The sequence below is a fragment of the Garra rufa genome, chromosome 18, assembly GCF_049309525.1.
Source record: "Garra rufa chromosome 18, GarRuf1.0, whole genome shotgun sequence".
Lineage (NCBI taxonomy): Eukaryota > Metazoa > Chordata > Actinopteri > Cypriniformes > Cyprinidae > Garra > Garra rufa.
In genome coordinates this window covers 15,364,670-15,429,825 of record NC_133378.1, presented here as the reverse complement: position 1 = coordinate 15,429,825, position 65,156 = coordinate 15,364,670, and the positions used below count along the sequence as shown (strand labels likewise).

Genomic DNA, 65,156 nt, shown 5'->3' with positions numbered 1-65,156 from the left:
CCAGCGTTGTGTGTGAAGCACTCAGCATATTGGGAAGAAACAGCTAAGAAGTTAAGTTATTTATAGCTTATTTGGAATTTGTCTTGACTGAGAAGTGCTATACTGGTAAGTAGAGACTGATATCCTGCTACCTGAACAGTATTGTCAGAATTGATGGTAGAGTGGACAGCTCCAAAACTCTACAGCTCCACAGTCAGAGGCTCAAATGTAACTTGTCCAGGGTGCTCTCTATAGGCAGATCACACTGTCTACATAGGGCACCAAACCCTCTAGAGGGGCACCAAAGATGTTATTTAAGGGCCCAATGACAGTTGTGGAACCATCAGATGATCGCCTCACTCCCAACCCCTACACTCTCAAAAATAAAGGTGCTTAATGATGTCATAGAAGAACCTTTTTTGTTTAAATGGTTCCGTAATGAACCTTTAACATCTGAAAACCCTTTCTGTTTCACAAGGTTCTTTGTGGCGAAAGGAGGTTTTTCAGATTATAAAAAGGTAAGAAAGAGATGGTTCTTTAAAGAACCTTTGACTGAATGGTTTGTTGTGGAACCAAAAATGGTTCTTCTATGGCATCGCTGTGAAGAACCTTTTAAAGCACCTTTATTTTTAAGAGTGTACCCACCTGATCAGAAGATCATCCTTCTCTCCTTCAAGCAGCATTGCCAAGTCTGTGGTTTACTGTGGTTGTCATGTCCTGGAATGCAATTTTTACCAGGGGAACACCCACCAAAAACATGACCCCCTTTAAAACCCAATTTGGCTATTTTGAGCTAGTTTTGAGTAGCAATTGGGCAGGTTTTGTTGTGAAAACCTGGCAACCCTGCCCTACACTGCAAAAAAAAAAAAGTTTTTCTTACTTAGATTTTTTGTCTTGTTTTCAGCCAAAATATCTAAAAATTCGTAAATCAAGAAAGATTTTCTAGACGAGTAAAAATTATTTTCTTGTTTTCAGAAAAAAACAAGTCAAAATTAAAGGAGTTCTTGCTTAGAACAAGCAAAATAATCGGCAAATGGGGTAAGAAAAAAAATCTTATTTCAAAACGAAAACAAGATTATTTTTCTTACCCCATTGGCAGATTATTGTTTGTTTCAAGCAAAATTCACTTAATTTTGACAGGGTTTTTTTCTGAAAACAAGACTGATTTTTACTCATCTAGAAAATCCTTTTTGATGTAAGAATTTTAAGATATTTAGGCTGAAAAGCATTTTTTGCAGTGTAGGGCAGGGTTGCCAGGTTTTCACAACAAAACCTGCCCAATTGCTACTCAAAACTAGCCCAAAATAGCTAAATGGGGTTTTAAAGGGGGTCTCCCAGTAAAAATCAGACTCTGGAGTAAAATACACGTTTTTGGTGAGGGTTTCCCTGGTAAAAATTGCATTCCAGGGGCTAAATATCACATTATTGGGATCACTTCAACCCGTGGACATAACAAACAACCCACAGCAACAATGGTAAAGTAGCCAAATCCCACGGTAAAACCACAGAAAAAGGGTTATCTTAGTGTTTTTGTCTTGTTTCAAGTTAAAATATCTAAAAATTCTTAAATTAAGATGCATTTACTAGTAGAAAAATGATAAAATATATTTAGTCTTTTTTCCACGGGGAAAAAACTAAAGTGCAGTTTGCTTAAAATAAGTAAAATTATCGGCCAGTGGGGTAAGTAAAGTATAGTCTTGTTTTAAAGGGGTCATATGATGCTGCATAAAAAAGCATTATTTTGTGTATTTGTTGTAGTGCAGTTTGAGGTTCAAAAAATATATTATTTTCCACATACTGTACATTATTGTTGCTCCTCTCTGCCATGCCTTTCTAAAACGCCTCGATTTATACAAAACTCAATGTTGATGGAAACCGAGGTGTTCTTTGATTAGCCAGCTATCCGGTGCATTGTGATTGGCCGAATACCTCAAAGCGTGTGACGGAAATGTTACGGTCCTTACCATGCCATTTGTCGGTGCGACGAGACAGAAACAATAAAACTCATTATAAACGAGGCATTTGTTGCATTCAGTGGAGACATTACTGATTATAATGACTCATACTGTCTTTTTACACATTGCGTTTCGCCGCATAAACATAACACCATGTTTGCATTTGCAGTCGTTGAACGAGAAACAACAAGCACTACTCTACACTGCTCAAAACTCACATTTGAATAGTCAGTACTGAATTCTTTAAATATGAAAGCGTACTTACAGGCTGCGAGTCAGAAGCGCAGACTTTCCTTATGACATTGGAACTGCCCCACTTTATAGCCTTAACCCTTTGTGTACAGCTGGCATTGTAAGCTGCTCTCCCAGGTTCAGGAAACAGTCCTCTGTGAAATGCGCAGCACCCACTCGAATATTTGCGTTGTACTGTTCCGGAACAGTGTTGTAAATATAACTTAACCACTGATTTCTAGTTGAGTGCTCATTTGGAAGGCCAAACAAAGTACTTTCGCTTTCGCAATGAAACACACTGCATCTCCACAACATGGGGGCAGCAGCAACACTACTACAGCTGGTAAAAGTTATGCCTTCTTTCTTTCCATATGCATATGGGCGGTGTTATGCTAATCTACTCACGCTGTAACATGGACCAGTGGGGCATGTTTGAACGAGCCGTTTTAGAGAGGTGTGGCTGAGTCTTAACTTTTAAAATAAATATCTATTTGGTTTTTAGACTTTAAGCTTTGCAACTTTACAGATCTTATCTATGCACAAAAAGCTTGTAACACTCCAAAGACAAAGGAAAATAAGAAACCGCATCATATGACCCCTTTAAGAATATTTTACTTGTTTCCAAACTAAATTAAGTGAATTTAGCTTAAAACAAGATTAATTATCTTATGTAATTTTGCTTATCTGGTAAATGCATGTTAATTTAAGAATTGTAAAATATTTTAGAGATTTTTTGCGAAAAATACCAAGTTAGATAAAACTTTTTTTGCAGTGTAGGGCACCAGTTTGTCCAACAGTGGTCAAATATATTTAGTGATTTTAATTTATGTTTCATGTTCAACATTGATCCACACCAATTACAGATTTATAAAAATTAATCTAAGCTACTAAGTACATCTTAAATATGAGGTGAATATGAGGTAGTGGACATTACAGGTCATTGAGTGGATTTCCGCTAATTGCATAGTAAGGACATTAAAGGACTCCAAACAAGTTTGCATAACCTGTCAAACAAGAACAAGAGCATTCTAACATCTGGAGACTGCAGCGAGTTACAGACTGATGAAGCAGTTATAACTGAGCAATACAATGGAGATGCAGACTGGAACTAGGCCAATTATGAATTTGTTTTTCAACAGATCTGACTCCTAGTCTTTGGTCTTACCCACAATTTCAACATGTTTCTGCCCTCACATCACCCTTTTCCTATGTTTTAACTAGTGAGGCTACTCCTGAGGGTAACTACTTGTGCTGCCTTTTCAAAATAACTTGGAAAGCTTGGCAAGATTGACAACTTGACAATCAGTCTTGGTGCCAGTGATTGGCATCCAGTTCTGATAGGTTTTTCAATATTTGTTGTTCTTCCTCTCCCAGTACCTGAAGAAGGTGTCCCAGTCCTACTTTGGAGCCACAAATTAGCAAGCCCAGTAGTCATCCTTGGCCTACATACTTCAAGGACAAGTTGCTCTCTCTTCATGCATCATGAAGACCTTTGAGAGGCTTGTCCAGAAACATGCCCGAACACTGATTTAACATAAGCACATTAGGTGGGCATAAATCATTAAGAGCAGAGGAAACCACACACACACATTACCAAAGACCTGGAAAAGTCCCCTGGCCACGTAAACCCATTGCAAAATGTCTACCATACACAGATTATTGGTTTGGATAATTATAAACTATATGCTTCACAGAGATAAGGCAAGCAGCACAATATACCATAGATGGAAATCTTTCTTGACAAAATTTCTTATTGTGTCTAGCACAATATTATTCTGGTTGTAGGCTAAGCCATGGTGCACTCTTAAAAATAAAGGTGCTTTAAAAGGTTCTTCAATTGGTGCCATAGAAGAACATTTTTTTGGTTCCACAAAGAACCAAGCCAATTCAGTCAAAGGTTCTTTAAAGAGCCATCTCTTTCTTACCATTTTATAATCTGAAGAACCTTCTTTAGCCACAAAGAACCTTTTGTGAAACTGAAAGACAAAAAAGGTTCTTCTATGGCATCGTAAAGCACCTTTATTTTTAAGAGTGTGGGTTGTAATGACTAGTGACTGACCAGTAATGCAACGACTTGGTAACTAGTACTAATAGTTAGTGCTGGCCACATGGCTATCAACATAATACCAGACAGGATTGCAATATGTAAAAAACTTCATAAACCGTCTTTTTAGGGAGCTCTTTTGAGAGATGAAAAGGCTTAGATTTGATGCATATTAAGATTGCCAAGTAGGCCTTCATAGATCTTGTTGAGTACCTTTGGAAACCAAGAAATATGCAATCTAATGTCCTATTTATCTTATGTTGTCTAAGAGAAAATGTCATTTGTATGATTCATTAAGATCAAAATAATGATCTTTCAGAAAAAGCCTCGCCTTACTGACAAAAAGTATAGTTTTACAATCGGGGGAACACTTATTAATCATGTCACATGTTATAATTATTTGGGTCTCACAATCTCAGCTTCGGGTAAATTGGATCTGGCAATAAAACATCTGACCGATAAGGCACGTAGGGCTTATTACACAATTAGAAAATCACTATTCAAATTCAACCCACCCATTAAATTGTGTCTGAAAATCTTTGACATCATCATCAAACTCATTCTTCTATATGGCTGTGAAATCTGGGCCCCCAAATTTAAACTAAACTATGATTCTTGGGATAAAAACCCCACTGAAATTTTCCACCTCGAGTTCTGCAAGAACATCCTGGGACTCCACAGAAACGCCCCTAATCTCGGCTGCAGGGCAGAATTGGGCAGATTCCCCCTTCTAGCAGAAATCCAGAAGAGAACAGCGAAGTTCTGGTTCCATCTGTCTGACACACTGACAGATGGCTACCATCACTGTGCTCTTACTTACAGGGCAGGACACCCAGAGAGTGACCCCATGCAATATTTAGTGGAAAAACACCAACTAAATTCAACAATTCAGTTTAGACATGCAAAAGTTAAAGAAATTGGAAGATTAACCCAGGAAGAATACATCCATGATTGGCAAATCAAAGTAGCACAAATTAACAAATTAAAGTACTTCTCCAGATTAAAGACTGGTTATCAATTGGCACCTTACTTGACCAAAATTAAAGATTATCATCAGAGAAAGCTCCTGACAAAGTATCGTCTAAGTGAGCATAGTCTATATGTAGAGACGGGCCGACACAAGCAGAGCTGGAGAGCCAGAGAGCTAAGGCTGTGTTCTCACTGCACAGATGGACTCATAGAGGATGAACTGCATTTCCTTACGGAGTGCAACAAATATAAAAACATCAGAGACGCCTATTTTACCAAAATAGCTCAAATTGTGCCTGATTTCCAACAAGTAAGCCACATAGACAAACTCGTTTATATCTTGGGAGAGAAAGAAAAGTGTATCCCCTTTAGCAGCGCAGTATGTTTCCTCCTGCCATATTATGAGGGACAAAGGCTGAACCCCCCTTTTCCTTATCACTGCTCTCTGTAGATATTTACATTATATTTGCTATTGTTTTTGTTTTCTTTTTTTATGCATTTATTTATTTATGTATGTATTTATTGTGTACGTGTTATACTATATGCCTGTACAACTTGTTCACTGTTTATTGCTTTGGCAACATTGTACTATTATACAGTCATGCCAATAAAGCTCAATAGAATTTAATTGAATTGAATTGAAAGATCAGGTGTAATTTGTTGAGGGAGCCATACCAAGAAAAAGTGGACTTCACAGCCAGCATAAAAGCCAGAGAGATCCCAAACTCATCCTGATTCTAATATAAGAACCTTTACTGATGCTTGGAAACAATGTTCAATAGAGCAAGCTCATTAAAAAGCAGCAAGATCTGCTGAAAAGATGAGTTTTAAAAGGGAAACTGCTGCTTCAGTTACAGATGCCGAAAGTGCTCCACAGAGAGCAAACGAAACAAATTGACAAACAGACTCAACAGAGTGTGTCTCTCAGCAAAATAGCTAAAACATTGACTGCTCAGAGTCTTTCGACTGTGATATTTGTAATGAATAGGATGGGGTGCAATTCACAACCCACAGGTGGAGCCGGCAGTCATTTTAAGTCACAAATGCACACCACAAACCGTGTATGCATTGACAAGACAGTGAACCATAATGATGAGTTTTCATGCTACACAAACTCTTGGACTAGTGGTTAGGATGATAGCAATGAACTTACATTCTGCGCAAATGGTAAAACAGTGTTTTTCCTAAACTTTTCAGTGCATTTGGTAAATTATGCATACATTATTGTGGAAAAAATGGATGTCATTGTTTTTGTTCATAGCTGGTTTTCTTTCGCAGTTTTCAATTAATGAAACAAAGGAAATATTTCTCTTTGTTGAGCTGCTTGTCTTACAAAATATACCACACTTTGGCCCAAATAATTAGGTTTTAACTAATCTTCAGTAAAAAACTGTATTTAAGCACTTTGTTTAAAGCGACTTCCAGTGCAATGACATTTTATCAGTAGGCAGCTTTATTATTGTAGCAGAATGTGACGAGGAAATTAAATGAACCTATCTTGCTCAACCAATTGTTTTGGGTTAAAATAAAAGATTAGGAGATTTCTCTAAATTACAGAGAGACCTGTATTGACAGTATTTGCCATAGTGAAGTGAATGGATATTCATGTGATTTCATTCTCTGTTGAAGATCACTCCACTATTATCAACTATCATAAGCAACCACTGCTCAGTTCTCTTTTTCTTTGTATGTCAAGAGCACCCACATGATTTCAGGTTCACTTGGTCTCCACTGTTCATTTGGAAAGCACTACCTATTCACTGAACCATAAGATTTTCTGTGCCTGATTCAGTCTGGGTTCTACTTGCAAACCACTTACTGATCCATTGCTCCAGATGATGATATAGAAATATAAGCAAGTGGAAAATGAAAGCAGTGTATATACGCATCATTTGTAGACATTATTCCTCTCTCTATGAAAACCGGGGTTGTAAAGCTAAAGACAGTCAATGACGTTTCTGGGCTGAGTAGTCTTTTCTGCTATATCTATGAACTCTTCCTTTTAGCATAGGTACTAAAAATGTGATTATCCATTATTCCTGAAAACACGAGTTTAATTTGAGCTTAGACCAGGAACATAACCTTTCAATATTGAGCCCTTTAGCAAGACACATAGTCTCTAGCTTCTTTCAGGGTGATTGTGCCTATATTAAATCAACTGTATATCTCATTGGATAAAATAAGGTCTGTTTAATGACAGGTAACCAAATAGCAGCCATACTCTAGATCAAACACTGACTTAGGGAGCTCTTTTTTGTGTCTCAAATCTCACTCCCAGCCTGTCATCAGTGTCTGCCAAAATCAATGTCAATTGAGTTAAGATAAGCATAGGTTTCTAACACCTTTCCATGACAGGATTGAGTCCTCTTATTGGTTGCAAGTACAAGTACATTTATTGGTCAAAAACTGTACTCAGAATAGAAGCCAAAATGTCTCATTGTGCTCAACATTTGATACAATATTGTGTTTTACCATCATGTGATCCCTTAATGCATTGTAATGAGCTCATTTAAATAGATTCATCCATGATGGCAGATGAAATATATTTATTTAAATACATTTTTACTTATTAAAATACTAATAGGTGTTATTGCAAAATAGATTTATAATAGGATATAACAAATCGTCACCTTAGAATTATAAGGTTCTATCTGCATTCTGAGCACTTTCGAGATATTGAGCTTCAAAGTTTTTGCGTTCCATAGACTTCTGTAGATAGAACCATTTTTGTTTTCTAAAAAGGCCCCAAATGTACAAAGTTTACAAAAGAAACATCATATAATGTAAATACGTTGTCACAGAATAAGAATATGTGAATAACTCAATTTTGACAAAAATGTCAGATAGAACCTTATAATTCTAAGGTGACGAAATGGCAAGAGGTATGTAGGCTCTGTATTCTTCTTGTTGGGTCAGATTGTTAGCTTAGATAATAATAGAGTCAAAGAGAGCTAGTCCAATTGTCTTAATGGCGGTTTCTCAGCTTGTACAGGACCGTCCTGAAAATAATTTGAATGTTTTGATCTTTGCTAATCTTTGGGATCTTTGTTTAAAAATCATGATTGCGTTGATTGGAAGATGAAACCACAGTGTACACAGATCCAAAGTATTGTAAGTGGTCCGATATCAAAGGTAGCAGACAGTTTGTCAAAACCCCTTTCTCATTTGTAAAGTACAGTATGTTACAGCATATGTTTTTTGCAAAATTTTCCAAGTGCTTTATTTTGTCGGAATGCTATGTTTTTCGTATGGCTGCTGATCGAGAAAGATGCGTTTTACCCACAGAAAATTGTAGTTACCGCATCTACCAGCAGGTGCTAACTGGACCATGCAAAGTTTCCTTCCTTACTTCTCTTGGTTTATATCAAAATCCTCCGACATTTTTTTTTTACAAGTCCTTGATTTGTATATCTAGTTCAAGACCATTGTTTTGTTTTGCTCTCTGCTCTGCTCTTCCACATTCGTCACCTCTCAGTGGCGTGTGCGCAATGCATATGTCCAGAACGACTTCTGTGTATGACAGTTAGTGCAAGCTAGATTAAAGTGACTACTACATTTTAAATATTGATATTTTTCTTACAAAAACGCATCGATTCGCTACAGGACGCCTTTATTCACCCCTCGGAGTCGTGTGGAACACTTTTTTATTATGGATGGATGCACTTTATTGAACTTGTTTTTGACTGTTGAAGAGAAACACCTGCCCATTGCCATTATAAAGCTTGGAAAAGCCAGGATAATTTTAAAGGGGTTCTATTATGCTCTTTTACAAAGTTTTTATTTTGTTTTGGGGTGCACTAGTATATGCTCTCATGCTTGGTGGTTCGAAAAATGCATTATTTTTCATATCATTTACATTATTACAATGGCTTTCTCTCTAGGCTGGCACAAATGGCTTGACTAGTTCTGGGTTTGATGAAGGTCCGCCTTCCGAAAAACGAAATGTGTTGTGATTGGTTAGCAGTCCCACTGCGCTGTGATTGGAGAACAGCTTAGACGGTGTTTCAGTTTTGCCATGCCCCTTACCAAAGCAGCAAGTTCTGTGTACAACTGCACAAGCTAGATTAAAGTGAATCTTACGTTGGATGTTTTTCTTACAACAACACATCGGTTCACTACAGGAGGCTTTTACTGACCCCCCATTGATGGATGCATTTTCTTGGACTTGTTTTGTACTGATGGAGAAAAACACCAGTCTATGCCGTTCTAAAGCTTGGAAGTGACCCTCTATACCGCACGTCAACAGCTCTGATACGGTGACCGCAGCCACTTCAGTCAATGCTTGCGTTTATACCAGCTGCCCTGTGGCTCACTGAAGCATCCCAGAAGCGGCTGTCCATGTTACATAGCTAAATTTAGTCTAACCCTCCATCTCATCCCTCCCCACCCGCCAACGATTCGAATTTACGTAGGCAGGATCATTTAAATGATATTCTACACAATGATATTGTGTCATCATCGCATCCAGAAAACAAACGCTGTAGTCCAAAGGAGCCGTTCGTTGTAGTTCTTGAAAAGGGATTTTTTTAAAAACTCCCTTTGGAGTGGACTTTGAGATTTGTGACTTTGTAGATGTTTTTTTATGCCCAAACATACACACCCCACACTGGCTAAAATAATAAAAAAAGCATAATAGGACCCCTTTAATGTAACTCCGATTGGATTTGTCTGAAAGAACAAAGTCATACACACCTAGGATGCCTTGAGGGTGAGTGAATCATGGGCTAATTTTCATTTTTGGGCGAACTAACCCTTTAACTTGAGTGACTCTTCCTGTCCACCCTTTCAAACATGCTGTAGATCAGCATAGTGATGGTATATTATAGACCATTTATATACCATGATATTTACACTATTATGTACACACACACACACACACACACACACACACAAAAGGGGGTATTACCATAGTACCGTGTCTATGATGTCCAATATTTGGTACTTATACTAACAACAGCTATAGACAAAGTAGGATCTCATCCAGTAAATTATCCAGACCTGGGGCCGTATGTATAAAACTTCTAAAAAATGCTCTTAAGAGTAGTCTTAAACTTTGACTTAAGTGTCAAAAAATTCTTAGCAAGAAGTAGGACTTTTTTAAGAGTAGGAGACGTTTATAAAGAATCTAAAAGCAACTTTCAGTAAAGTTTGAGACTGATTCTTAAGTTCTGACTTAAGTGTTGTAAATTAAAGACTACAATGATTGAAACACAAAATGGCCGCCCTTTACCTCTGAATCAGCCAATAGTGAGCCTGCTCATGTGAGTCACAGCAGCACAACACCGATTATTTGATGGAACTACAATACAATCATTTAATTAAGACACTATTTAATATTTCAGTGTATATAAAAAAATGCTTTGCATTGTGGAAAATTATCACAAATTATTATTGATGCTTTGAAATCCATGTCTCCTCATTTACAGTTGGAGCAATGATGTGAACAGCTCCAAGAACTCAAAGAAAACCCACAATCTTCATAAAAGTTTCTTGTTTTGCAGCATGGTTTGACGGTCAGTTAGAAAGTCAATAAACTGCCATTTAGTTGTGGCCAAGAGAGAGAAAAAAAGTGTTACTGATTGTGTAAGCATATTGCATATTTGCTTGGAGTCAATTCTTTTACTTTTATTTTATTTTTTTTTATAATAATGCAATAAAACGTGTCATAATTTTTGGCCATGCTGTCCTACAAAGAAATTATGAACACATGCAAAAACAAGAGAGGTCCAACACAATATTAATAACTGATTATGTTGTATTCAATGTCAATGTTGACAGTTTAGTGATTTTGTCACTAAATTTGTTGACGTCCTTGCCCCTTTTGAGACTTTTCTCAAAGGCCTAGCAGCAACAAAATAAATTTCAATTGAAAGCAGTTAGCAACACTGATCAGTGTTTTTCTCATATTTTGATGGTTTAAGTGAAATGTGAGGTCATTAAAACCCTCCACACATCACTTTTGGCCACTGATGTGTTTGGTGAAGTTAGTGTCACAATATTTAAGACCCTCCAGTGCTTTGCTGCATTTTTACAATTGTTCAATTCAATTCAATTCAATTCAAGTTTATTTGTATAGCGCTTTTCACAATACGAATCGTTGCAAAGCGCTGTACAAAAGTTTAGGCTACTACAATATATTTAGTAATTTTAGTATTTAGTGGTGAATACTGTATGTCAAGTCGATGTACATATGATATAAATGTTAAAATCAGTAACTGTGTAATCGAACAGATGATGAACACTAATTGCAAGTGTTCAACAATTGTTCAACTTTTCCAGTGAAAATAAATAAATAAACAAACGTATTTTTGCAGCTAGAGCATTGATTTGTAGAGTGGATTAAGTTATTACGTTTATTACTTGGTCAATTACAAAAAATAAATACATTAAAAAATGCTTGATGATTAAGATTGTATCATTTTATCAACTCCATATCATCATATAACTCCAATATGTCATATGTTGATTGTAAAGTGTGTGTTTCCTCCTTTTTGCTGCCATTTTGCTACTCCTAACTAGGTTAGGAGACCTCTCCAACTCTCTTAAATAATTTAGGAGCTGAGACCTAGTCTTAACACTTAGGAACTTTTATGAATCACTCTTTATCTTAAGTCTAGAAATAAGAGTAAAATTACGTCACTCTTAGAATTTTGAAACACTTAAGACTAAAATTTGACTCTGAGCAGCTTTATACATACAGGCCCTGTTTCACTTCTGTGATTGTATGAGATTGACAGGTCTCAATGACATTTGTCCATTGCATGGGTAGATAATATAATTTTCCTATGTAAAGTGACTATCTCTTTAAATGTTTCTGAAGCATGCCTAAACACAAGTGATGAGTTGGCTCGATTTAATAACATCACCTGCTTCAGGGAATAGTTTCTCCAGTAGCTCCCAGAACATCTGTTCAACAAACAAGCTTGTTGTTTTTATGCGGTGTTATATGGCAGATTATTCCTATAGTAACATGTGCTCACTGCCTTTCTCTTTTAAATGAAAGCTAATGTGTTTATATGCCGTCTTTGTTAGATCTTGATGGCAGATGGGTCAGCAGTGTTTGGGAAATTACAGTCTGGGCCCCATTCATTTGTTAGTTTTCCTGCTCTATTTTGCTTGTGTTTAGTTAAACACAAAAATAAAAATTAGCCTATTTACTCAGCCTCCAGGCATCCTAGGTGTATATGACTTCCTTCTTTCAGATGAATCCAATTAGAGTCATGTTAAAAACTATCCTGCCACTTCCAAGCTCTATAATGGCAATAGGTGGGTGTTTCTCTTCATCACTCCAAAACAAGTCCAATAAAGTGCATCCATTCATAATAAAAAGTGCCTCACACGCCCATGGGGGGTAAATAAAGGCCTCCTGTATTGAAACGATGCATTTTTGTAAGATAAATATCTATATTAAAAGCGTAATAATCACTTTTCTCTAGCTTCTGCCAACTGTTACATGTACATGGAAGCAGTTCTGGGCAGATGCCTGTGAATTTCGTGAAAGCCAAAGTTTGTTTACAGGAGCAAAGGAAGTAGTTTCCTTACTTTAGCAAAGGAAAACCAGTCTCTTCTAGGCTTATATCAAAATCCTCCAGCATTTTTCTTTACAAATCTTTGCTTTGTACTTCTAATGTGTGACCATTGTTTTGTTTTGGTCTCTTCACTGCGTTCACTTTCGTCACTTTTGAGCGACACATGCGCAATGCCGACGTCATCCACCTGGGGCGGCTTCTGTTTAGGACTGTGAGTGCAAGCTAGATTAAAGTGATTGTTACGTTTTAAATATGGATATTTTTCTTACAAAATTTGCTACAGGAGGCCTTTATTCACCCCCCGGAGCATTTTTTATTATAGATGGATGTGCTTTATTGGACTTGTTTTGGACTGATTAAGAGAAACATTCCCTCATTGCCATTATAGAGCTTGGAAGTGCCAGGATCATTTATATTTTACATTTATATAACTCCAATTCGATTTGTCTGCAAGAAGGAAGTCATATACACCTAGGATGGCTGGAGGGTGAGTAAATAATGGGCTAATTTTCATTTTTGGGTGAACTAACTGTCTAATGAGTATGTAAACTCCATGAAATGGTCCTCATCATAGGATGATAATTTGACAAAAGTAATATTTTCTTAGAACGTATTTATTAACAGTATATTACATTTAATAAATAAATAAATAAAAATAGTTGTATTTTTTTACAAAGATTTTACAAAGTTTTACAGTGACTCTGCTCTCAAGTTCACTTCCAGAACAAAATTTACAGATAATTTACTCACCCCCTTATCATCCAAGATGTTAATGTCTTCCTTTCTTCAGTCGTAAAGACAATATGTTTTTTGAGGAAAACATTTCAGGATTTCTCTCCACATAATGAACTTCTATGGTGCCCGTTAGTTTGAACTTCCAAAATGCAGTTTAAATGCAGATTTAAAGGGCTCCAGCCGAGGAAGAAGAGTCTTATCTAGCGAAACGATTGGTTATTTTCTAAAAATTTTTACAATCTATATACTTATTAACGTCAAACGCTCGTCTTGTCTAGCTCTGTGTGTACTCTGTGTATTTTGGGTTCAAGATCATTAGGGTATATCGAAAAACTCCCATCTCATTTTCTCTTCCAACTTCAAAATCATCCTACATCGCTGCAGAAGTACCGACCCAGTGCAAAGGTGCAAAGAAGATCAAAGCCCTTTACAAAAAAAGGTAAAACAGCGATGTAGGACGATTTTGAAGTTGAAGGAGAAAATGAGATATGTTATAAACCGGAATACATAGATTACAAGCAGAGCTAAACAAGATGAGCATTTGAGGTTATAAAGTATATAAATTGTAATTTTATTTAGAAAATCATTTCACTAGACAAAACCCTTCTTCCTCAGCTGGAATCGTTTAGAGCCCTTTGAAGCTGCATTTAAACAAGAAGTTAAATCTCGCGGGCACCATAGAAGTCACGGTATGGAGAGAAATCTCAAAAAACATAATTTCTTTATGACTAAAGAAAGAAGGACATCTTGGATGACAAGGGGGTGAGTAAATTGTCTGTAAATTTTAGTTCTGGAAGTGAACTTTTCCTTTAAAATAAGGGGGAAAGAAACTACAAAACACTTTCAGGGAAATTATAAATATTTGGGACTGTAGCCTTGAAAGTCAACCATCTACCGCTCTCATCCTTCTGTTTCTCTTTCCATTTCTGGAGTCTTGATTTTGGCCACGTCTCCTCTTGCCAACAACTTGATGGGAGCAGCGTTACGAGTGTGTGACGTGGGGGGTTTGGGATAAACCACTGAACATCTTAAGGGGGAGCCCAGCTGCCAGACGTCTCCCATTATCAAGCCAAAAGCAGTCTAGCTTGCCTGTGCTTAGCAATTCACAAAATCATCCCGGAAACTATGTTGCTAACAATCACTGTGTTTCCAGAGGATCACACACACACACACACACACACACACACACACACACACACACACACACACACACACACACACTCTCTCTCTCGCTCTCTCTCTCTCTCTCTCTCTCTCTCTCACTCTCTCTCTCTCTCCCTGATGATTAATCTCTTAATGGACGTTCTTCCACATTACATCAGACCCCCTGAACCTCCAGTCACATGACTTGCTTAATCACGGTTCAGCCTATCAGGCTGCTTCTGATGAAAGCTCTATCCGAGGGAGCGCTGTCTCCTGGCAACTCCCAGCATGCTTTTCTTACATGCCGTAAGCTCCTCAGATATTAGCTGTGGCATCTCTGCTTTGAGCTGCTTAGATAAAGGACGTTAGCCAGAACTCACCTGCGGGATTGGCCTCTCTTTCTCTGACTCTCCTCCCTCTCCATATCACTTCACAGCACTTGCTACACCTAACATACGACTACACTTTCATCTCTCTCTTTGTTCTCAGCCCTTTTGCACTGTAGGAAAAAAAAGAACATTCAAGACATTTCCTTGAATATTACGCCTTCGCAGTAAAAATGTTTTTGATAAACTCTTTTATTTACTCAAGAATATCTTGCATTAGCTGGATCAAAAAAAAAAAATTATTATCTCAAACTAATTTTTGTGAAAACATTTAAATGTGTAAAATCTAAAAGCTAAATTAGACTCTTAAAAATAAAGGTGCTTTAAAAGGTTCTTCATAGCGATGCCATAGAAGAACCATTTTTGGTTCCACAAAGAACAATCTCTTTCTTACCTTTTTGTAATCTGAAGAACCTTCTTTTGCCACACATATTAATGCCTTATGACCATATTTTAGATCTCTTAATCCTACCTTATACCTAAACTTGACAACAACTACTACTACTAATAAACAGTTTAGGAGTTTATTGAAGCAAAAGTCATATAGTGACTTAATAGTAAGAATTGGTCCCAAAACTAAAATGTGACGAGACATCCATATCTTTATATCCTCTTAAATGGAAAAAGACCGAAATCTTGTCAAGATTGTTTTAATATTATATTTTCAAAATGCTATTTTTTAAAACAAAGTTACATTTTATCTCCATTGTGCCATTTAAATTGTGTTTTCAGCACAAAATACCTCCTTTCTAGGCTTATTATAGATTGTGCTTCATTTGTCTGCCTCAATTAGCACTGCACTATTGCCGTCTGTGAAAAGCAAACAGATTTTTATTTAAAAGTGACTTTATCTAGCAATCATGGCAGCAGTAATTTATCAAATGATGGAGTGGAGCATTATATGAGCTTTTAATGATAGAGAGAGAGCGGAGATGAATCCAGTCGCACTTTAAAAAGTTTATTATCATCAAAAGTCAGTTTCAACTGCCTTCTCGTCTGTTTCAAATATCTTGTGCATTACCAAAATTACTGTTGTGAATGCAACGAGTCAGGTAGGCATTACAGATCATAATACAATGCACTGAGTGATTTTGGACAAAGGAATCTAAACATGTTCTTCATTTTCAATGTGCAATTATGTAAGAAATTGTGTATAGAAAATGCATTTTACACATAACAAGCATACAAAAAGTGAGAGAATGCGTTATGGATGCACTTACTGCTTTTGGATTTATGCTGTAAGTCAGTGTATTTATATGTATAAAACTTATCCAAGGGGAAATCATACAGCGCATTGATGCAAATGCATTGTCTGCAAACCCTCCAAACGCAGTTGCTGCAGGTAGATGTGTGTGATATATTTAGCAGCAGTCTCTGAAATCTGCTTACTATAATAGGTTTACATGTATGTGCAGTAGTTTTCATTCACTAGGCATCTGTTGGGTCTTTTTTTTCCCAAAGAAAACCATAGTAATATAAAAATAGTGACAATATGTACTAGTTCGTGTGCCAAAAGTGCTGCAGCATTAAGCATATTCCTCTGCAGAAATGAATTATGGCTCTCACATGGACAGCACAAATCAGAGGTGCAATTATTATGTGTCCTGATCCCATTTCCCCCCTCTGTCCCTAAAACACTTCCTTTGCATTTAACACTAATTTCTTTGGTGTTCCTGTAGCTGGTAAAGCACAATGCTAGTGACGACAGGGCTGCAGGCCTGTTTAACAGGGAACTCACATACAGATAAAAACATATAGCTGGAATGCAATACAAAGTACCTTCTAAAAATAAACATTAGGGCTCTCAATTTAAAAGTTGTTCAATTCAGTCAAAAGTACAAAGGCAGCGCTCTGATATACAGCATTGAATTTACATAAACATTAGGGTTCTCAATTTAACACATTCATTCAGTTCAATTATATATATTTAGTACAATTAAAGATAGAATTATGCTTTTAAAAATGCTTTTAAAAACATGCAAATCATATATAATTTTATGAATTCTATCAATAAATACACATAACTAAAATATTATTCATTATTTAGCCAGTTAGTGCCTATAATCCATCTGTCACATTAATATATGAACAATATCACACTCGTAGACGTTGTAGGTCACAGCGTGCCGATATACAGCCATATCTCATGTCTATGAGTGTGATATTGTGTTTATACAACAGTTCGACTACACGAGATATACTATACATCAGAAACAACAGTGGAGTGTCTTTAAAAACGCTCTTTTGTGCAGAACTACTTCCTTCCACCACAGATTAAAAAATTAGAGTGTTACTAATTCCAAAACGTCACTTTAGAACTAGTAACGAACAAACGTTGAGTTGCTTCATTGAAAACTTATTGTATTACTGTACTAAAAGCTCACTGAGTTATGTAGAGTTTTATAAGAGAGATGGTCTGAGTGATCGTGATTACCTGCATCTGATACAGCATCTATTCTTCATTAGTTTGAAACATTAGTTTGAATGTCCTTGAGGAAAGCAGTATCTTTGTCGTAACGTCAATATCCTTAATATCATCTGTTAATGGTGATTTCTGATGACAGTGCTGCTCTGTGCATTTGTTAGCTGTGTCAAGCTGTTGTTGAAACTAAAAATAAGTTCTGGTTCTAACGTTCCGTGTTTATTTTTTAGCTGACAGTTAAAAACAGTCTCTTTTCACCATCTAATGGCGGAACAATGTAACTAAAATCACCAATAAAATTTCTCAATACTAAACACTTTTAATACTACTTTTATTTATGTTAAATATTATTTATTGGATAATAATATTTAATAAACAACAACAGCCATCCTAAAAGTTGTTTTTCAGTTGGTTTGGCAATTTAGTCAAAGGTACAAAGGCAGCGCTCTGATGTACAGCACTGAATTTACATAAACATGATGAGATTTTGCCAGAACTATTTGCTCTGGAACAAATAATAGTTTAATGAGACCAAGAGTGTCCAAAAAGATTTACCCAAAATGAGTTATATCTCATGTTTAACCACTATAGAGACTTCAGAGCCACCAGTAAAATCCAGAAGATCTGGCCGAAGTAAAGTACTCTCGGGCGGATTCATGAATGTAGAACAGCCGCTGACCATCTGGAGCTCACGTGTCCGAAAACGACAATGCAATTTTTGATCTTGCGTAACAAACTGCATATTTGAACTATAAACAAGTACATTCTTGAAAACCTCTTAAAACTATATTCTGTGACATAAAAACAGTAATATTTATAAAATGATACTGGATTTGGGCGTCCGCCATGACACTCGCTGTAAGAAGTACCGCAAGTGGAGTGATATGATTACAAACGGTGAAACAGCTGTTGGAGTTCTGATATCGCTCTAATATCACACTCCTATCAGCCAATAAGATTCGAGGACCAGAAAGAACTGTTGTATAAAATGACTTAAATCATTAATACTTAAATTGTAATCTAAATTGATAGTAAGTACCTAACTTACTATCAATAAGCAACAAATTGGGAGTTTATTGAGGGAAAATAGTTCCCTGTCCACTAATCTAAAGTGTTTGGGTTCAAATTAGTAATAGATCCCATAGACCATAGTCCTAGTAAGAAAAAGAAAGATTGAGAGATCACAATAAGCAAAGTCAGAAATGAATTTGAAATGAATACCGAAGGGTGGAAAATCAACAGTCCATATATTGTCATTGTTGTCAGTGTGATTATGTAGTGTTAATAATGGCATGGATGTGTCTCCCTGCACCCCATAAGACACTGTCTCTCTCTCCTCCTGTCTGTGTCAGTTCGTGTCAAACAGACCATTGTCCCTTAAGTTCACTTGACTATTCCCTCAATTCATTACTGGATTGATTTATGTTGTCACCTCTGTTAGAGTCCAAACCTGTAGAGGCTTTGCTTCAGGAACCTGGTGTTATTTCTCTGTCTGCTTGCAGGTTTAATTAAGCAGTGAAAAACATTAGACAGTTAAACCATCTTGTTTGTATTGTTACCTTATATTAACTTGCCTGCAGATTTTTCAGGCATTTAGGAAATGCAATGATTTTAACATCATTGCACATTAATTGCATAGTGATGCATTGAAAAGCATGTTTGGATTGAGATCTGTGTGTTGGAATGACATGATGGTTATTAAATACTGACAGTATCCATTTTGGGTGAAATAATAAAAGAATACTAGACCTATACTTTAGCATAATTTAGAAAAATATATATTATTTAAGATTGTAAGAATTATAAAAATAATGATTTAAGACTATTGTTTTTAGACAATTAATTTTGTGTTAACTGCAATTAAATTAAAATGCATTATAGTTCATAGTAAATTTATATTACATGCAATTGTCTAAACATGCTGCTTGTTTATATGCTATTTCATAATTACACACATATAGTATGTAAATATAAACTTTTATTATTTTTTAATATAGTAAATATGGGAGAAATATGTCAGTCATTTATATGTGCCGAACTTCCTGCTGCCATTTTTATCAAACATATGAAGTTTGGTGCAGATTGAACTTGGTATGTTTGAGCTAGTGTAAAACATGACATATCCTGCTGCCAACAGGTGGCGCTATGGTTATATTTGAATATTGGCCTTTAGGTGTCTTCAGGCCAGGACACTTATCGAACCTGTGAACTTGTTGCAGATCGGACATTGCATGTTTAAGTTAGTGTAAAACAAGTCATTTCCTGTTGCCAACAGGTGGCGCTATGATTATGAGAGAACATTGGCCTTCAGATGTGTTCAGGCCAGGACTCTTATGTAAAGTTTGAGGCAGATTGGACATTTTATGCCTGAGTTACAACAACTTCTATTTCCATGGCGAAACATCAAACTTTGTCAGGCTGCCACGGACACGCCCTTTACCGAAAACTCAAGATCTTTGCAATTTAACATCGCAAAGGCCTTTAGATTAGACTGACCAAATATAATGTTGATGTCATTAAATCTCTAGGAGGAGTTTGTTACAGCGTACAGCATGTCACTTCCTGTTGCCAGCAGGTGGTGCTATGACTATAACTGAATATGGGCATGTAGATGTCTTAAGGTCAGGAGTGTTATCACACATGTGACGTTTGGGGCAGATCGGACATTGTATGCCTGAGTTATAACAACTTCCGTTTTCATGGCCAAACACTTTGAAATCTGTCAGGCCACCACAGACACACCCTCCAACGAAAACTCTAGATCTTCGCAATTTAATGTCACATGGGCCTTTAGATTAGACTGACTAAATTTGGTGTTGATCTGAATAAATCTCTAGGAGGAGTTTGTTCAAGTACAACGCCTGAAAATGGCAAAAATGACACAAAATTTGCTGAGAAAATAAAAAATAAAAAATAACTGACTTCCTGTTGGCTTTTGCTCCAAGAGACTTTTTTGTAGGTATTGATGTGTTACATGTGTGTACCGATTTTCGTGCATGTACAGTACGTGAAGCGTAGCTCAAAGCGCACACTGCTGAACATGATATGGTGGTGATGGGTGCCACAGCTTCATCTTTAAAAACACAAAGCAAGTGCACAAATTTCCCCTCACCAGAGCAACCCAGCAGATTTCCATCACAATGTTCCCCAGTGTGCTGGTGTGATCACAGCCTCTCCCAGCCTGACCTCTCTCTCTCTCTCTCTCTCTCTCTCTCTCTCTCTCTCTCTCTCTCTCTCTCTCTCTCTCTCTCTCTCTCTCTCTCTCTCTCTCTCTCTCTCTCTCTGTCGTTCTCTCGCTCCTCCCCGTAACCCCTCGCCTCATGCTGTCTAAGCCATTCAAGTGGAACACTGCAGGATTATCTTCTACATGAGCTCCAGACGAACTCCACAACCAAGACTGCACAAGAATCAAGTACTGAACTAAAACAATAAAGGCCGATAATATCACCAGCCACACCTGTGTAATGATATCTGGATTAATTTACTCTTAAAAGCACCCACCATTGTTTATGAATGGGTTCACCGGTGGTAAGTTCATAGTTTGTTTTATCAAAACAAAGAGCTATTTTGAGAATGGAAGTTTTTTTCTTTGCATTGGAGTAGATTTGTGATTTATCACTAATAAAAAAACACTGCAAATTTGGAAACTACAGTTTCAGTCAAATGTTTGGTCAAACTTTACTGAAATGTATTTATGCTCTTTTTGATCTGAAAGCTTTTGATTAAATGCTTGAAGTTTATTGGCTTTGAAAATATTATTTTTGCCTAAATATGATTTATAACACTTAAGTTTATGGACCAATTCTTAACAACTACCTTACTAACTGTTAATAAGCAGCCAATTAAGAGTTTATTGTGGCAAAAGTCACAGTTAATAGTAAGTTATTGGTGAGAGTTGATTCCTAAACCAAAGTGTGACTGGAAAAACAGTTAAAAGTGGGAAGTATACTCCAGTCTTTCAGTACTGTTGAAAGAACCTTTTGTGTGACTCATGAAGGTGGTTGAGAGTAAGCAGAGCTGTAATCTACACAGAGGGTGGCGACTTTCTCCCTAGTCTATATCTCAATATCAGTATACAACTGTAAAAAAACCTTTGTTGATACACTTACAGAGCGAAATTGATAATCCAAAATTCATATTTACAAAACAGTAACAGATACAGAAGTCGATTCAGCATGCTTTGCTGTAAGCAATTCAGGTTACACCACGGTCTTGTCTTATGATAATATATAATTATGATAATAGTTTATCAAATGCTGGCAACAGTTTATGTCAGTGTTTTCCTGACTCCCTGACAGGTTACACTGAGTTTAATCACTGTAATTAGTCAGTTTGAAAAATGTTCTAATAAAATGTCGGAGTGCAGAGGCAACCATTATTTGTCAGACAACACTTTAGTGAAAATTTACTAAACAGTTGTGCTACTCAATTCAGTTCAGTTTATTGGCATTGCATACGTTGGTGCATATTGCCAAAACACTGTACATAAAGTGAGGGAGTTTCTTTTTGACCCCCTGCTGATTTTGTACATTTGCCTACTAACAAAGAAATTATCAGTCTATAATTTTAATGGTAGGTTTATTTGAACAGTGAGAGACAGAATAACAACAAAAAATGCATAATTTTTAATAAGTTCATAATTGATTTTAATGAGTGAAATAAGTATTTGACCCCTTCACAAAACATGACTTAGTACTTGGTGGCTCTTGTTGGCAGAGGTCAGACATTTCTTGTAGTTGGTCACCAGGTTTGCACACATCTCAGGAGGGATTTTATCCCACTCCTCTTTGCAGATCCTCACCAAGTCATTAAGGTTTTGAAGCTGACGTTTGGCAACTCAAACCTTCAGCTCCCTCCACAGATTTTCTATGGGATTAAGGTCTAGAGACTGGCTAGGCCACTCCAGGACCTTAATGTGTTTCTTCTTGAGTTGTTTTCTTGGTGACTATGGTCCCAGCTGCCTTGAGATCATTGACAAGATCCTCCCGTGTAGTTCTGGGCTGTTTCCTCACTGTTCTCATGATCATTGAAACTCCACGAGGTGAGATCTTGCATAGAGCTCCAGACCGAGGGAGATTGACAGTTATTTTGTGTTGCTTGCATTTGCAAATAATCGCACCAACTGTTGTCACCTTCTCACCAAGCTGCTTGGCGATGGTCTTGTAGCCCATTTCAGCCTTGTGTAGGTCTACAATCTTGTCCCTGACGTCCTTGGACAGCTCTTTGGTCTTGGCCATGGTGGAGAGTTTGGAATCTGATTGATTGATTGCTTCTGTGGACAGGTGTCTTTTATACAGGTAACAAGCTGAGATTAGGAGTGCTCCCTTTAAGAGAGTGCTCCTAATCTCAGCTCGTTACCTGTATAAAAGACACCTGGGAGCCAGAAATCTTGCTGATTGATAGGGGATCCAATATATGTGGTTTAGACTAGTACACTCTCAACATTTTACGGAGCAGATTGAGGTGTCTGGATCATAATGCTAAAGTGATTATGTCCAATACAGTACATCAGATCATGGCAGTCTGCTGAATTTCACACAACAAAGAGTTCACCTGGAAGATGGGGAACTCTGCCAGGCTTTCAGCATAGATTTTGTGTAATTCATTAGCATAGATGTCTGCACCGTGCAAACTGTCTGTTTATTATATGCAGCAGTTTTGTTATCTTCAGCTTTAAATGCTCAAATTCATTAAAGTTGTGTGGATTCTGATTGGCTGTTGATGTGTTTATCATTCAACAGCTGAAAAACATTGTTTTGTTATAATTCCTAATCATAGCTGTGGTGTAGACTTCACTATTGTCAAAGAATTAGAATGATTGTTAAGACTTAGTTATAGTTTCTTTATAGTTGTCATCATTCATGTGAACAGACCCTTATTCTTCACTCTTGTTGAATTACTCTCAAAGACAACATCATTTCCTGTTGATCCTCATAATCTGAATGAAAGAGCTGAATATGGACTGTCTCACTGTTGAAATCATGAAATATTGATATTGGTAATATTACATTTGAAACCCAGCTGTTGTCTTGACACTTGTCTTGACAATGCTGTTGCTGATATCATCATCTCTATGTTTCTATTATAAGATATGATAATGGTGACCATGTGATCATAAATGAGATATGTAATGAATGAGTCAGTCATCATCATGTCTGCTGTGTAACATGGGGGCTCATCCAAATTTCCTTGGCAGGGGTTTTGAATGTGCTGAAGCAAGACAACACATTAGACATAATATCTGTGAAATGGATATGGTTTAATGACATAATGTACAATTCTAATTCAAATCATTGAGGCTTTGTTTTGAGAATGACTGTTGGTTTTCATGCTTGCCATGAGAGCATCAACAGGTGCAAAAGTGAACTAACTGGGTAATTTGACAGCGGGTTGAGCAAAATAAGTTATTCAGTGTAAACACTGTTAATTGTCTAATACAGGTTTTTTGTGTATAGTACAGCTTTTTCAGAAATGAATGTAGAAATTCCCAATAAGCCATCAATTTATGTACAATTATGGATTTGTATTAACACTTGAATCACTCGTCAATGATTTAAGTACAGTTTGTAGGACAGTTACATTGAATGTGCAAACATCAGTTAATCAATTTTTTTTTCGTTAAATGGATTCATATTACCTGACCATTACATGAGGAACACTCTCTTACAAGATGGCTGCCTTTGTCATTATGGGTTCTGTTGTGCTTAATGTGTGTCATCAGACATTTTGGGCTTAAGGAATTTGGGTTTTAGAGACTGGGTTAAAGACTCATTAAACCATATTCACATTTCCGTTGCTCTGGGGTCCAGGTTTACTGTGATATCAATCTATGTATACAGTGAGGGAAGCAATTATTTGATCCCCTGCTGATTTTGTACATTTGCTCACTGACAAAGAAATGATTAGTCTATAATTTTAATGCTAGGTTTATTTGAACAGTGAGAGACAGAGTAACAACAAAACAACCAGAAAAACACATTTCAAAAAAGTTATAAATTGATTTGCATCTTAATGAGTAAAATAAGTATTGGATCCCTTTTCGCAAAACATGACTTAGTACTTGGTGGCAAAACCCTTGTTAGCAAGATGTTTCTTGTAGTTGGCCACCAGGTTTGCACACATCTCAGAGGGATTTTGTCCCACTCATTTTTGCAGATCCTCTCCAAATCATTAAGATTGCGAGGCTGACGTTTAGCAACTTGAGCCTTCAGCTCCTTCCACAGATTTTCTACGGGATTAAGGTCTGAAGACTGGCTAGGCCACTCCAGGACCTTAATGTGCTTCTTCTTGAGCCACTCCTTTGTTGCCTTGACCGTGTGTTTGGGTCATTGTCATGCTGGAATACCAACCCACAACCCATTTTCAATGCCCTGGCCATGACGGTACATGGCCCCACCATCGTCCCTTTGATGCGGTGCAGTTGTCCTGTCCCCTTAGCAGAAAAACACTCCCAAAGCATAATAATAGTTTCCACCTCCATGTTTGACGGTGGGGAAGGTGTTCTTGGGGTCATTGGCAGCATTCCTCTTCTTCCAAACACGGCGAGTTGAGTTGAAGCCAATCTGACCACAACACTTTAACCCAGTTCTCCTCTGAATCATTGAGATGTTTATTGGCAAACTTCAGACGGGCTGTACATGTGCTTTCTTGAGCAGGGGGACCTTGTGGGTGCTGCAGGATTTCAGTCCTTCGCGGCGTAGTGTGTTACCAATTGTTTTCTTGGTGACTTTGGTCCCAGCTGCCTTGAAATCATTGACAACATCCTCCCGTGTAGTTCTGGGCTGATTCCTCACCGTTCTCAAGATCACTAAAACTCCACGAGCTGAGATCTTGCATGGAGTTCCAGACCGAGGGAGATTGACAGTTATTTTGTGTTACTTCCATGTGTGAATAATTGCACCAACTGTTTTCACCTTCTCACTAAGCTGCTTGGCGATGGTCTTGTAGCCCATTCTGGCCTTGTGTAGGTCTACAGTCTTGTCCCTGACATCCTTAAACAGCTCTATGGTCTTGGCCATGGTGGAGAGTTTGAAATCTGATTGATTGATTGCTTCTGTGGACAGGTGTCTTTTATACAGGTAACAAACTGAGATTAGGAGCACTCCCTTTAAGAGATTGCTCCCAATCTCAAACCTGTATAAAAGACACCCAAGAGCCGGAAATCTTGCTGATTGATAGAGGATCAAATATTTATTTTACTCTATAAAAAGCAAATCAATTTATAACTTTTTTGAAATGTGTTTTCTGGATTTTTTTTTTTTTGTTGTTGTTGTTGTTATTCTGTCTCTTACTGTTCAAATAAACTTAGCATTAAAATTATATACTGATCATTTGTTTGTCAGTGGGCAAACGTACAAAATCAGCAGGGGATCAAATAATTTTTTCCCTCAATGTATTTGTCTAAGATATAGCTTTATGAATCCTGTGTTTTGGGTCACACAGGATCTGGTTTGTTTGTTTATTTTTTGTTTTGTGATTGACAGCTTATGCCACAATAGTTTGTTTTTGATAGGTAATTTGTGGTAAATGTGTTCATTAGTAAAGTGACAACATGACTGTATAGTCAAATGAGCACTACAGCAGTGCATGAGATCATGGGTTTGATTTCCAGGGAAGTCATTAACTGATAAAATGTATATCTTAAACATCTGCCAAAACTTTCAGAAAGAAAACTTAGCATCTTACTTTGAAAGAAAGCAAAATAATAAAAAAAGTGTTACAGTATTTATGCTAAATGCAACTAGTTGATTAGTTGAACTTTAGAGTGCCTGTTTCACTCACATAAGTAGGACTTATTTCATAACTTCTGTGGTCTTAGAAAAATGTTAAAAAGCATTACTGCTGAATGTACTAAGAATCATCTCTCTACATCATGAATCTGTCTTGATAAATGCTACCTGATTTGTCGATAAACTCAAAATGAACACTGTTGAGACATTGTTCATTCTGCTGCTTACCAGAGTATTGTACTTAGGGGTGGCGAGTGTGATTCTTTGCATAGCTCTGTCACCCAATTAATGCTGTTTAATCCACTGGAAACATCCTAACAGAGGTGGAACCTACTAATTGGCAGATTTGCAGTGAAGCGACTCAGCAACCATGAATAGTGCTCAACACGCTAGACTTAACACAATTCAATCACGTCCAGTAACAGACAAAAATTGTTTGCTGTAATTTGATTGAACTATATTAATTGTTATTTATAGTCAACACCTCTGAGCTTGGTAAAGTGCATTTTTGTTTTCCTTATGCATCCATTCATATAATTTCCTACTGTTAAACTGATGAAGAAGCAGGCTGCCTAAGTTAGGACAGACTCTGAAACCAGCATGCCTGCATTCAAATGCTTCAGGAGCTTGCAGAATTAACTTTTCTGAATCATTTTTGACCTTAAATCAACTGATCTATTGGTTATTTTATTTTATTTTTGGTGCATGTATGAAGTAAGTTCTCTGCAAGTGTTGTAGAGAATCACATTAACAATGAACATATTCTACTCTTGTTTGCTAATCACAACGTTTCAATGTTTTTTTTTCTTGATATTGAATATGATATCTAGTGTTTTATCATATAAATGTTTTGTGAAATGTTTCAAATTTTTCGAATCAATTTGCCAAATGTTTTGATATTTTGTTCTCTCTTTCTCTCTCTCTGCAGTGCTTGAGAAAGTCCGCTTTTCTGCAGACGTGTTCAGTCTTGCTTCGCATCACCCAGCACCATGTCTGGCTCTTACGATGAATCCGCTGTCGCTGATGAGGCAATGGACAGCTTTTGGGAGGTACAAAGAGCACCATTTCCTTCCTTTAAATGCTACACTGCTAAGTTATTCAGCCGGTCATCAATAGTTGGGTTGTGTTTTAGCCAGCTATGGTTGGAAAACAGGAGGATGCTGTGTTCACAGTATCAGAATCTGCCAGAACACTCACAATGCGCTCTATTTAGATGACACTGTCGGCCCCTGTGATGTTGCCAGAGCCCTTCACATCACCCTTTGTGAGGCTCTGGCAGCCATTACAAACTTAACATCATGTCAGTATTATGTCAAAGTAATCGCATATTCAATCAGCACTCAGACAGTGATGCAGTCCTAGTGTTTTGTTTGTGTTTTTTTGTTTGTTTTCGAGCAGTTTTTAAGTAGATACTCCAGCACAAGGTCTATTGAGTTCCAGAGCAGCACCTGCATTGAGCAGCACCTGCATCCTGACTGCAGTCTGAAAGCGGTGGATGTGCCAGTTTCGTGTGTCTGACTTATTGACGGTGAATAAAGAGCCTCGTCAGCGTGTGCTACTATGCGTTTTTATTTACAGGCTGATATGACTCATCTGAGCTTGTGTGAAGGTGAGTGTAGTTGAAAATGAGATAAAACGCTGTAGTAAAAACTGCCTAGAAGGAGAACTGTACTATAAAGGTTGTTCAGAATGAAGTTCTGTGAAATGTAACTACACTGTGAAATGTAATACATTTACTTTACTAAGAAAAACTAAAAAGTAGTTCATTATTTTTGAGATGATACAAACTTTACATACGGGTAACACTTTATAATAACGTTCCATTGTAACTCTTTTATAAGTGATTAGTTAATGATGAAATAATCATTTACAAAACATTCACAAATGATTAATAAGTGATATGCTAACAATTTGTGTATGTTTTGTTAATTTATTTACAAGTCATTTACAAGTTAATTTACAAGTAATTAGTTAATGATGAACTAATTATTTACAAAACATGACTATGTTTCATGTTATAATCAAACAGATATTTATTAAATGGTTAAAAAATTACTAGTTAACCCCTTAACTGTCATCCCCTTTTTTATAAAATAGGCGTTAAAGTGCACTATCCAAACTTAAATTGTTGTAATTCATGAACACTTTGGAATACAGATCTAAGGTAGGTCTCTTTATAAAGAAAACAATCAGCAGATTATCGCAGAAGCGGAATTAAAAAAAAAAAAAGTATTAACAAATTACAGAAGTTTAAATTTACTGTAAAGAAAATACACTGTACAATTTTTACTATATTTGATATAAAATACATATCAATTTGAAGCCTTACATCTAAATTATTCCAAATTTGAAGTTGATATATATATAAAAAAAAGAGGTTCCTGTGAAAGCTTGTTTAGGGCGTTATAAAATACAACATAACCTTATATAATTGATACACTACATGGTGCAAAGTGCATTAGTGCATAAGTACACAGTGAATAAGTGCAGAGTGTATAATCGTCATTTGGGATGCAGCTCATGTTTGCCAAAGAAGACATCTTTACCCTCAACAGTCATCCCTACACACTACAAAGTATTCAAAAGCTGTTGTGTAAACGCATGAATAAATAATTTACAAATCTTTCTGCATCCCCTAATCTAAAGTGTAAACAATTCATCATTTGTAAATGTGTTACACATCATTTGTAGATCTTGCAAATGATCTGGTGTTTATAAGGCATTTACAACACTTTCTGCATCCCCTAATCTAAAGTGTAAACTATTCATCAGCTGTAAATGTTTTACAAACCTGCCAGTTCCAGGTTGTGTGGGTATCACATGGGTGAAAGACCTTTGAATAATAATTATGCGATCTTCAGAGAAGGATAAACATTTAAATGATTGATATTTTAATTATTATACAATGTTTTGTAAATTATTAGTTCATCATTATCTAATCACTTGTAAATGATTTATAACTTAATCTACAAAACATAAATAAAAATACTAACATATCACTTATTAATCATTTATGAATGCATAGTCATGTTTTGTAAATGATTAGTTCATCATTAACTAATTACTTGTAAATTACTTAACAAAACATACACAAATTGTTAGCATATCACTTATTAAACATTTATGAATGTTTTGCAAATTATTATTTTATCATTAACTAACCATTTATAAATGACTTACAACTGAACGTTATTATAAAGTGTTACCAAGTGGGGTTTACTAAATAAATCAAGTTAAAGAGGCCATGACATGGATTTTTTTTTATGTAAAGGGGTCCTATTTTGCTTTTTCACTTTTTAGCCAGTGTGTGGTGTGAATGTTTTGGCATAAAAATCATCTACAAAGTTACAAATCTTAAAGTCCACTCCAAAGGGAGATATTTCGTTTTTAAAAAATCCCTTTTTAAGAACTACAACGAACGGCTCCTTTGGACTACAGCGTTTGTTTTCCGGATGCTATTATGTCACAACGTAAATCCCGCCTACAGAAATTCAAATCGTTGGCGGGTGGGGAGGGACGATATGGGGGATTCACCTTTAGCGATGAGCATGAACAGCTGCTTCTGGGTACTTTAGCGAGCCGCAGTATAAACCCGAGCATTGACTGTATTCGTCCGTGAACTGCTCCGGTCGCCATGTTGGAGGCACGCGTTGATGTGTGTGGTATAAGTGGTCGATGTAAACACAAGCTGTGGCTGATGTAAACACAAGCATTGACTAGAGTGACGATTATCGGTTGCCGTGTCGGAGCCACACCGTAGACGTGTGCTGTGTGTGGTAAGTTATTTATTCATCATACAGTGTAGATAGCTTCTCTAGCCTTATGCTGGAGCTGGTTTTGGGCATGTAAACAATTAAATAAATTTGCACAATAAGGATAATATCATGTATTGGCGATCTCGCAGGCTGATGATAGGACCAACACTACTGTAGCATATTATTTACTCACCCTCTATGCATCCTAGGTGTATATGACTTCCTTCTTTCAGACAAATGCAATCAGAGTTATATTAAAAATAATCCTGGCACTCCCAAGCTTTAGAACGGCATAGACTGAACGGCATAGACGAGTGTTTCTCTCTATCAGTCCAAAACAAGTCCAAGTGCATCGATCCATAATAAAAAGTGCCTCACATGGCTCCGGGGGGGTCAATAAAAGCCTCCTATAGCGAACCAATGTGTTTTTGTAAGAAAAATATCCATATTGAAATTACTGCTTTAGAAAGGGGCGTGGCAGGACTGAAACGCCGTCTAAGCTGTTCGCCAATTGCAATGCAGTGGGACTGCTAACCAATCACAACACATTTTGTTTTTCAGAAGGTGGACCTTCATCAAACCCAGAACTAATTGAGCCGTTTGTGCCAGGCTGGGGAGAAAGCTATTGTAATAAAGTAAATTATGCGAAAAATAATGCATTTTTCGAACCATCAAGCATGAGAGCATGTTCTAGTGCACCCCCAAAACAAAATAAAGACTTTGTAAAAGATTTTAATTATTTTAATGTTCCTTGAGGTTTAATTATTATGTTAATATAGTTTTTTTGCGCAAAAAAAGTGGAAAAATGATTTTCAACCCTCATTCTTGGCCCTCTGTTTAAAACGAACTGTTTTAAGGGGTGGGTCCTTGTCAGGAATTAGTCACTGTTATGATTGGCTAATGTCATTATATAGGAAACAGTAAGAAACAGTATCAACGCACCCTTGCTAACGCATGTGAAGCTGGCTGCACACTAGACGATTTTCAAATCTTAACCGACTTTAAAACCATGGGAGACCACAGACATGAAGACACAGATTTTTAGCCTTATAATCCTCTGAACACACACACTAGACAATTTGACCAGACCACAAGACCACACACTTGTTGACTGTAGGAACGATTTTACAGTGACACGAGATCTCACAGAGACTAGCGAGATCAAACGTGACTAGAGAAGGAAAGCAAATGGATAAGATAATGGACGTTGTCAGCTGGCTCTCCCGGTGAGCGTTCTGTTTCACTGTGAAAAACAAAGTATGAAGAAGAATATGAGGGATGTATTCTGCTTTCGTAGCATTTTTGTAGCTGTCATGTTTCAGCTATAGAAGCATGCAACATCTGGTAAGTGATGCTTGGTCGCTTATTGGCTATTGCAGGTATCACATCAGAGGCAGCCCGATCAAAAACACTAAATATTAAACATGCTTGATATTTACGATTTGAGTTCGGGGACGCTCCGTCTTGATCGGAAGCAGTTAAATAATCGTAATGACACCACACAACAGAGGATTTATTGGACAAAAAAATCATTTGCGACAAGCCTCGAATCGGGTCACACCCCCTGATCGTTCAGGGGTGCACATCGGCCTAAAATAGACCTTAAAATTGTCTAATGTGCAGCTAGCTTGAGTGTTTTGAAAACATGATTAAAAAAATAGTCATTTCCAGACAAAGCATTAGGAAATCATTTACTTACAGTTTGTAATGCAGTTGCAGTCAGATCTAGCATTGCTTCATCTTTCAACAAATGTTTCTTTATATACTCTCCATGACACCGTGCCTCAATTACAAAACAAAATACTTTGATCAGTCCTCGGACTCAATCCAAGCTGCCATTAAACATAAACTATCCACTTGTTCCTTACGCTGGGATCCTTCTGATATCTGTACAAAGATGCGAACAAGCTGTTTAAACCAAACGCGTCAAAGCGAACTTTCTTTCACTCCATTTGTCCTATTGACGACAGACTCAAGCGTGTAGACTGTGTTAGAAAGCGAACATCCATCTGTATACTGTGTAGACAAGATAGCGGTAGTGATTGTAATTTCGATTTCCTTTTGACACGATGTGACATTCGCATTCGGCGTGATCAAGTGTCTAGCTGTTAAGCGACTGAATGTCAGTGGGCGAGGCCTATGGTAAGAAGATGACTATTATTCGATGCCTTGCTCTGGAGGCAGTGTTTATGCAAATGTTTTTTCACGTCATCTTGCACCTCAGATCCAAACGAGCCATTTTTGGAGCTTGATTAAAAAATTGTTTTGTTTATAATGCTATTTGTCTTTGTTGTCAGTAATCTCTTTTGTAATGTTCAGAGTCACATTGTTATAATGTAATTTGATTGGAAGGGTATGACGGGGCTATAAACCACTAGATGGCAGAAAAATGTGCACTTTCCAAAACATCCACTTTTCAAGATACACGCAACTTTGGCTGAAGCTTGACGTGATCACGGGCAGCAGCGCAAAGTCGATTCTGTACTTACTTGATCTAATTGATGTTTTTAAAAATGTTGTACATTTAAGTAGCAAATGAGAATCGCTAAAATTCTTAAATTTATCTTGAGACAAAAGTCTTCCCTAATGATTTTCAGTTTTGTTTAAGATAATTAAAGCAACAGTTTTTTTTAAATAACGGAAGAATATGTAAAAGTATGGTGTTTGGGGTAAAAAGCACCCCTGCTGTTGAGGCTAAAAGGTACAATAATTAACATGGTAAGTAATAGAAGGCTGACTTTTCTATTTGTTGACATGACATTGTTAGATTTAAATGGTAAATAATATCATATATTATATTGGGTGTCCGTCTTAAAGATAATTACCATGTTTAGAATGAAACCATCATTTAAAAACATGATATTAATCATATCATACTACTGTAAATCAATATTAAATTACTATGGGATCTTTTTCAGTGTTTTGAACAAGTATTAACTCATCCTCAGCTCTGTCCCAGAGGTTAGCTCTAACCTTGAACAAACTCACCTACCTGTAATTTTCTAGTGATCATGACAGAGATTGTCTTACTATAGGGAGTAGGGCAGAGCTCATTAGCATTTAAAGCAACATGCAACAGAATTGCTCGCTCTAAAAAGGGCTGATTTTGACAAGGTAAAAAGAGTGTTTTTACACTACCATTGAGAAATTTTAACCAAAGTATGTTATAGATTTCTCATTAAGACCCTAAAATATCAAATCAACTTGAAAATGGGCATCCAATGACCCCTTTAAGAACATTCTGTATTTCGAAAAGGAATGAGTGAAACTAAAAAGAAAGATAACTGATGAAATGGTTACTCATTTAAATTGACCTGTCATGTAGCCAAGTATGGTGTCCCACACACAGAGCAAAATGCAGCCATATTTACTGCAGCACCCAGGGCTTTGGTGTCTTACTCAAGGGCACCTCAGTTGTTGTTTTGAGGGTGGATGAGAGCGCTTATTGTACACTACTTCTGTTTACATTTCTTGGTGGTACTGAGACTTGGACCCATGACCGTGGGGGTACAAGTCCAGCTCTCTAACCATTAGGCCACAACTGCCCCACTCATACAAATCAATTTATCTCAAAGGGGTCCAATTAAGCTTCTTCACGTTTTAAATTTTAGCTAGTTAGTGGTGTGTATGTTTGGGCATAAAAAACATCTACAAAGTTACAAATCTCAGAGTCCACTCCATAGGGAGATATTTAGTTTTTAAAAAGTCCCTTTTCAAGAACTACAACAAACAGCTCCTTTGGACTACAGCGTCGTCTAAGCTGTTTGCCAATTGCAATGCAGTGGGACTGCTAACCAATCACAACACATTTCGTTTTTCGGAAGGCAGACCTTCATCAAACCCGGAACTAATCGAGCCATTTGTGCCAGCCTGGGGAGTAATAATGTAAATTATGTGAAAAATAATGCGTTTTCTGAAACACCAAGCATGAGAGCATGTTCTAGTGCACCCCCAAAACAAAATAAAGACTTTGTAAACAAGAATAATAGGACCCCTTTAACAGGTTTTCTGAGTAACAAAGGCACAGTACACAAATAATGTATTTTTTGAACGTTTTAATTAGGGGTGGGCATAGATTAATTTTTTAAATCTAGATTAATCTAGATTAAATCTTGGAATTAATCTAGATTAATCTAGATTAAAATGGCTAATTTGAATTCTGCTGAAGGCATTCAGAATATGTGTGCTACCCAAATAATTACTAAAAGTAAGTCTTCGAGAACGGGCCAGGTGGCGCATTAGATCAGGCGCTCATCTCCTGTTTCCAAAATGCATCACAAACTGCTTGACAATTGCATTTACAACATAATTACCTATACAAACTTGTGTAACCAAGTACTTGTGTGCAAAAGGCTGCACGACGTGCGTGTTGCCGTTAAATACACAGACGCGCACGGGCATGGATTTCTGCGTACATAGTCTTCCATTAAACTGCGTTGCTTTTAGAAGCGTCAATTCAGTTGTTGCATATAGTTTAATGTCTTTATTTCGGGATTATCAAAGTAAATTATAACTCACGTGCCCCAGTAAAAAGGGTCTAGCAACGCACCTGCCCTGAAGCGGCTTCATAACTGCATCAATGTCAGCACGTCTCATTTGATGTGGTAATTTCACAGAAGTTGAAGACTCGTTCTCGCCTCCTACAGTGCAATTCGACTAGGCATACGTCATCCGCGCTAAAATATCAAGGTGAAAGTCATCATATCTTGCGTAGTTTAGACCCAGCTCCCAACCCAACTTTGAGAATAGATTAACGGCGATATTTTTTTTATCGCCCGATAAGAGTCTCACGTTAACGCAGCACGTTAACGCCGATAACGGCCCACCACTAGTTTTAATACATGGATGATTTAGTAATGAATCTACACAGACAAATAGATAGACTTTTACAATTAAGCTCAATTGTTGAACATTAATTAAAGATTGTACAGTGAGCTAACCTTTTACTGCACTGTAAGCAATATATACTATATACTGCCTTCTAGAGCAATATGTCAATATTTTTCAGTATTTTGACAATATTCAATCACTTAAAAGGCATTCAGAAAACTGGTGTTGTTTATATATTCCAGCAGACATAACTGCAGTGAGGCTATTGTGTTTTTCATCTCTTTAAACCCATCTCTTTAAAACTCAAAGCCTCACTGAGCTTCCCTGGATGTGTGTGTGTGTGTGTGTGTGTGTGTATGATGTCATTGTTAGTGCAGTGATGCGCAGGATTAGCGCTCTAGGAGCACATGGACACAAAGCTGTGGCAGTCATTGCGTAACTTCACATGCACAAGAATGAGTCCCATCCCCCTCCTATCACCCGCAATCATTCCTCTTGACTTCCTTATGCCACCTGCAGGCACCAGAGAGAATGGTACACTGTATGGTTTTCCAATATAATTCTATTCTATTCTGTTCTATTCTATTCTATTCTATTCTATTCTATTCTATTATATTATATTATATTATATTATATTATATTATATTATATTATATTATATTATATTATATTATATTTGTGTATGTTCAGTTTTTGTTTTGTCTTGTGAAATAGGTGTACATACATACATACAAACAGTTTGGAAGCAGAATGGGGGCTTTTTTTCTCAAACTTCAGAGTAAAGACATTTATAAAGTTACACAAATTTAAATTTCAAATAAATGCTGCTCTTGTGAACATTCTACAGTAAGATTATTAAAAAATGCATTACAGCTTCGAACAGACATATTGGACAGCACAACTGTTTTTAACGTTGATAATAATCAGGAATATTTCTTGAGCAGCAAATCAGTATATTAGAATGATTTCTGAAGGGTCATGTGATACTAAAGAACGGAGTAATGATGCTGAAAATTCAGCATTGATCACATGAATAAATTTAATTAGAAAATATAGTAAATAGTTATTGTAAATTGTAAATATAATTCACAATATTACTGTATTTCTCATCAAATAAATGCAGTATTGGTGAGCAGAAGGGACTTCTTTCAAAAATATTCAAAACATCTTACCGACCCCAAACTTTGAAACGGTAAGCTATGTGCGTATCTGTTATGTCAAATAACTTCATCAGCCCTAAATGCAATTTTCATAATATCTTCTTGCAGATAACATGGGTTATGCAAACCCTTGACCAGAATTGTATATCAAGTTACAGTATCTCACAAAAGTGAGTACACTCCTCACATTTCAGCAACCATTTCAGTATATCTTCTCTAGGGACAATACTATAGAAATGGAACTTGGATTTATTTTAGAGTAGTCAATGTGCAGCTTGTATAGCAGTATAGATTTACTGCCTTTTGAAAATGACTCAACATACAGCCATTATTGTCAAAATAACTGGCAACAAAATTGAGTGCACCCTAAGTGATAACAGCAGTATGTTGTTTAACCATGCAAAGTCACATGTCCTATTCATCATGTTTAAGGTTTTGTCTGCTTGACAGGACCATACAAAGTTGTGTATCTTGTATTAGAGCAATTAAAATTAGGTGTTTTAAGTACAATTCTCTCATACTGACCACTGGATGTTTAACATGGCATCGCATGGCAAAGAACTCTCTGAGGATTTGAGAATTAGAATTGTTGCTCTTCACAAAGATGGCCAAGGCTGATAAAGAATCAGTAACACCCTGAAACCGAGTTACACTACAGTGGTCAGAGTCATACAGATGTTTTCCAAGATGGGATCCATTCAGAACAGGCCTCAAAAGGGTCGATCACCGAAGTTGAGCACTCGTTCTGTGCATCAGGTGCAAAACCTGGCTTCAAAAAACAGATGCATGAGTGCTGCCAGCATTGCTTTAAAAGGCATTGCCGCACACTGCAACAAGTTGGTTTGCATAGGCGTCATCCCAGAAGAAGACCTCTTCTGAAGCTGGCTCACAAGAAAGCCTGCAAACAGTTTGCTGAAGACAACCAAGAGCATGAAATACCATGTCCTGTGGTCTGATGAGACTATAAGATCTCAGATGGTGTCCAGCATGTGTGGCGATGCCCTGGTGAGGAGTACCAAGAAAATTGTGTCTTGTCTACAGTACAGCATGGTGGTGGTAGCATCATGGTCTGGGGCTGCATGAGTGCTGCTGGTTCTGGGGAGCTGCAGTTCATTGAGGGAAACATGGAGTCCATTATTTACTGTACAATCTGAAGCAGAACATGATGCCTTTCCTCCAGAAATTAGGCCGAATGGCCGTTTTCCAACATGACAACCCCAAACACACCACCAAGATGACAAATGCCTTGCTGAGGAAGCTGAAGGTGAAGGTGATGGAGTGGCCAAGTATGTCTCCAGACCTGAACCCTATTAAGCTCCTGTGGGGCATCCTCAAGCGTAAGGTGGAGAAGCAATATGTGTCTAACGTCCAGCAGCTCTGTGATGTCATTATAGAGGAATGAAAGAGTATCCCAGCAACAACCTGCAGCTCTGGTCAACTCCATGCCCAGGATGATTAAGACAAGTTCACTTAAGGTGTACTCACTTTTGTTGCCAGCTATTTTGACAATAATATGTTGAGTTATTTTCAGGGGACAGTAAATCTATACTGCTATACAAGCTGCACATTGACTACTCTAAAATATATACAAGTTTCATTTCTATAGTATTGTCCCTTGAGAAGATATACTAAAATGGTTGCAGAAATGTGAGGGGTGTTTTGTGAGATAGTGTATATGTTATATGATGTGATATGTAATATGACTTCTTCCATTTTTCTTAGGTGGGAAATTATAAGCGTGCCGTCAAGAGAATTGATGACGGTCATCGACTCTGCAATGATCTTATGAACTGCCTTCAGGAACGTGCCAAGATTGAGAAGTCCTACAGCCAGCAGCTCACTGAATGGTCCAAAAGGTGGAGGCAACTGATCGAGAAAGGTCAGTTTGAAAAATCTACAGCTTCATTTCTTCTTCTTTAAGCTGTTATTATAACTTTTCAGAACTATTATTGGGAAAAGCCAAATACAAACCATGCCAATAAAGAAGTCATCACAGTATATTATTCTATGCATTTCTGATTTTGTATGTGTTTGCTTGTGTGGCCAGGGCCTCAGTATGGGTCTGTGGAGCGGGCCTGGATAGCTATGATGACAGAGGCCGATAAGGTGAGTGAACTTCATCAAGAGGTGAAGAACGGTCTGATGAACGAAGACATTGAGAAGGTGAAGAACTGGCAGAAAGACTCTTACCACAGACAGATGATTGGTGGCTTCAAGGAAACCAAAGAGGCAGAAGAGGGCTTCAAGAAAGCCCAGAAACCCTGGGCGAAGAAACTCAAAGAGGTATATATAAAAAGATATTAATTATGTCAATTCTGTGTTAACATACATTATGCATATAAATAATTGAAATGCATATTAAATATGCATGCAGCCTGAAATACAGCTGATGTATTATGCTTACAATATGTTTACACATTTACAACAACTGTACTCTAATGGTATCTTACATTATTTACTCACTCTTTCCAACCCCATATGACATTGTCTTCTGTGAAAAAAGGAGGAATAATAACGCTTAAATGAAAAAGTCACAAATAATGTCTTCTGAATTCATGTGAAAGTTGTAAGAAAGACCAAAATTTGTCATAATTCACTGATAATCTTCCTCCTCAGTGAGCTGTTAACTGCTGCAATTGGATCATTGAATCAGTTACTTAAACCAGTTATGACATGTACCCCTGGTTTCATAGACAAGGTTTAAGCCTAGTCTGATCTTAAAATATACCAGTGTCTTTGTTTTGTCTCAAGATGCACACCAGTAATGTTTTCATATTTACAAGTCATATTTATAAAAATTACTTAAATGTTTTAATTGAACTCATCCTGGCTTAAGCTAAGCCCTGTCTGTGAAACCGGGCCTTAGATAGTACAAATCATCCAGACCAGTTTTGTGATCATGAACATGAAAAGGAGAAATAGGTGGATATCTAGCTTTTCAGTAAATCGGGATGTTCCTCAGACAAAACTGTTATGTGGTTTTTAGAAGATTTGGCATATTGGGCATAGACTCAGATGGACTTGTTGTGATATTTTCTATACATCAGTTTTGCATTTAAAGCCTGGAAGAAAGCAAGTGGGTTTTGAATAATTCTTGAAAGGGTCAGAACTGACCCTGACTCTATTGTAGCAACTTGTCTCACAATTTTAGTCAGTTTAACTAACCATTCTCTAAGCTTCATCCATTCAGTTGCAGTATTACAGTTAGTTAAAATTTTGCATATCTGGCTGCAGATGGAGACAGCAAAGAAGAACTATCACATGGCATGTAAAGAGGAGAAAATGGCTGCGGCCCGTGAGGCAGATGCATCTGTCGCTCCTGACCAGCAGAAGAAATTCCATGAGAAGACAGAGAAATGCAAACAGGATGTGCAGAAGGTGCGGAAAACAGCTAAAAACATTAAGTACTATCCCTAGGTTACAGCCATGCAGATAATGCAGTACTAATTTTATACAACCATTCTATAAAGAGGGAATATTGAGCAACATTTCAGCCTGTTTTTGGCCATGTTAGCTAATATATTTTGTCTTAGCCAAAAAGATTTCCAAACAAGAGTTCATATGGTCCAATCAAAACAAATCACAGACTGGAACAAAGCTTGTGAGTGGATTGGAACGTCAGTTATTTCACCATCCGCTCCAGGTTTTCCATTTCCTACCTACACTGAATTAATACAATTTATATTGGAAAAAAGTGCTGGGTCTGGAGCACATCTCAGCTGAGAGACATTTACCTTCAAGATCTTATATCACTTACAATTACGAGCCATTAAAACGAGCAATGACTTTTATATGGTGTTATTACATTCAAAGACATAACAATCACTCTCTCCCTCTATTGAATTATGACAGTACAGTCCTGGAGGATGAAACTTTGAAATCTAATGGTCTTAAATTATTAATGTGTATCCAAGACGTTTTTAAATAGATTTTGATTAGGCTTGTTGTAAGCACCAAAATAGCATATTCAGAGGTACCTTTGTGCAGCTTAGCTTAGTATTGTTCTTAAATCGAGGCTGTGACTCAAGCTGTGCATTTGTGTTTGTGCTGCAGGCAAAGGAGAAGTACGAGAAGTCTCTGGATGAGCTGTCGAAGTGCACACCGCAGTACATGGAGTGCATGGAGCAGGTGTTTGACCAATGCCAGCAGCACGAGGTCAAGCGACTGACCTTCCTCAAAGAGGTTCTTCTGGACATCAAACGACACTTAAACCTCACCGAGAACCAAAGGTGAGTGTAAACCCCCAAAAAACAATTTGTCTGTACTGATTCACAAAGATAATAGTATGTGCTTTAGCTAAGATAGCAAGTAAAAGTCTTGAAGCAAGCTGAGATAATTTGTTCTTTGAATAATTGAACACATTTTCAATTTGTGCAGACTGAAATATTAGTCATTATACACTAATTCATGAACATTTCATTTGTTTGAGTCTTCAATCAATTAGTTTTTGTGATCTGGTTGCAGTGATTAACAACTCACTGGAGTGAAAGTATTACAGTTGTCTAGTTTACTTTTTATTCTAGATTAGATGCATTTGTCAGAGCCTGCTGAGTTTGTGTTATTTGCATTTGTGCTTTCCATACTTTAGCTATGCAGCAGTGTACCGTGAGTTTGAACGCACCATTCTGGCTGCCAACACACAAGAGGATCTCAAGTGGTTCAGTAATAATCACGGTCCTGGCATGCATATGAACTGGCCCCAATTTGAGGTACACCGCTTTCAATAAACAAATAAACATTAGAGGTTTTAACAGTCTTGTGCCCTTTTCAGGTTTCTGGGTTTATTAAAAAGCCAGAGGAGCCCAGGGCTAGTTGCCACACATCAAAGTTGACACAAGCTTTAAAATCCCAGTAAGGCTATAAGTCAAAAGGCTTAATTGCATAAATTCTACAATCTAGAATTAGTTTTTCCTAAACCTTATTTAAAACATTGTTAGATTTATTTGTTTTTATATAGTAGTTGTTGAGTAAGCATTTCAAATTCAGGGACAACTATAATATTCTCTTTTTTAGTGTATATGTATGATATGAAAAATATATTTTTATATAGGAAAAATAGGAATGTTCAGATGCTGTTTGTAGTGAAACACTGATTTTCTGTTCTGAATTCTCTCAGGAATATAATCCAGAAGCCACCAATGCTGTTGCAAAGAGAGAAAAGAAGAAGCCAGATGGAGTCGCTCCTGCTACTCCAAACACAGAGCACGCAGGTCAACCAGGAGACCGCGGCAGGTCAGACATCATCTCTGCTTTCCTCATTTGTTTTCAGTGTCCTTCCTTTCATCTTGGTTGGTTGCTGTCCTCTTTACTCTTTCTTTGAAGTTCAACAAAAAAATAATTTCTGCCTGTACAGGGTTCTTGAGTTGACTATATGGTATTTTAGAGAATGCAAAGTTGTGATATATACATAAAAATAGTTACACTTTATTTTAAGGTGTCCTTGTTATTATGCATTTATGTACCAAGTGATGGTTTGGTTACTATATGGTTAGGGTTAGGATTAGGGCTTGGTTCAGGATTACTTGCATGTAATTATGCATATTTTATTGTTATTATAATAGTAAGTGCATGTAAATATATATGTATCAGCATTTTCAGTTGTTACACAATATTCAACCTCAGTATTTATGTAATGGTTCTGAAATGGCTTAAAAGGCCCTTTTTTCTCTTCAAACTGAGAAATATATAACAAACAATTTAAGAAATGAAATATTTTATTTCAGTTAAATGGATAGTTCGCCCAAAAATTAAATTTTGATGTCTATCTGCTTACTGTCACGATCTGGGCTGTGGGGTTTTCCCTCAGCCACCTGAGGTCGCTGTTTCCCCTTTTCCCTTCCTCTCGCACTTCCCTCCTGATCTCGTACACCTGTCTCATCACTCACACCCACAGCTGACCCTCATTATCACAGACTTTATAATCTCCACTCTTTCCCCACTCTGTGAGTCTGCATTGTTTCCTGTTGGTTTGTATTTTGTGTCCCTTGAAGTCTTGCTCCAGTCTTGCTCTTGTTTTTCGTGTCGTGTTGTGCCGTGTTGGCCTTTTGTTTGTTTGTTTGTTTATTGTTCATTAAAATCCTTTCCCTGCATTTTGGACCCAGATCTCCTCTATCTCACCGTGACAGAATGCAGACTCCACAGATGGGTCCAGCGGGGAGTAATTTTTTTTTTTCTGAGGAGGCGGCGGCGTTTGAGGCGGCGTTGGCCGCTCGGTTCGAGGAGGTCATTTACCTCCAACTGGCCGAGATGGAGGCCTGTAGGGCCGAGTCGGCGCGACGGCATTCCCGCTTTGCAGTGGGGGTGGAGTGGCTCTTCCGTGGGAAGGCGGAAGTGTCCACGCTCTCTGTTCCGGACGCGGCGGTGACCGCTCTCTCTGTTCCGGACGCGGCGGTGACCGCTTTCTCTGTTCCTGACGCGGCGGTGACCGCTTTCTCTGTTCCTGACGCGGTGGTGACCGCTTTCTCTGTGCCGGACGCGGCGGTGACTGCTGGCGTTCCTCTGGCGGCGAGGCCGGCTCGCGTTCCTATGGCGGCGGTGCCCGCTGACGTTTCTGTGGCGGCGGTGGCCGCAGACGTTCCTGTGGCGGCGGTGCCCGCTCACGTTCCTCTGGCGGCGGCGGTGACCGTTCTCTCTGTTCCGGACGCGGCGGTGACTGCGCCCTCTGTTCCTGACGTGGCGGTGACTGCGCCCTCTGTTCCTGACGTGGCGGTGACTGCGCCCTCTGTTCCGGACGCGGCGGTGACCGCGTCCTCTGTCCCGGACGCGGCGGTGACCGTTCTCTCTGTTCCGGATGCGGCGGTGACCGCGCCCTCTGTTCCGGACGCGGCGGTGACCGAGCTCTCTGTTCCGGACGCGGCGGTGACCGCGCTCTCTGTTCCTGACGCGGTGGTGACCGTTCTCTCTGTTCCGGATGCGGCGGTGACCGCGCCCTCTGTTCCGGACGCGGCGGTGACCGTGCCCTCTGTTCCGGACGCGGCGGTGACCGAGCTCTCTGTTCCGGACGCGGCAATGACAGCGGACGTTCCACTGGCGGCGAGGCCAGCTCACGTTCCCTTGGCTGTGGTGCCCGCGGACGTTCCTCTGGCGGCGAGGCCAACTGACGTTCCCCTGGCGGCGATGCCCGCGGACGTTTTTCCTGGGTCCGGTCGTGCCCTGCCCAAGTTCTCATGCCCTGCGCTGATTTTGCCCAGCCTCCCAGAACATTCTTCTCCGGGCCTGCTGCAACTGCACGGGCCTGGCCCGCCATCCCTCCCCCTGATTCACCTTCCCCCGTTCCTCCTCCCTCCAGACTGTTTTTGGCCTCAGGGAACGTCTGGGAGCCGTTCCGTAGGGGAGGGGTAGTGTCACGATCTGGGCTGTGGGGTTTTCCCTCAGCCACCTGAGGTCGCTGTTTCCCCTTTTCCCTTCCTCTCGCACTTCCCTCCTGATCTCGTACACCTGTCTCATCACTCACACCCACAGCTGACCCTCATTATCACAGACTTTATAATCTCCACTCTTTCCCCACTCTGTGAGTCTGCATTGTTTCCTGTTGGTTTGTATTTTGTGTCCCTTGAAGTCTTGCTCCAGTCTTGCTCTTGTTTTTCGTGTCGTGTTGTGCCGTGTTGGCCTTTTGTTTGTTTGTTTGTTTATTGTTCGTTAAAATCCTTTCCCTGCATTTTGGACCCAGATCTCCTCTATCTCACCGTGACACTTACCCCCAAGGCATCCAAGATGTAGGCGACTTTGTTTCTTCAGTAGAACACAAACGCAGATTTTTAACTCAAACTGTTGCAGTCTGTTAGGCATATAATGGCAGTGAATGGGCACCAAACCTTTGAAAGTAAAAAAAAAAAAAAAAAAAAGCATACACAGACAAATCCAAATTAAATCCTGTGGCTTGTGACGATACATTGATGTCCTAAGACACGAAACAATCGTTTTTTGTGAGAAACTGAACAGTATTTATATCATTTTTTTTTTTTATAGATACACAGCAATATCCAACTGTCTTGAGCATTCGACGCATTACATGTATACATGCTCTGGCTTGTTACGCCCCTTACCATATTTGGAATATCAGCTTCCAAAGCAATTATATTGCTGTCTTTTTACATGGGGTAAAGAAAATACTAGCATAAAACCATGTCTGCATTTGTAATCATAGAAACGACAAACAACAATCGCTACACTACACTGCTCAAAACTTGAATAGTCAGTAGCAAATTCTTTAAATATTAAAACATACTTACAGGCTGCGAGTCAGAAACGGCAGACTGTTCTTGCAAAGATGTAATTTCCCCACTTATTAGAAACAGCCTTTGTGTACAGCAGGGTTGTACTTTTCCAGGTTTAGGAAACAGTCCTCTGTAAATTGTGCTGCACAGATTTGAATATTTGAGTTGTACTCTTCTGGAACAGTGTTGTAAATACAACTTAACCACTGATTTATAGTTGTGTCTTCTTTTGGAAGGCCAAACAAAGTAGTTTTGCTTTTGCAACAAAACACACAGCATCTCCACGACATGGTGGAGGCAACAATACTACAGCAAGAATAAAAGTTATGCCTTCTTTCTTCATTTATACATTTTGGTGGTGTTATGCAAATCTTCCCCACCACACAGTGAGGTAGATTTGTGGGGGCGTGTTTGAATGAGGCATTTTAGGAAGGCACGGATTAGTCTTAACGTTAGAAAAAAATATCTCTTTGGGTTTGAGACTTTAATCTTTGCAACTTTACAGATCTTATCTATGCACAAACAGCTTGTAACACTCCAAAGACAAATGAAAACATGAAATCGCTGCATATGACCACTTTAAAAGGTTCTCTTGCCATCTAGCTGTAAATGCTTTCCAAGTGTACAGACAAAGGTGGAATCAGTTGTTTCTGTGTTCATACTAACCTCATGTGTCCCTTGTCTTTGACTAGTGTGAGCAGCTACGATAAGAACCAGACATACTCCACAGAATGGTCAGATGATGAGCAGCCCGCTGGATACTCGGGGAATGAGACGAATGGCGGAGCAAACTCTTTCGAAGATGACTCGAGCAGCAAAGGAGGCGTGCGAGTGCGAGCACTCTATGACTATGAAGGGCAAGAGCAAGATGAGCTAACCTTCAAAGCAGGTAAAGTGCAAAGCAAAATGTATTATGTTATATCATTTCAGCAGCTGTCATCATCAATATTGTTAAGGCAGACTGGAGCCAAAAGTAATGTCATTTTTGTTGTTACACAATACTTAAACTGTAACTATGATGTTAGTCTTTATATTGGACGTCATCCATATACCACATGATTTTTCAACTATACAGTGAGCGAAACAATGATTTGATCTCCTGCTAATTTTGTACATTTGCCCACTGACAAAGAAATGATCAGTCAATATTTTTAATGGTAGGTTTATTTTAACATGTAGAGATAGAATTAAAAAAAAAAATCCAGAAAAATGCATTTCAACAAAGTTGACTTAAGCATGACTTAGTACTTAGAGACAAAAGCCTTGTTGGCAATCACAGAGGTCAGACGTTTCTTGTAGTTGGCCACCAGGTTTGCACGCATCTCAGGAGGGATTTTGTCCCACTCCTCTTTACAGATCCTCTCCAAGTCTTTACGGATTTGAGGCTGGCATTTGGCAACTCAAAACTTCAGCTCCCTCCACAGATTTTCTATGGGATTAAGGTCTGGAGACTGGCTAGGCCACTCCAGGACCTTAATGTGCTTCTTCTTGAGCCACTCCATTTTTTACCTTGGCCTGTGTGTTTTGGGTCATTGTAATGCTGAAATACCCATCCACGACCCTTTTTCAATGCCCTGGCTGAGGGAAGGAGGTTCTCACCCAAGATTTAATGCTACATGGCCCCATCCATCGTCCCTTTGACGCGGTGCAGTTGTCCTGTCCCCTTAGCAGAAAAACACCCCCAAAGCATAATGTTTCCACATCAATGTTTGACAGTGGGGATGGTGTTCTTGGGGTCATAGGCAGCATTCCTCCTCCTCCAAACATGGCGAGTTGAGTTGATGCCAAAGAGCTTGATTTTGGTCTCATCTGACCACAACACTTTTGTCCAGTTCTCCTCAGAATCATTTAGATGTTTAGTGGCAAACTTTAGACAGGCATGCACATGTGCTTTCTTAAAGAAGGGGCGCCTTGCGGGTGCTACAGGATTTCAGTCCTTCACGGCATAGTGTGTTACAAATTGTTTTCTGGATCACTATGGTACCAGCTGCTTTGAGATCATTGACAAGATCCTCCCGTGTAGTTCTGGGCTGATTCCTCACTGTTCTCACGATCATTGAAACTCCACGAGGTGAGATCTTGCATGGAGCCCCAGACTGAGGGAGATTGACAGTTATTTTGTGTTTCTTCCATTTGTGAATAATCACACCAACTGTTGTCACCTTCTCACCAAGCTGTAGCCCATTCCAGCCTTGTGTAGGTCTACAATCTTGTCCCTGACATCCTTGGACAGCTCTTTGGTCTTGGCCATGGTGGAGAGTTTTGAATCTGATTGATTAATTGCTTCTGTGGACAGGTGTCTTTTATACAGGTAACAAGATGAGATTAGGAGCACTCTCTTAAACAGAGTGCTCCTAATCTCAGCATGTTACCTGTATAAAAGACACCTGCGAGCCAGATATTTTGCTTATTACATTTTTTTTATTATTCTGTCTCTCACTAAAATTATAGACTGATCATTTCTTTGTCAGTAGGCAAACATACAAAATCAGCAGGGGATCAAATAATTTTTTCCCTTACTGTACATATGGCAGGTACATATGTTATAATCTGTATCTCTCACAGGTGATGAATTAACAAAGATCGAAGAGGAAGATGACCAGGGCTGGTGCAGAGGTCGTCTGGACTGCGGCCGGACAGGCTTATACCCGGCCAATTACGTTGAGGAAATCTGATCACCTGACTGGAGGACAACACACCTTTGGAGGCAGCTCTGATTGTCCGATCTAACGACATGGCAAAAAACGCCAGAGACTTAATATGAACGACTTTCCCTGAAGATGTGCAATGCAGTCTTGTTTAAAAAAAAAAAAAAATCTTAGTAAAGATAGCCACACCATGTATATATATTGATCTTATCGGGGAGGCGGGGACGAGCTTGCTCACTACTAATATCTATTTGCAAATAGCATATACATACGTACAAACAAACAGATATGAACACATAAAATGACCCATCAGTTATGCAAGTACAGGCTACACGTTATTGGTGCAGATTACATGTTATTTGAAATTATATTACAGACATTAGCATAATATCCAACTGAACAGATATTCATGTGGCCACTCTGCTGTATTTTAGGACATGATTCAGTGTGCAATTATGGGGTACTCATCCAGTCAAACAGATTAACGTGTTAAACAGATAACAACTCACAACGGGCTATTCGGTTTTCCTCTTACTCTCACCACCAGTTCATGCCTCGTGCTGCTGATTATTATATTAGGTATCGTTCTCTTGATGTCTGTGTCTTTATGCATAGCAGCATGTGCTATGGAGCATGTAGCCCTTGAGTCCTCAGGCCTTCTGTACCGTATGCAATTCCCACAGCGACCACAGAGGGCAACAGACTCATGTCAACCCCACACCAAGAAGTGGTGGAAAATCTCAGGCTATGTTCAGAACAAAATACTACATTAGCAGGAGTATGGATACGGCATACTATTTGTTAAAGACAGTATGTGAAACATAACTTTTGAACAGTAGTCAGGGTGGCGCCATATTTAATTTTTGACAGGAATAAATTTGAGGCTGTGCGGGACTGAAGTACATACTGTTTAACAACATATGGATTCTTCAGCTGAGGAAACGTTACAAAAACATTCTGTTGACAAAAAAACCCATAAAACCATTTTCAAAGTTGTGAATGGGTGAGAATGACATGATCTAGAACTAGAACAGTGCATGCCATTGTAAAGAGTCTATCCCTCACAACATTTTTCTTCAATCAGTCTTGACTTTTAATTGAATTGTGTATAAAATTGTCTCATTATTGGATCTCACTGCCAAAATGGAGATGTAAAACCAGAATTAAAGCTGTGATTCATCGAGCTGCATAGCTATGTTGTAAATCAGGGGTGGGGAACCTTGATTCTCGAGGGCCAGAGTTTAGCTCCAACCCTGAAAAACAAAATACCAACCTGTATCCTGAAGACCTTGATTAGCTTATTCAGGTGTGTTTGATTAGGGTTGGAGCTAAACTCTGCAGGGACACCGGCCCTCGAGGATCAAGGTTCCCCACCCCTGTTGTAAATAAACAACGTCATCTGGGTAATCCATGAACTGTACCTAGTATACATACTGTATACTGCATAGTATGTTAGCACAATGTTCTGAACATAGCCACAGTTGTCCAACTGGTTGATCGTTGCGCAGTGTCATCTTGTTTGTCAAAGTTATGTGTTGTTCTTAGTTACTCCAAGAAGGTCTTGTATAGGCATAATCTATTTGGCATCTATTCATGGTCTCCTCTTGATATCAAATCAAGGTACTTCAGATGGACATGAATGTTTCCTGTGCATGATTTGGGCTACTTATGCACAGAACATGAGTGAATTTCACACCTGGACCACCACATGCATCACAAGTTCAAATATTCACAACTGATTACTTGTAGTTTTATGGCCTGTTAACTAACACACTATGGTTTCGCATCAGATATATTGTTTAAAACATGTTATACACTTTTGAAATATACTCAATTTTAAATACTAATTCAAATAAAAATTAAAACATGGTGCCAACATATGTGGACCAAAAAGTATTTGGACACTTAAAAGGCATAGTTTACCTAAAAAAAAAAAACAAGTTATTCCAAACCTGTCTACGTTTCTTTTTTCCACTGAATGCAAAAGAACAAATGAGTGCAAAAGAAAAAATGTTGGTAACCAAAGAGTTATTCAGTGTGAAATTCAATGGCTATTGTCAATTATCATCAATATTAGTGCTCAACATTAGAAAAATTCATACATATTTGGAACAATGCGAGAGTAAACGTCAATTTTCATTTTTGAGTGAAATATCCCTCATTGCTTTGCATTGGATAAAACATTTTCAACCAAAACCCCACAAAAAGTAGTTTAAGGTTTAAAATTATAGATGGCTAAAATTGTGTAGAACTTTGGCATTTCTATTGTCTAAGCCTCATACATTTTTATGTATGACTCAAGTGTCCAAATACTTTTAGGAGCACTTTGTTTTTTATTCCTCTCACTGCTGAACTCAGTACGACGATAAGCCACGATTTTGATAATGCAAGCAGTGCTCCTCACATGCTTGTTTTTTTCCAGATTGCAGTACTAAAAACACATATGTGGAGTTGCGCATCATTCATGAAGTTTCAGTGAGGGAGTGAAAAAATAAAAATAAACAAAGAAACAGGATGTGACAAAATACATTCAAAGGAAAGACCCCCAAGCAGCTTTGTGATTTGTCTAAAACTGTTCAGTCTAGAAAAAAAAAATAACTTGCATTGTTAAAATATTCTGTAACATGTACACAAAAAGAAGTACGGAAGGGTACACGTGTCGGGGTTGTCGTATTGGGGAGTATCCTCTTTATTATATTCAGTGTGTATGAGTTGTGTTTATGTATAGAAAATAAAAATGTAGTGTTATAACTGTAAATGTTGGGTAACAAAAGAACAACGCTTTGAAAAAATAACACTGTAATGCTCTATAGATACCATATTGTATTAATTTGATTTTGACTGCAATGAAATCACTATGTACCATACCTGTATAAATGCGTGTGGGTCCACGCCGTCATATTTGTATATGATGATGTAATTTATTAAGATTATATTCTACTGTAACTGTACAACTGTGTTGAGTAGAAACAAACACCTGAGTTGAGACAGTAAAGAGCCGTGTAATGTAAATGCTATTTTTAATGTTGATTTGTACTTTATGCAAATGAAGGGATGAAGGTTTATGTCGTGAACGTTTCTCTTGCAGTGTAGAGGACGTGTGTATGTTCATAGTTAGTTGATGTAAATCGACCTCCTTGCTGGTGTAGTGCCTCCTCATCCATAACATAACGTTCATTTATATATGCATACAGTTAATGATGATGAACATAATGATGATCAAAATAATGTCGAAAACCTGAGTTGAATTTTTTGTGCTTATGTCAATATTGCAATATTAGTTTGGAAGGAGAAAACATGTTCGTTGAGAAAAACTTGCAAAGCGTGTGCTCCATTTTTTTGAGAACGTTAAATTATTTCTTCTTTTACCAAAACACTTGACATGCTTTCAGTTTTTTTGGCAATTCATTTAGAAAGGTTCACATTAGAGTAAGGCACTTCATTAGAAAATATTGTACAGCATTTGCACTTTTCACAATGCATATTTTCCCAAAATGTTTTACATAGAATACTATTTGTTAGGAGGAATAGGTTGGACAGACTGGAACCAAGACACAACTGAGGAAGCCTGTCCCCTCAGGTTGTTGAACACTGGATTATATTCAAGATTTTTCATCAGGATGTGTGTTTCTTAAGAATCAAATCCATAATCTACACTTACCAAAATTATAAATGCAACACTTTTGTTTTTGCCCCCATTTTTCATGAGCTGAACTCAAAGATTTTTCTATGTACACAAAAGGCCTATTTCTTTCAAATATTGTTCACAAATCTGTCTAAATCTGTGTTAGTGAGCACTTCTCCTTTGCTGAGATAATCCATCCACCTCACAGGTGTGGCATATCAAGATGCAGATTAGACAGCATGATTATTGTACAGGTGTGCCTTAGGCTGGCCACAATTAAAGCCCACTCTAAAATGTGCAGTTTGTATCACACAGCACAATGCCACAGATGTTGCAAGTTTTGAGGGAGCGTGCAATTGGCATGCTGACTGCAGGAATGTCCACCAGAACTGTTGCCTGTCCAAAGGCATTTCAGAGGATTCAACTGGCCTCACAATTGCTGACCACGTGTAACCACACCAGTCCAGGACCTCAACATCCAGCATCTTCACCTCCAAGATCGTCTGAGACCAGCCACCTGGACAGCTGCTGCAACAATCGGTTTGCATAACCAAAGAATTTCTGCACAAACTGTCAGAAACCGTCTCAAGGAAGCTCATCTGCATGCTCTTCGTCCTCATCTGGGTCACCGACTTGAGTGGGCAAATGCTCACATTCGATGGTGTCTGGCACTTTGGAGAGGTGTTCTCTTCACGGATGAATCTCGGTTCCCTTCCGGAGGGAACTCTACGCTGCGTCCTGGTTCAGGACACTATGGGAACTGCCTTCGGCATGACCGGTTCTGAAACAAGGTATAGAACAATGACAGTGAACTTGACACTGGCCGGCGCCAGCCTATGACATCATCAACAGGCGCCTGCTAGTATAAAAGCAGGTGCCTGAGAGCACAACACCATCTTTTTGTCTTCAGAGTCCTCTGTTCTAAACGAGTGAGTACAGCGATGCCTAGAGAAAGAAAACTGTTTAGGAAGTGTGCGGATCCGTGTCAGAGAAATCTGACACTTGATGACGCACACGACCTTTGTTTGGTGTGTTTAGGTGTAAGAGCACACGTTCATTGTGAGAGTTTCACTTTGAAGAAACTCCGTTCTCGTCTGGCCCTTTTCTCGAGGGAATCGGGCCATCCATCTGCCCCACGCTGCTCCGGTCCCGCCACAGCTGAGGCTGCTCGGCGGCTGAGATTGCGGGGCTCACAGGTGGAGCTGGCTGACGAGTTTGAGAGAGCGTTTAATCGCTCGCACACGTCAGCCGGAGACGAGAATGCGCTGCTAGCGGATGATGTGTTGTCTCTCACATCCTCCGGTTCTGCAGCGAGTGCTCTTTTGGCTTCAAGCCAGGGCGAGCAGGAGGTTGAAATGGAACAAATATGAGCTCGTTTGAGCCCATGCAGCCTCTCTGCCCCGCATATGAAGAGTTGATGTCTGTTATGGACCTGTGCGGCTGTCCGCTTGTATCTGCAGTGGAAGCCCGCGAGGGAAGAGGCCGCTCTCGGCAGACTAGACGAGCGGCTTCTTCCGGGCCATGACAAAGCCAACTCCTGTGAGCCTCCCATTCCTTCCTGATCTGCTTAAGAGATCGAGAGGGAATGGGACAGGCCATATTCAGCCCGCATTCACAGGCATCGGCATGTGAATCATGCTGATGTCGAGGGAATGCATGGGCGCGGATATGTGACGATGTCTCTCGCTGACGGTTGCAAACTATCTCTCAGAGCGAGGGACATCGACCTTGAAGGCTCCAAAGGCACATATGCGGCAGTGGCCGGTGCTCCTCTGCACACGATGGCAGTGTTGCAGAGGCGCACCAGGCTGATCTGCTGAAAGATCTGGACCGAGCCCCGGGGGTTTGCATCCCTTGCCGGTCCACGCCTCCACCTAAACACCGGGGGGAAACCAGGCCCGTCCTGGCCCAAGGGCCAGAGACGAGGCCAGGTCGCCAGTGTGGGGCTACCTGCCCCTTCCTTTTCCCCTTGACTCCGGGGCTGGGCCAACGATGAGACTGAGGCTCCATCTGTTGGCCCGGTATGTGAACAGTAAAGACACTTTAATAAAATATTCAAGCGTGTATGTGTATGTTTTCTTTTGTCTACCAGCTCCGCTTGGGTGTTTACTATTGCAGTTTCGAGCTCCTCTTGAGTTCTACTGCCACCAAGTGCCGAGTGTAGCCAGGTCTCCCCTCGTTTTATAAAAGAAAACAGTGTGTAGAGACCTCCACTCGTAGAAACCCCCTCGTGGGTTAAGCGTTGTCAGGTTTTGAAACCTCCGCTAGAGTGAGCTTGGTATAGACATGATCCAACATACATATACATACGAGAATAACCCTCTTGAGCGTTGTCAAGCTGCTTCAGGCGGAGTATCGCTCTGCCGAAGCCTCCGCTCACTCAAACCCTGCTAAGAGTAATACTCTTTTTGCATGAGTGTGGTCAGGTACCTTCCCTGTGTATTTTCATATACACATATGTGAGACCTCCACTCCTAGGAGTTTGTGTGCTAGGGTGAATAGAGCGTCGCCAAGGCTCCCTCTCTGAGAGAGAGGTGTTTTACTGAAGCCTCCGCTCTCTTTAAAAAGCCCCGCTTTGAAGTAGGATTGAGTGTAGCAGGCCTAGGAGGCCTCCTCTCTGTGAAGTCCTCTGTAAAGAGAGACATACAAAAATAATACTTCTTAGCGCTGAATGTGGCAGGTCATTTTTAGACCTCAATTCATGAAGAGCTTTTTACTGGGTCGAGTGTTGTTAGGCTTCCTCTATGTGAGGTGTTTCTGTTAAGCCTCCACTTTCCAGAAATACAGGCCGGGAGAACACAAGGTTAAGGCAGCTTGTGAACTCTTTCCGTGGACCTGTCACTACAAGCGTTGAGTGTAAAAGGAAGTAGGCCTCCCTTCCATGAGAGGGCGTGTATTCCAAGGCCTCCATTCGATAGAGCTTCCTCAGTTGAGCGGCGTCAGGCTTGTTATGTTCGAGAGCTTGTAAACCATTAAAGCCTCCCTCACTGAAAGCTCCGCTTCCGGGTTCTGCTATCACCCGGGTTAATACAGGTGTCTAAGTGATAGCACAGTGTAATAGGTCTCCCTCTGTCACAGCCAACAGTACTGAGACCTTCACTCTCACAGTTATAGCAGCTGGCAGGCCCATGAGTGCCTCGCTGACTATTTTTTGGGGGAGTGCAGTCTTCCACTCACCAAAAGCTAGTGTTGTAGGCTTCTCTCCTTGGAGATGTAGTCTCGGAGCCTCCACTACACAGAGCTAGATGATAAATGAGACCTTTCATTATTGGCTCTGACTGTGAGTATCTGCCTTTCTTGAGCGTCGAGTGTAGTCAGGCCTCCCCTCGCCTAGAGCGTTTTACCTGAGGCCTCCACTCTGAAGAGTTTCCTAGGGAGAGCGTCGTAGGCCTCCTCTCGCTTAGAGAGTCTTTCTGCTGAAGCCTCCCCTCTCCAGAAGCTCCGCTTTCAGGCTCCGCTATCACCTAGAGACTGCAAATCTGGTGATCCTCGCTATGCTCAGGACACCTACTCAGAACCACATTTGTGGTGTTTGCTCACGCAAAGTCTTTGGGCATTCTCTAAAATCCACGTGAGTGGTAAGTGCACTATTCAGGCACTTCACTAAAATCCATACTCATGGTAAGGTCCCTCCCGTAAAGGCAGGTTCCTTTCTCCCATGGACCACGCAGGGTTCCTCCGTGTCCACTCTCTGAGCTGGTTTTTCTCAAAAACCTTTTAGTTTTCCAGCTCCAATCCAGATAGCACTGCTAGCAGGATTGAGTGTCGGGCCTCCTCAGGCCTCACTCTCCAGAAGAGCTCCAAAATGAAGGTATTTCTGTCGCACAGGCTAGTCAGCCTCACGGATGACCTTCAAGGCTAGAGTGTAGCTAGGTCATGAGACCTCCACTCTCAGAGTTCTTCCTTGCTAAGCACGGAGGTGTGTTAGGCTCCCTCTTTAGAAAGCCTCCACTCTCCAGACTCCACTCAGGCAGTACTGTCGTTTAGGCTGTTCAGCTTCGATGAACGCCTGCAGTGTTGAAGTGTAGTAGGTCTTGGGACCTCCATTCTTAGAGTCCTTCTGCTGCTCGCAGAACATTGCCAGCCTCACTCAGAGTCCTTTGTTGCCTCCAGAGATTCACTAGAAATAGGAGGTCCGACTGCACAGGCTATTCAGCCTCGCGGACCACCTCTGGTGTTGGGTGTAGATAGGTCACGGACCTCCATCCTTAGAGTCGTCCTCTGCTGGGTGCAGAGTGGTACCAGGCTTCTTTCTTACCAAAGCCGCCACTTTGCAAAAACTCCACTCAGGTAGTTCCGCTGCACAGGCTATTCAGCCTCGCTGACTACCCTCAGTGTTGAAAGTGGAGTGGGTCACGAGACCCCCACTTTTAGAGTTTTCCTTTGCAAGACGCAGAGTGTTTTTCTGGCTTCCTTTGAAGCAGTCACTCCTCTGAACTCCCTGCAGGTAGTTCTGCTGCACAGGCTATTCAGCCTCACTGACTACCCCCAGGTTTTGAGTGTAGAGGCGCCACGGCACCTCCATTCTTAGAGTTGCACCCTGGAAGGCACAGAGTGTTGCCAGGCTTCCTTTCGGCGAGGCCTCCACTCCTCGGGAAATCTCCACTTAGACAGGCCTGCTGCACAGGCTATTCAGCCTCACAGGCCATCGTCAGTGTCAAGTGTAGTTGGGTGATTCTCACGAAACCATTAAAGTACCATGGCACTAAGGATTTTAAATATAAAATGTTTAGTTTAGTAAAATAAAAAGCATCAGAACAAAGACAATACTGTTCTCTACCTTGCACAATGTGTAATTTCAACATGAGAATGAATTATTTTTCTATTTTACTGCATTTTCTGCTGAAATTCTCATTACCGCAATGCGTCCGGCTGTGTTTGAATGTGTTTCATGTTGTAATTTAATCAAATTAACATAAAAATATTTAGAAAAAAAATACATGGATTTTCTACTAGATTATTTGAGATGACAGATTTTTTTTTTTACTGAATATTCATATATAATATTAATGAAAAAAAGTAGGAAAATTATGTGTCCATGCCTGATCTTCTCATCCTCCGCAACATTTTTTAAGGACTGTTTAAATGCACATAAAGAATTTAAATAAAGTTTGCTTTTGAGTGAAGGAGCACATGGGCCAGTTACTTCAAGATGGCTACCAGGTAAGATCATCTTTTTATATCTCTCCAATTAAATGTAAAAAATTCTGTTGTCAGATGTTAACACAACATTTTGATTATCATTACCGAAACAATAAGTTTTCTACATTTAGAAAATTGTTAGATTTACAATTTTTTATGAAAGTGTACTTTAGTAAGGTCTATTTATATGCACTGAAAAAAAATTAGCAAAGCCATCATGCTTCTCTTTTTGTTAGCAAAACATACTGAGGCACCTCATCCTCCGCAACACCATTCTCATATACCGCAACTATTTAAGGCCAGTTGCGGTAAAGAGAACTTTTGTTTCGGAAATGAGAATTTAAGCATATTGTGTATGAGTTTTAAAAATCTCTTATTAATTTTAAGATTAATTTAAAATTTACTAACTGTTGATATTTTGCTTTTGATTTGTTTCATTGTAGACAGTCAGCAAGTGAGAAAAAAAAATCTTTAGCAAAGGCCAGGTTGACAAAGTTCAGGGAAAAGTTATACAGCAACCCAGAACTGCTTGAGGAGAACAGAAGGAAGGAGAGAGAGAGGTTAGGTTTGGAGATGTTACAACAGGTGTAATTAGCAAAAAGCAGCCTAAAGTGTTAGGAAATGTACATGAGAGCACAAACACACACACCCATCCCCCTTTAGCCACTGCTATAACAGGACTTTGGTGCTAGATTAAGTGTATTGTTCATACTGTGGGAAATTTCCACCATACTAAGGCATGTAGGTTGTGTGACTCTTAAAGTGACAGCAGCCTAATAAATTTCCTGCACTGTCATTAATTTTAATTAAAGGGGGGGGGGGGGGGGTGACACGCTGTTTCATGCACTATAAGTGCTTTAGACTGTTAAACATACTGCGTGGGATACCCTCCTTTAAAAAACTAACTAAATTTAAAGTACTAAATTTAAAAAACCTAAAATGAAGCTTTACCCCACTCCACATCTTCAGGCCCAGTATAGAACCCATGTTTTACCCGTGTCTTTAAACATTAACATTTGTGTCCCCCATAAAGCACAAATGCCAACCCCCTCACACATACACACAGAGAGACAAGAGAGTAAGCATCAAGTCTATGCTATATGCTAATTTAATGTCATGCTTTTTTCCACTTCCAGGTATCAAAAACGAAAACAAACTGGCAAAATAAAGAAAACTGAAGAGCTGACTAAGAAGCAACATGAAAAGAAAAAAATACAGTGGCGGGAAAACTCAAAACGTTATTATAAAAGAAAGAAACAGCTTAAAGCTGTACTAGACACAACACCATCTAGTGAAGAAGATGATTCACTTCAGCTTAATCAAGAAGCAAATGAGGTACAAGCAAATCTTCAACAAGCTGCCCCAAACGAACAGCCATTCTTGTATCAGCAGGTAAATGTCCCAAATAAAAAAATACAGTTTCCATTAACACATTACAATAAGGTTTTGTTTGTTAACAATTAATGCATTCATTAACATGAACTAACAGTGAACAATACTTGTAGAGCATTTAGTTAATGTTAATGTTAATTTCAGCATTTACGAAGACATGTTTAAAATCCAAATTTGTCTCTGTTAACATTAATTAATGCACCATAAGCTAACACGAATAACTGTATTGACGTGAACTAACATTAACAAGTATTAACAAATGCTGAAAAACTATACTGTTCATTATTAGTTCATGTTAATAAATACTTAAATAAGTGTTAACAAATGCATAAATAAAAACCTTACTGTAAAGTCTGACCCAGTTTCCAATTTTGTCAAACAAATATCTTTTAAACGTTGATTAAACTTTCAAGTGTAGAATTATAAATATGTAAAGTTATAGTTCATTTAGTAGGAACAGCTTATATTATTAAAATATTAAAAAGCAGGAGCTTAAAATGTCATGTTTTCTGGTCAGGTTCAACTAATTGATCACAGATGATGCTCCTGAATAACTTGTGTATTTTTGTCAAATATTTTTATTCAGAGTTATGAGGACAAACTTTTGTTACGAAGATTTAAAATGTTTTAGCTGTATATATTTTAGTGTTTTTTTAATTATATTTCATTGTAACAATCCTGTTTTGTTTCAAGTCACTATTAGAGTGAATAAGGTTTTCGGTAACCCTGAATGGTGTACTGAATTCTCAGTTTGGTCTACACAAGTTAAAGCAACTGTGTATAATTATAATTTTAATAATTGTAATTAAGTTAAACTATACAACATACACTACTCTCGAAAGTTCCAAGTGTCTTTTTAATTTTTTTTTACAGTGTAATGACATCAACTCAACTCCCTCCAAAAATCAGATACAGGCACCAAGAGAAATAAATACATCTACCCCAAAAGATTCACCCAAAACGAAAAAAAGAAAAAAAAACATTATCAAAATTGAGGGGAAAGTTGCGCAACATGGAACAGAAACTTCTGGAGAAGACTAAAGAGACTTCAAACCTAAGGAAAAGACTTAGAAGACTTGAGAAGAGGGAGAGAACGCTGGGATTTGTGAACCCGGAGTGCAGAGAGGTCCAAAAATAAACTAGAAAGAGAGGTCACCAGAGAAAATCACCAAACAACCAGAGAATATTAATGCGCAGAATTGTTAGCCACTTCTTTCACCAAGATGAAGTTTCGACTGTAATAAATGGCAAATCTGGTGAAATTCGAAAAAATGGCCAGATATTTCGCAAAAGAGCCTTGACAGACAACATGGCAAATCTTCATAAAAGATTTCAGTCTGAGAATCCCAGGCATACACTTTCCATGTCTCAGTTCTGCAAACTTAAGCCATTTTGGATTGTCCACCGTAGAATAAAAGATAGAGAAACATGTGCTTGTAAAACACATGAAAATTTTGGCCTGAAGATAAAAAAGCTGCATCAGCTAGGAATCATAGCCACATCCTCTCCAAGGGATGTTGTGCAGGCTAGTGTGTGTACTGACAATGGTATGTCTTGCATGTACAGGACATGCAGCAATTGCAAGAATAAGAAATTTCCCACAACAATGGATCCTTCACAGAAAGAAAACATCATAATATGGGAAGAGTGGGTTACAAAATCAGTACCAAAAAAGGGTACAGATGGGCGCACAGAAGAGAAGGAAGTGAGAAATGTTTTTCTTGAGAAGAGACATACCTCCATCGAAAAGCTTGTAGAACTGACACAGGATCACCTCTCAAACTTCTCAAAACATATTTACAACATCAAGCATCAGTTTGAAAGAATGAGGAAATTAAGAGAGTCCCTAACCCAGAATGAAGTAGTAGTTCATGTTGACTACAGTGAGAACTATGCTTGTAAATATAGCAGAGAAATTAAAGAAACTCACTTTGGAGGTGGCAACCAGCAGGTTACCCTCCATACTGGAGTTATTTATCTCAGTGGGGGGAAGGTGAAGTCTTTTGCATCACTCTCAGACTGTCTTCAGCACAATGCCATAGCCACATGGGCTCACCTTGACCCGGTACTGAGGAGCATACGAGAGGAGCATCCAAATGCAAGGAACATCCACTTCATTTCAGATGGGCCCACATCTCAATACCGGAACAAAACCAACTTTTATCTAGCCTCAACAGTGCCATTCATGAGAGGATTTAACTATGTTACATGGAACTTCACAGAGGCATCCCATGGAAAGGGTGCTCCTGATGGAGTGGGTGGTGCCTTGAAAAACCTGGCTGACAGAATTGTGTCCTATGGTACCAGCATACCAGATGCTGACACTCTTTTTGAGCAGCTAAATCTCAATTCATCTGTAAGGCTCTTTAGAATTAAGGAGGAAGATGTCAAAACTAGTGCCGAATTAATAACACCCGACCTGAAGACAGTACCTGGGACAATGAGAATGCATCAGGTGAGCAAAAACATTGAGGAAACATTTTCCAACTCAATCCAAAAGGCTAAAGTAACTATACCTATAAGGAGATTTTTTTTTTTTTACGTTGAGTTAAATGTTGAAATATTCTTAAAGCTGTAAATAAAGAGATAAAACTAAAATAAACCGATTACTGAAATGTAATTACTGTTTAAGTGTAAGTATGAACCCAACTAAAAAGAGAGAAAAAGAGAGAGGTTTAAGATTAAAAAATTTTAAGTATCTGTTATTTGATATCAGTATATCTGTCTTTAATATCTTTAATATTTAATATCTTTAATTCAATATAAAATTAGTATTCTTTTCTTTTTAAGCTGACATCTACAAAACCAGGCGTTATCTACACCAGAGAAGTCTCCTGCTTTTGTGATTTTGCCTGTGGATGTTTCAGTCCGAAGGAGTTTGACTTCCGAGACAATGTGGAGTCAGAAAAGGAGAACGCTGAGTCAGTTTTGGAAGTGGGAAAGTGGGTCCTTGTACAGTATGATGGAGAACTGTTCCCTGGCACCATCACGCAGGTACAGTATGAAGAAGTATTTGGTGCTATGGATGTGTTGTTGTTTATGAATCTTTACATTTATTTATATTTACTCTCTAGATTGTAAATGGTCAGTATGAAGTTGACACAATGAGTTGTGCTGGACCAAACAAATTTTTCATACCATCCATAAGATACGAGGGAGAAAAAGTCTGGTACTACTTTGATGACATTAAGGCCATCATTCCAGAACCACAACCTGCCACATCCTCAGCTCGACACTTTTGTGTGTTGCCTGAGATCTGGGCAAAGTACACAAACAAATGTGTGTAAAACAATACAATGTTTATTTGCATGCTACCTCCAAGATGATCCCAACACAGTGAAGCCAAGTGTCATTTAAACTCCTTAAGTGCAGTTAACTTTCTTCTATTGAAATGACCTGCTTACACTACAGCCAATTAATTCAATACCTTGTCAATTAATTAATATTCTTTTATGGTGTATTTGATGTTTTAGTTGTGTGGAAACTACACTTCTGTTCTTGTTGTGTAGCATTGCTTTAAAATTAAAATACAATGAATTAAAATACATGTGACAAGTTCTGACAAATCAGAATGTGGTATTTGTCCTTGTTGGTCAGTTATTTTTTTAGTGCCATGATAAAATTGTTAAAGTTTTTTAGGTACATAATAAAATATGTTGCACTGTTTATTCCTGTTTTGTTTTTCTTAATTTTTTTTTATATTTTTTTTTTGTATTTTTGAAGCACAGCACAAAACTGTTTTGAACTTGAATGCATGATATAGTATAAATCTTTGACTAGTATACTTATTATCATTACCGAAATAATTAATCTCATTTCCGAAACCTATGTATCATTACCGCAACAGATGTTCATTAGATGTCAATTTAATTAGTAGAAAAACAGTACTTTCATTTTAAATGCATGTGCAGAATCTAAAAATGACGTTCTTTCAGGTTTGTCACATCATTTAAAAAAAAACGTTGGGTTTCATTGGAATATAAAAAAAAAAATTGTTGTAAATTGTGGAAGGTGTTGCGGTAATGAGAGAAATCATCAAAATAAAAAAAAACTGTTAAATTAAAAATAAAAAATATTTTAAAATGTTAAGTAGTTGTGCATGACCATTAATAATCCATTTTTAAAAATGTGAAAATGTACTTGCTTTTCTAACAGTGATGATTTTTTCAGACTGTTGCGGTAATGAGATTTTTTAGGACTTACTATGGAAATTATGTTCAAAAAGGTGTTAAATGGTAAGTAAAAGTCTTTAAATTAATGTTTACAAATACTCCAGTCTTTGTTGCTAATGTCTGAAGAAAAAAAAAGTTAATTCAAGCATTTTTAAAATTTAATGCTTGAAATTTTTAAAACCAATATTTCGTGAGAATCACCCAGTTAGGTCATGAGACCTCCACTCTGTAGATTCCCTCTGAGCAGAAGCTCCACTCGGGTAGTTCGGGTTGCATAGGCTATGCAGCCTCACTGAATACCCCCAGTGTCGAGTATAGGCTTTTTCCTCCGGGCGTGAGTGTAGCCAGGTCTCCCCTCACGGCAGGGTTATTTGAGACCTCCACTCCTAAGAGCTAGTGGATGGAATGTTGTCAGGTTTCCTCTCTTTTCAGAGAGTCTTTTATGAAGCCTCCGTTCTCCAGAAGCTCCGCTTTCAGTACTTTCAAGCGTGAGTGTAGCCAGGTCTCCCCTCACTGGAGGGTTATTTTGAGACCTCCACTCCTAAGAGCTAGTGGATTGAATGTTGTCAGGCTTCCTCTCTTTTAGAGAGTCTTTTATGAAGCCTCCATTCTCCAGAAGCTCCGCTTCCCCATCTATACCTGTAGCACTGAATGTTGTCAGGTCCCTAGAGCAGGCGTTCGCCCTGCCGAGACCTCCATTCCCTAAACTCCGCCCCTTATGGTCAGGGCATTTATGAGCTCCTTCACTTAGAGAGCTAAGTGTAGTAGGCTTCCTCTAGGCCTCCACGCTTGAGAGTTGTGTGCACAGGTAGCCGGGCTAGCCGTGGCAGGTCACTGGGCCCCAGCGACTCTCGCTGATGCAGGGGTGATTTCCTTCTTGACTCCTCATTCAGTCAGTTTGATCACCTATCCCTCGGCATGGCGGCGTTGGTATAAGCGTTCCCATAGTGTCCTGAACCAGGACGCAGCGTAGAGTTCCCTCCGGAAGGGAACGTCTCAGGTTACGTAGGTAACCCTAGTTCCCTGAGGACAGGGAACGAGATGCTGCGTCTCGGGGCCATGCCTCGGGCCCTGCACAGACCTCCGTCCGACAAAAAGATGGTGTTGTGCTCTCAGGCACCTGCTTTTATACTAGCAGGCGCCTGTTGATGATGTCATAGGCTGGCGCCGGCCAGTGTCAAGTTCACTGTCGTTGTTCTATACCTTGTTTCAGAACCGGTCATGCCGAAGGCAGTTCCCATAGTGTCCTGAACCAGGACGCAGCGTCTCGTTCCCTGTCCTCAGGGAACTAGGGTTACCTACGTAACCTGAGACGTTTTCACTGTACAGGGCAGATGGCAGACAGCGTGTATGGTGATGAGATCCTGAGGTCCATTGTTGTGCTATACATCCACGACCATTACCTCATGTTTCAGCATGATAATGTATAGCCCTATGTTGCATGATCTGTACACAATTCCTGGAAGCTGAAAACATCCCAGTTCTTGCATTGCCAGAATACTCACTGGACATGTCACCCATTGAGCATGTTTGGGATGCTCTGGATCGGCGTATACGACAGCAAGTTCCAGTTCCTGCCAATAACTTCGCACAGCCATTGAAGAGGAGTGGACCAACATTCCACAGGCCACAATCAACAACCTGATCAACTCTATGTAAAGGATATGTGTTGCACTGCGTGAGGAAAATAGTGGTCACACCAGATACTGACTGGTCTTTGGACCCCCCAATACAGTTAAACTGAACATTTTAGAGTGGCCTTTTATTGTGGCCAGCCTAAGGCACACCTGTGCAATAATCATGCTGTCTAATCAGCATCTTGATATGCAATACCTGTGGGGTGGATGGATTATCTCTGCAAAGGAGAAGTGCTCACTAACAGATTAATGCTGCGTTCACACCGCACACTTTGTCTGCATCAGGCAACGCTCCCAACGCATCTAGTTTGACGCATGTACGTTGAAGCTTGCAACACTTGCTTTTTGGTGTGTTCACACCGCACACGTCAGGCAACGCTCTGTCCCTCAGACTCCTCCACTGCTTTTTGCACACTTCCCCTGAATAAACCATGGCAAACTAGTAGGGACTGGACATTTTGGAATCTTCTCATGACCATGTTTCGCTAGCTAACGAAATGGGAAATAATTACGTTTAGAAAAGATTTGACCCGACATCCCGATCTCTTCAGCGATCTTCATCCAAGCAAGTTCCTTTTCATTCCTAAGTTTATACAACAACGAGGACGGATCATACAATTATCTGCGATTGCAGACGGCTACAATGAGCTTTTGTCTTCCATTGTTGAAAATGTTATTTTTCTGCTCCTGCTTCATTCAAGATAGGTGTGGTGACGTCGCTACAGTTAGACGCTTTCTGATTGGTTGACGCACTGCGTCAAGTCCGTCAAAAGTTCAGTTAGCTGAACTTCTGCGTTGCTTGCGTTTGCTGCGTTGATGCTTGAAAAGTTGACGGATCCAATGCACACAACGCACCGCAGAGCCTCTGACGGACTCAACCATAGACTTTACATGTAATCTTGCCGCAACTGACGCTGACGTTTTGGGCGGTGTGAACGCACCATTAGACAGATTTGTGAACAATATTTGACAGAAATAGGCCTTTTGTGTACATAGAAAAAGTCTTAGATCTTTGAGTTCAGCTCATGAAAAATGGAGGCAAAAACAAAAGTGTTGCATTTATAATTTTGGTCAGTGTAAATAATGGGGCCTCTACCAGCTGAGCTGAACAGGAAAAAAAATAGCCACAGGATACTTCAAATAAATACTTACAATAATTGGTGACTGTCATTGTCAATTGTAAGCCATCATGAGGCACCAGCAGGGACAAACTCAGTGGTCAGGAAGCATCTTAGATTTGTCTGAAGTTATGATAGGTTGAACCTCTGGTGCAGAGGTAGGCAAGTTCGGCCCTGCAGAGTTCAGCTCCAACCCTGAAACAAACAAACAACAACAACAACAAAAAACCTCACCTGCCCATAGCCTTAGTAATCCTAAAGACATTCTCTAGGACCCCACTTGCCTGCCCCTGCTCTGGTAGGATGTCCCAGAGAATGGGTAAAGAAAGGACAGATGCTGTGAAACCTCCTCTTGTTGATGCTCGTGTAACCAAATTCTCTTGCTGAAATTCTCCACTCAGCGGCTACATTCACATTCCAGCAGCAGTCAGATGGAGGTATAATGGTTATAACAAAATAGTCAACTTTCTGTCTAATATCTGAGGGAAAACACTACAATAATGATTAATTACATTTAAAAACATTTAAACTATACAAACCATATATATATAAACAATATTACCACATTATTTGAAGAACCTACAATTCATGGAGTTAAATATTTGTACAGTAATATATTTCATATATGTAACGTGCATATATACTTATCATATATGCATACTTACTATGTTGTCAATAAGCAAGGCTTGTGATAAAAACAAAAAAAATTAAAAGGGAGTTTTTGCTTAGAACAAGCTAAATAATCTGCTAATGGGTTAAGCAAAAAATTAAACAAAAAGAAAACAAGATTATTTCTCCTACCCCATTGGCAGATTATTTTGCTTGTTTCAAGCAAAAACACACTTTTTTACTTGTTTTTTTCTGAAAACAAGACAATATTTTTTACTAATCTAGAAAATCCTACTTGATTTAATATTTTTTTGATATTTTGGCTGGAAACAAGACAAAAAAATCTAAGTAAGAAAAGCATTTTTTGCAGTGTACATGTACATTTTTTTCACGACCACCCAAAGGGAAACTTTTATTAGTGTTTCCAAAGGTTTCTTCTCCAGTGAGTCAAATATTATATGTCACAAGAGATTATGTGAGTTACACCCAAATCAGGCATTTAGAGGAAGGTTAATTGAGTTTAGCACTGTAGATTAATTGACGCTAGTGCGTAGACACAACATTAGTGTTTCTAAAGGTTCCTACTAGGATAGGTTTATAGTCACTGACTAGCAAATACATTAAATTAAATGATTTATTAAGCGTTTTGCGTTTTCGTAGACATTTGTATTGTCAGGCTACCTTGAAAGAATGAACTCGGAAGGACACAAGAACACAGAAACGCATCTTT

The 65,156-nt window shown here is 38.9% G+C and overlaps 1 protein-coding gene across 1 annotated transcript; it reads left to right on the top strand.

Annotated features, from left to right (window-relative positions):
• Positions 1–20,758: 20,758 nt before the first annotated feature.
• Positions 20,759–50,053, top strand: pacsin1a (protein kinase C and casein kinase substrate in neurons 1a). The gene is made up of 10 exons (XM_073823388.1): positions 20,759–20,921; positions 27,051–27,171; positions 37,590–37,746; positions 37,915–38,150; positions 39,102–39,245; positions 39,921–40,096; positions 40,456–40,576; positions 40,984–41,099; positions 44,776–44,972; positions 46,649–50,053. Exons 2-10 carry the CDS (start codon positions 27,112–27,114, stop codon positions 46,756–46,758), a joined length of 1,317 nt encoding a protein of 438 aa, XP_073679489.1. The 5' UTR covers positions 20,759–20,921; positions 27,051–27,111; the 3' UTR covers positions 46,759–50,053.
• The last annotated feature ends 15,103 nt before the right edge of the window (positions 50,054–65,156 follow it).

Excerpts from the sequence above, each read along its gene's own strand:
- pacsin1a (XM_073823388.1), top strand. The coding sequence starts at position 27,112 with ATGTCTGGCTCTTACGATGAATCCGCTGTCGCTGATGAGGCAATGGAC. Across the intron at positions 39,246-39,920 it reads GCAAACAGGATGTGCAGAAG|GCAAAGGAGAAGTACGAGAA; the intron begins GTGCGGAAAACA and ends TTTGTGCTGCAG. Across the intron at positions 44,973-46,648 it reads TGAGCTAACCTTCAAAGCAG|GTGATGAATTAACAAAGATC; the intron begins GTAAAGTGCAAA and ends TATCTCTCACAG.